Source organism: Lampetra fluviatilis, chromosome 9, assembly GCF_964198595.1.
Source record: "Lampetra fluviatilis chromosome 9, kcLamFluv1.1, whole genome shotgun sequence".
Classification (NCBI taxonomy): domain Eukaryota; kingdom Metazoa; phylum Chordata; class Hyperoartia; order Petromyzontiformes; family Petromyzontidae; genus Lampetra; species Lampetra fluviatilis.
In genome coordinates, this window is record NC_136283.1 from 2,415,154 (window position 1) to 2,487,242 (window position 72,089).

The 72,089-nt window shown below is 46.2% G+C and overlaps 1 protein-coding gene across 1 annotated transcript; it reads right to left on the reverse strand.

Moving 5' to 3' along the window:
• Positions 1–23,753: 23,753 nt before the first annotated feature.
• On the reverse strand, positions 23,754–57,912 carry LOC144934045 (tetraspanin-15-like). The gene is made up of 8 exons (XM_078859410.1): positions 57,663–57,912; positions 43,946–44,131; positions 41,308–41,382; positions 34,168–34,263; positions 31,245–31,361; positions 28,257–28,310; positions 25,649–25,765; positions 23,754–24,033 (listed from the first exon to the last, which is right to left on the reverse strand). Exons 1-8 carry the CDS (start codon positions 57,768–57,770, stop codon positions 23,914–23,916), a joined length of 873 nt encoding a protein of 290 aa, XP_078715536.1. The 5' UTR covers positions 57,771–57,912; the 3' UTR covers positions 23,754–23,913.
• Positions 57,913–72,089: the final 14,177 nt, after the last annotated feature.

Sequence of the window (72,089 nt, forward strand, 5' to 3'; positions counted from 1 at the left end):
GGACCGGTTCAGATAATCGTCACCGGTGTTGGCCGTGGGCGGGAATCGAACTTGGTCCACCAGGTTCGTAGCGCAGTGCGCTTAACGCAACACTACCACTCCCCACAATGTTTTATTGAAATGTTTTATTGATTTGAAAGTTTGCACAAAGCCAATTATATTATAGTTATATTCACATTACGATCAGCTACCCCTATGAATACAATATCATGTAACGACATTTGGAAATTCCAAAAATACTCATCATTATTAGGATTGTGTCTTCTTGTGTGGAAATTTCAAATCCTTCGATGTGTCTGAGATGTTAACTACCTCGCCTGGTCTGGAAGAGGTCGTGGGTTCAATCCCGACCCTGACGCCTGCTGTATATATTTTTGCATGCGTTTAGAGTATTTAGCGACTATAAATGTCCACGTGATGATGAGCCACTTCATTGGGCTATCATTTGTGGCCAGATCGCTTCTGAAAAAGAGCTACATAGCTCAATGGGCTTTACCAGCTTAGATAAAACGTTTGCGTTATTTTTGTTTATAAAAAAAAAATGTATTCACTGATGCATTCCTTATGGCGAGACACATTTATTTTTGTAACAAAAAAGTTTTGAGAATTGAATATTAAGGTATTCACAGCCATTAATCTGTTGCTTCACATTTCATTAACTGTTAATATGAATTCACTTATTCCATTACACGTTATATCCCAAGCATATAAAGACGGAGGCTTTAACAAGAGCTCAAGGTACGGTCATTGTGACATCTTTTAATTCTTCTATTCTCAAAACTGTTCTGCCACCCTTGCAAAGGCTGATTGAACGAAGTGAAAAGTGGGATTAAAAAAAAAATAACGGACAGTATGGTCCCAATTAGTGATCCGGAATGAGTTACTCTCCTGAAGTGAAACCATTAACAAGTTGCCCGCATGCCCCATTGCATGCCGTTGTCCATCGCATTAATTTACCTGCGTCGCATGGCAAAAAAAAAAAGTTGGCACTGAAAAAAGAGTGGTAAATATTTTAGACGGTGCCAAAGAGCGATTACGATTCACCCCCTTACACCATTACTGCACCCCAAGTGCATCCTGGGAGTAGCCCAACATTAAACTTTTGAACTCCCTACACCCACCTCTCGATATTCCATAACAGATAAAGGTGCGTCCTTGCCATTATTTTCACCATGCTACTGCTGGTGGAAGGATCTCCAACTAGAAGAAGCATTTGACATCCCTTTGCGTGGGTAATCAGACCTAGCCTTCCACATTAGCCGGACGTCTTGGAAGACGTGGGAGTAATCCACTCTTTACCTCGCCACACATTGCATGCCAATCGACAGAATGCGGTTGAACCCATTTATTTAAACAACGAACTATTTCGATTTTACCAGGCAAGGCCCGCTCAGCTATATAGCTTATTTTCCGAGTCGATCTGGGCAAACATGATAGCTCAACGAAGTGGCTTATAATATGGAAATGTATAACAGCCAAATACTCTAAACGTATGCTTCTCAATGTGAAGGGAAAAACCCGGAGAAAAATCCACGCGACCACGGGGAGAGAGACACGCAAACTCCAAATATACAGTAGAAGTCAGGGTCGGGATCGGATCCACGACCTCCTGTACACCAGGCGAGGTAGTTAACATCCCTTCTGGGTGGACAGAGTTGGGAGCGAGGAGCCCCATTTCTTCAGCCGTCACGCCACGGGAACGCACTGGCGACCACCAGATTGCAAACACAGTTCACGAAACCATAAACACCATGGCAGCATCCTCAAAATCTCACAACGTGGAGAAATTAATCATGGAAGGATATTTAAATAAATGTATTTTTTTCTAAATCACCGTTGTAATTAAAACACTGGATCAGTTTGCCACATATGATACGCCTGCATTAGCTGGCCAGCACATATTGTATTCTCATTAAATATTGACAAAAAATTAATGACATTAATGAATGATACATTCATGCCACGTGTTTTTTTGTGTTTTTTTTTTGCTTTGAGTGGGAAACAGTGGCGCGGTGATGCAAATCGGTCGGCGCACTGCGATATGAACCCAGTAAACCTGAATTCTAATCCTGGCCACAGCTACCCTCAGTGGAGAATGATATCCAAACCCACCACATTCACATGTGCGCACTGAACAATTTGGGGGAAGTATGACTCCAACAATGACCACAACTGACACGGGATGTTTCATCTTTAATCCAGCAGTGCATTCAAATTAGGCGGATCGTTATTATGATTATTATTATAAAAATGGTCTCAGTTATCAGTGGTGTAAAGTCTTTGGGATTTCACTACCTCAATTGGCATTCACTCCGGTGCTCCAAAAGCATCGTCGCGTTTGTTTCGTGTCCAGAATGGCACTGTCCATGAGTAATGATTCATGCTCACAATCAAATTAGCTTTGACTAATTGCCCCACAACAGACATGAAGCGAGCACCTATGAAATAATAACTTTAATTACTGCAGACTAAATGTCCGTCTAGTCAGCATAAGCTATATTTTAAGAGATAAATGATGTATTGGCCTACATTTAACAAAACATATACAAGAATCGCAATTCATATTTTTTTCTTCATATTGACACATGCAAATATCCCTCTGTTAATCAAAAACAAAATGTAATCGATGTTCATAACATGCGATGTGTATGTCCTCTGCCTGACTCACGATTCGTCTGTAATATTGCACAGATACATACACAGATCAACATTGCATGAATGCCCTTTTGAATACCGCGTGCACTATAGATGTAACATTTTCACGTTACATACTCTTACTTGCACGGCTAGCATAGACACATGCCTCTCTTTTGTTGTGGACTGCAGTGGTAATTGGTAATAATTTTGCTGGAGCACTCCTCAATCAGCACATGCACATGTGCAAATAGACTTGATTAAAATGTAATTTATTAACATTACTGCAAGGAAACAGATTATATTTGATACCCACACAATAAAAGCACACTAATGAGTAGCTTGAAAATATTGAACATTGCGAATAATGAACATCGGCATTACAAGCATTCACTAACTGCTGTGAAAACTACCTCCTCACGAATTATAGCAACGTTTTTTTTTAAGAGTACATTTTATGATCTGCCGGCTAAACACTTAACTTGGTACATTGTAATCTGTATTGACGAAATTAGATGCAGAAGTCACTCTGACAAGCACTGATTGAGCAAAAAATGAAGATAAAATGTGCCGATATGTCCTACGCATTCATAATCAACGTTTTTCGGTTTAGATCGCGTTATTTATAAATGTGTCGTAACCCTCCACCACCCGACACGGCCAATTAGTAAAAAAGTGTCACGTTGACAAAGGACAATTAGTTCACTGCTTTAGCGCACCGGTGTGTTGAAGCGTGAAACCAAAACATTTACAATTTGAGTACGACGTTTCGCTGGTAATTGCATTCAGCATCATCGGGCAATTCGCCAGAATGGCGAATTGCCCGATGATGCTGAATGCCAGAATGGCGAATTGCCCGATGATGCTGAATGCAATTACCAGCGAAACGTCGTACTCAAATTGTAAATGTTTTGGTTTCACGCTTCAACACACCGGTGCGCTAAAGCAGTGAACTAATTGTCCTTTGTCAACGTGACACTTTTTTACTGATTGGCCGTGTCGGGTGGTGGAGGGTTACGACACATTTATAAATAACGCGATCTAAACCCAAAAACGTTGATTATGAATAATATTGGTCGCGAAAGCCTACGTGTTAAAATGTCCTACGCAGACTGTCGGGGCGAGCGCTGTCAGCAAGCACCTATGAAGGCCGGCACGGCACACGAAGGGCCGGTTTTAACATGCTGCACCAGCTACTCATTCAAGGCTGAGTCAACCGACAGGACCAAGGAACGGTTCAAATATTCGCCACTGTTATCGGTCGTGAGTGGGAATCGAACTCGGGTCGCCGAGTTCGTAGCGCAGTGCGCTAATCGCTAAACTATAGCCTCTTGCTCTTTGGTTGTTTCGGTAAAATCACGTAGGTATAAAATAAAATAATTCACGACGTTTAAAACAGTCTGCCTCAGCAGCAGACCACGCTTTCCCACCTGATGATGGACGTTTGTGTTGCGCCCGAAACGTCGTGAATTATTTTATTTTATTTTATACCCACGTCACTTTACCGAAAGAATCAAAGAGTATGGATTCCTGCAGTCACGAAAGCTTCAAATCAAGATTATAGCATCTTGTATACCAGGCGAGGTAGTTAACATTTCGCCAGCGTGGAAACCCCCACACCTACACACCTGCTGAGCCGACACATTGACATTACAGATACATTTCGATTTAAAGCTTTCGTGACTGCAGGGATACATCTTGTTGGTTCTTTCGGTAAAGTCATCACGTAGAATGGAAATAATAAAATAATAAAAATAAAACATAATAAAATAATTCTCACGACGTTTCGGCCGCAACGCAAGCAGCCGTCCTCAGGCTCTTCCCCTCCATCCCAGCTTAAATAGACGCTCCAAGCCTGGGGCGTGTCATTCAGACTCTGTCTCCTCGACAGACTTGTTCTCCACCTGAGGACGGCTACTTGCGTTGTGGCCGAAACGTCGTGAGAATTATTTTATTATGTTTTATTTTTATTATTTTATTATTTCCATTCTACGTGACTTTACCGAAAGAACCAAGAAGATTACAGATATACACTGCATTTGGCGAACACGCTCATTGAATTACAACTATGTTGCTTTATTACAACAACAACAAAAATCGCCCATTGGCACAAGGATGGGGTGGAACAGGGTCTTTTAGTACCGCAACTTGTCCGCGTTGTGCACGACGGGTCAATGATTCTACTGCGCAGGGCGATATCTTTTGAGTGGCACTCTGCAGCTGACTTTGACAGTTTACGATGACGCTCACAGCAGCCGATAAACGCAAGCAAAGGCGATAGCAATGACTCACCACGCAATTCAACATGTGCACCGAAACTCATGTAGGCTGCTAAGCAGAGTGGTGAAGACGGCACGGGGTGGATGGGGTTGAGGGATAGGGGAGTGTGTCATGTTTATTAGACGTCTGTGAGAACGAGCTTCATAGCTCATCGGATTTCTCCAGGATAAATACAATATCTGATTTTGAAGGTGGAAGTGTATGTCTCGATTTCCACTCACGGCGAACACCAGTGACGATTATTTGAATCGTTCCTGGTCCTGCCCTATGTGGAGGTAGCCTCCAATGAGTACCTGCTGCAGTGTGTAAACATCGCCACAGGGGAGACAAAGGCGGCCGGGCGTTGTGCTGGCCAGCCACCCACCCCCTCGTGTGTCATGTCGGCCTTCAAAGGTGCTTGCTAACAGTACTTGCCCCAACATATTGTTTAAGGCTATATGGGGGATATTTGTTTGTTTTGTGTATGTCTCCATAGCTGCACATTAAAGAATATGTGTTCATTTTTTTGTCTAATTTTGTCCCATTTTTTTGTTACTCGTTGGGATTGTTTCTCTATTTTTTTCACATGTGCAATTTTCCTATATTTACGTTTCTCCTAAATCTAACGTAAAAAAATGGCATCATCATCACCCATGATCAATCAACTGGTCCGTCAATGTCACAATCCATCCAGCACTTGCACATCCGCTGATTTCATATCATTTGCATATACTTTGTAAGTCCAGTGATAATAATTTAATCCAATGTAACCTCCTTTGCCTTTTGGCTTCATCTGGTCCAACACCATGTGAGACTAGGCTCTAAGAAAAGCTGTCTCGGGTGTGGACCAATCAATTTCAAGGACAGTGCATACAATTTCAGAGTTGTGTTTTTTGTTTGCATCCCGACCGCAGGTATTGTGGTCAATGCAAACATGACTCCTTGTAAAAAAAGGTTTCAGTTTTGTTGCCAGATAAAAGGGCAAAAAACAAATTATCTTAATCCATTGTCTCACACATACTTCATTCGATCGATGCATCCCGAGAATTTATAAATATCTCAATTGATCGATTCTTACATAACGCTCACGTCTCTGCCAACAATTGAAGAGGTTTCAGCAAGCAACATTGAGTAAGGTTTTCCACATCTCAAGAGTGCCTCTTTTGTTCCACCCAAGCAACGCTAATCTCCTAAAAACGAATTTGCAATTGTCAATTCTCCGCTTTAAGCACACATTTTCCCCCCAATGCGCACACCTTGAAATGCTTCGCCAGAATTTGCAGGCGCGCTGACATCGGTTTGCCTTGCTGCTCCACGTCAATGCACACACACACACAGACAGGGGAGTTCACGGAGAGTGCCAAGTGAAGACGAAGTCATGCCCTCGCCACGGACAAATATAGCCCGACGTGCAGGTCCTCGTTGAAGATCAGTGAGCGGGTTTCCCATTCACCTATTTTTTTTATAATAAAAAAAAAATCACCATTTATATGCCAAGTGATTGGTTAGTTACGACAGTCACTGAGAGGAAAGTAAGATCGTCACATGTTGGTTTGATTGGCCTTTATTCAGCAAATGTTGAAGTCTAAAAACATATACCTAAACTTCCCTTCGATAAATAAAAAAAACGGTTCCTTCCTTAATGGTAAGGAATATGGCTTTGGGATGCGGTGAATGAAATGTAAGCCGAAACAAACCACCGTGCGGCGATTTCCATCCAATCACAGACAGTGATAATCAACACATGGAGAGGTGGTGCATCGGTTAGCACACTGTGCTGAGAACCACGACCACGTGAGTTGGATTCCGGGTCATGGCTAGCATCAATAGTGTTCAGTGATATTTAAACCGGTCGTAGGCACCCTGCTTTCACTAACCCACACTGACCAGCGTGGTGAAGTATGGTCAAGCAACCTCCACAGTTGACGCGGCGTGGCGAAGGCTTCATGCAAATGTGTATTGACAAAGGGCTGAAGCATATTATAAGTATCGATTTAAAGCTTTCGTGACTGCAGGGACTCATCTTCTTGATTCTTTCGGTAAAGTCACGTAGAAGGGAAATAAAAAAAATAAAACATTATAAAATAATATAATAATTATTATTATTTTATTATATTACTAGCAGAATTACCCGGCGTTGCCCGGGTGAAAAATATATTTCTTAATAACCTTACATATATACACAGATGGGCTGCTACCCCTGCCTCCCCCCCCCCCCCCCAGCCACGATCTCCTCGGCCGCTGTGCAGTAATATGTACGGCCTATAGTGTGGTGGGGTGTCGAGGCCTAGTACCGTGCAGAGCCTCCGGCCTCGCCTAAATTGCCCACTCGGCTGAGGCTGGGTACTGGGGCCGTTACCCCCCCCCCCCCCCCACCGCGCTACAATAATACTGTCTAATCGCTATAATTGTATTATCTACCGACCCTATAATAGTAATTGCACACATTGGGGTGGGGGGGAGTGAAGAGGACGTGAAACTTTGATGAATTTACCTCAGAGTCGCGTGTTAATGCGTGCGCATATTTTTAACGGGAATTAAAAATGGCGTCCACCCCGCAGCGAATGCGTCGCTACCCGTTGCCAGGGGCAACCACCGTGGAAAACCAAATGGACCAATCGTGTCTCGCAAATCCCTCACATTTCGTCAAATGAAACTGCGTATGGTCCGGCGACACACAGACAGACAGACAGACACACACACAGACAGACAGATTTGCGATTTTATATATATAGATACTTTTTATTATTTTAGTATTTCCCTTCTACGTGACTTTACCGAAAGAACCAAGAAGATATTAAAAGTACATTATAATCAGCACGCTATTGCAAAATAAAAAAACGTCACGTTAATTACACTTCACAATGCCTTGCAGTTGCCGTGAGAGATCAACTATTAAATCGTTGTGTGTGGAATACACTTCGATTAAATAAGCGGCGTCATTTCTCCGACTTATCAATGGGAACCGCGAACGCGCCGCAGAAGCACCGGTGCGTCGTTGCCATTGCGAGCAAATGCCGCAGCGTCCATCAATCATAATTGTTGCTTTTTAAGCCGCCATTATGCAAAGCCTTTTTCGAGGCGTAACTGGTATTGCGACAGTGGCATTATCAGAATTCCTAAGCCGATTGAATGAAATGTGTTAATTAAAGGGAAGCAAATTGTACGTTGTGTATCGAATCAAATATTTGCACTCACGCAGTGCAATGAGTGAAGTATAATTAGCTGCGCAGTGAAAGTCCCAAAAACTCAACATGATTGATTTGTATTACTCTGCATCCTTAATTAACGTAGGACGTGCGATATTGCCAATAAACTGCACACGGCAAAGCTTACGTGAGTGTTTGTGATCCAATAGTATATCTCCAACTGAGAGGATCCTCCCTGCAGACAGAGTCGGGCAGGGCATCACATCACCAGCGCTTCATGTGTTCGTCAGGCAGGAAAATCACTCGCAGTTGCCAAATTACCAGATAATCACTGCCCGAGAGATTGTGAGAACCTAGATTGTCTCTCTATTGGCTTATGAGGGCCCTTGCATTTTTACACAACAATAATAATTACGATGCTTATGAAATAGGAAAGTGGCAGCGAAGTGGTTAGCACACAGTGCCATGAACCTGGTGAACCGTCTTCGATGACGAGCTAAAATAAGTGGCGAGTAATTAAGGCATTCACTCCACAGCTTCATGGAGTGTGAAAAAGATATTGTTGATTTCCATTACTGAGCTGAACATCATCTATGTGTTTTTCCCCTTAATATAACGAATAAGAGAGAAAAGTGTTTTTATTTAGCTACGTTTAACATTTGCGTATGTACGTGCGAATCGGAGGTGTGGTATATTTCAATTTAACACGTAGGCTTTCCCGACCAATATTATCCATAATAGAGGTTTTTTTGGTTAGATTGCGTAAATATAAATGCATCTTTAAACCGACCACCACCCAACACAGCCAAATAGTTTTCACGAAAACAAAACATGCCAATTCTTTACTAGTTCAGCACAGTACGACATTACAACCAGCATCATCAGGCGACAGCCAGAGTTAGTACTCGATGATATCGATAATTCAATGCAATGAAATAATTTACACCGAATAATGTGAAATGATCATGACTTTGGAGGTGTCTGGGTGGCGGAGGGGACTCATCTTTCACCTTCATCACGTCAATGAGGAAACACATCTGAGATCTTGTATTTAAATCGTAGGTCCTGATATATCTATAAACAGGCGTGCATTTTATGAGCACTGTATGGTCTTGGCTAGAACAGAAAAACCAATAATGTAGATATACTTGCTTCTGTTAAGTACATTTACATAACTGTTTGTACATTTGTACTTAACTGTTCAAGCTCAGGGCTAAGCTTGGATGGCTGAATACCGTACATGACAGATGTCATAGGCTGCTGCAGGACGGTGTTGTGGCCGATAGAGGACGTTGCAGCAGAATCCAATGTTGCACCGTACTTCTATGGTGATTCCAAATCTATGCAACCCGCATTGACCAACCAACAATCGCCAACCGCGGTGATCTATGGACAAATCGCACCCACGACCCACACGGCGTGTTGATGCCGTCATTCGGCAGTTGGACGGGCAGATGGGATGTTCACGTACAGGTGGATGTCCCTTTCAAGGGTAATTGTTTACGATGTGCCTTAGTTCTGAGTGCAGCGCAGTCTGCTTTGGTGTCATCACAATCACACAAATGCCTCGATGTCATTGATGTCGAGAGGGGATGTGGGGGGGGACATTACGTTCACATTGGAAATGTCCCCGTGTTTGTTAAAGCCATTCAACGTCGGTGCAAGCACATTACGATTGGCTGCTCCATTGATTCCTTTAGTTTCGGAATGATGTCGCACTTTCTTAAGTGACACAGTCAGTGGGTTACAGAGCGCTTTTATATCGGCAAACGTTAAACCGCGTGCGCATTGTGATGTTGAGTTTAAAATGAGTTCAATTTCACCCGAGATTGCGACACGGGGCAGCGTGTCCACTCATTATTAAAAAGGTAATTTATACAACAACAAAAATGTAATAATTGATCACAAGTAGGAGCTTCTGACTCACACTATAGCAAAACGCGTTGTAAAATGGAATTCGAGAAGAGAATTATGGCTCCGCTTCGTGATTCATAAACATGACGATGAGTCAGACAAGGTGATGTGTTTGAAGCCGCAGTCAATGGTGACTGAAACAAATTCGTGCTGCGTAGGAAAGCTATTTTTTTCTTTCATGAAAACTTGCAACTGAAAGGAGCACAAATGAATCATGGGCTGGTGGGTGGGTGACACCGTCGCAGTGGGTTTAAAAAAAAAATCAATCATCACAACACGAGAGCCGACGCGTTGGGCATCGATGACATTAGCCAGCTGCACACAATCGCGTCGAGAATATAGAGACAAGCGTGAGACAGGATCTCCGTTGCGAGGCAGTTTGACTCGCTGACCTCCACAACTGCAATTCTCTGAGGTCCTCCGGGTTAATCGTCATCATCATCAGCCATGATCAATCTACCGCTGGGTGAAGGCTCTCACCTAGCCGGCGGCAACCGTCATGGTTCTGCGATGCCACGTTACAACCCAGCACCTGCACACGACCTCGGATTCATCGCTCCATCTCCGCGGTGGTCGCCCTAAAGGGCCCTTTCTATTCCACGGCTGCCACTCCAGCATAGGCTCTGGAGGTGTGAGTAGATGTAAATATATGCTTCATATCTGTCTCTCCGCATAAACAGAGAGAGGCATCGCCTATAACATTTGGCAGTTCGCTAGCATTCATCCAAGCATGCCCCGCTCTGCTGGTAAAACACATTGACTTTTTAAGCCCGTCCAGAGTTTTCTTCGATTTAGTCAATGCTGCGAAAATGGCGTGTTCCCAAAAGACAATGGTGGCCGTTGAGTATGTCAAGATGTTTATTTGATAAATGTGGAGACACGGGTGTTTGAATGAGACACCGTCTGCTTACAGGTGTAGGTAAACGTGCGTGTATGCGTGTTGAACTTCTTTCGCACCATAGGCGGCCAACCGGATGCGCGGGGGGAGGACAGCATCTGTGGGTAACCACGTTGTGGTCAAGAGCACGCACTGAGAAAAGCGAGCAGCACCAGTGCGGCCACCTCGCCAACCCTGATCCAGCAGCAGCAGCTCAACACCACCACGTGCTTTGTTCATCGAGGGTTGTATCGACTTGACAAGGCCCCCGATCGGGATTCCATTTTGTTTAAACACATTCCTGCGGAGGGAGCTGGTAGGAACGTTGGGTTGCTCGGTCAATGGCCAGGGTCAACGGCGGCGTGGTGTATTCCGCAAATATGCCCGACTGTGAGGGCGGGCACAAGCCGGCGTGAGTAGGTTAAACGTTGAGTTTTATAAGGGAACCACGGGGTGACCAGCCCCTCCCCACCCAGCCCCACTCCTCCCACCCCCCACCCTGCCCCTCCCTTCCCACCCAGCCCCTCCCTGCACGACGGACACAATAATCCCCTGTGGGCTGGTGTAACCAGGAGGTTCCTACCAGTAAGACTTCTACTTCTTCACATTTCCGCCTCGGTGCATTCCAACAATCAACAAATGCTCCGGTGTTACCGGTTGTTGCGAGTCTTTGTTTACAGAGATCATTGTTGGGTTGTTGTTGTTGTTGTTTAGGTTCGGTTCGCTCAGGGGGTCCGCAATCTGCGGCCCTTTAAGGACTGCTGCTTCGTGACGTTATTTATTTAGAACTGTAAGTCTCGTATTCGACGTTGCATTGGCGGCTCTTGGATGATTGAGTTTGTATTGTTGTTTACCGAATTCGAAAAAAATGGCTCTACTTGTTCCTTTGGTTGCCGGTCCATGGGTTAGCGCAACAGGGGAGTGGGTGGGTGGTGTCTGGGGGTGGGGGAATGGTGAACATTTGGGGGGGCTACGAGCTGCGCATGTTGTCTGACCGAGAACAGTGTTCGTGTGTCCTGGTGGCACTGGGCCCAAGGGTCTCCGACATGAGAGGTTTTTCAGGAATGGCTCGCATGTTCCATTAAAGTACACCTCCTTTTCCTTTAAGCCTGTATCCCAGGTGCCCCAGAGAGGCTCTAGCTGATGTAGGGAATTTGTTCCACGCCACTAAGGATCGAAAATCGTGTTTTCCCACGTGCCCCGTATGGTTTTTCGTACCGCTCCGTACGACGTTTGGGGGAACGCGTTTTTACTTTTGGAGATGCCCTGGGCTTTCATACCCAGAAGTGACATTTGCATTTATGGAGCAATGTTTGTGGAGTTAATTTTGTTGAAGTATGCAGCGATGTCCAGACAGGATCAGAGTGCACGCTCGTATGTCCGATTTGTGCCACGTGGACTTTTGGGAGAATTTTGCGGGATGTAGCAACGTTTTCATTTGTAAGGAGAGTTCCGTACAAAAATACATTGGATGGTCCCTAGGGAAGATCATCTGGGGCTGTTATGTAGTTACTTCCAAATCTAACTCCATTGAGAGTCTGTGATGGCATTGGGGGAAATTCCATCCCATAGTGCCTTATTTATGGGTCTCATTGGCGTGTTATGGATTATTAGGATTTAGTCGGATTCCTTAATGGCATACATGGTTCTGTGGCTTCAAAGTTAGGTGATCAATGGGGGGGGGGGGGGGAGTTAAATCTCCATCTCGTGCTTCGTTGATTGCACTTCGAATCTGTATCTGAAAAAGTGTGAGTTTTAGATATCGTATTTGGCTCCGATGCTTTGACAAGTATCTATCTCCACCCTCTTCGCATTAGTAGGTCTCCAATCTTGTGGACATTTTTTACAAATGGATCGATTCCACCAGATAGCCGAATGGGGGCGGGGTGCTTGTGGAGGACATCATTCGCCTCTGAGTGACTCTACGCATCCACATTGTACGGCACGCCGATCAGACTGGTTTGAGGTTCAAGGGTTTATCTTTGGGGTGGGAAAAGGTTATTCCTGCCAAGGGCTTTTTGAGGTTTGTTCCCCATTGGGATTCAATTTAAGACCAAGTTGGAATTGAGGCATCTATTAAAAACAAAAATACCCCGATTTTTTTCTAATAGCGCTATCGGTTTTGTGTCAAGGAATAATAATAAAAAGGCTATTCTTGCATGCAGCAGTGCATCATAACCCTGCGCGAGAGGACAGCCTGTAAATGGTGATGTCCCAGCACTATTTCTGAGATGCCTTCAAGTGATCTCTCATTCACACGAGGAGTGTTGCACTTTACCAAAAGGCTCTGCTGCAGGAGAAATGTTTATCACACCATAGCCAAACCAACATTGGTAATCATCTGAGCTGGAATTTAGACAAATTGAACGAAAATCTGAAACTAATATGGTGGTGTTGGGGTGGGGGGATTATGAAGTTTTGGTAATTGGGCTGAGACCCTCACCTGGGTGCCACAATGGCAAGAAGTTAACTCCTTCGCCTGGTATACAGGATCGTTGGGGGTTCGATCCCGATCCCGATCCTGAATCTGATGCCTATATATTTGGAGTTTGCATGTTCTCCCCATGGTCGTGTGGATTTTTTCTCCGGGTCCTCCGGTTTTTCGCTCCGCATTTAGAAATATGCATTGAGATTATTTTGATAATTTTGGTGCTATAAATGTCCAAACGATGGGCCACTTTGTTTAGCTATCATTTGTAGCCAGGTCGCTTCTGAAAAATAAGTTAATACCTCAGTGGGCTTTGCCTGGTAGGATGGGTGATGGTTTAGTTTTATTTTTATGTGTTTGTTTGATTTTAGTTTACCTTGTACTGTGCACCACTATCATGTTTTTGTACTGTTTGTTCTTGTAACGTTCTTACCCAGCCCTAGTGGACATCAGTGAAAAATGTCTTTATAGCTCATCGGATTCCTCCAGTATAAATACATATTCTGATTCTGATTTCCACATTATAAGCCACTTCGTTGAGTTATAATGTGCAGCCAGCTCTCTTCTGAAAAAGCACTATATTGCTCAGTGGGCCTTACCTAGTAAATATTAAATAAAAATACATAGTTTATAGAACTGGATGTAATCACAGCTCGCTAAAACCCAGATTCATAGCCAAGATCTCGGTGATGTTGGCTCAGCAGCCTGGCTCGTGAGCCACCAGGCCACGTCAGGCACACTCATTCCAGGCTGAATTAAAGGCCAATCCAGGTGGGTGTTGCACCTTGCGCCACTGGGGTGGTGGCGCAGTTCACGCCCTGACCCTGTGAAGCTTTAAATATTTAGCTGTTTCTCAGCGAAGTTTGACCATCAACAGGAAGTGCCAATATATGTGGTAATTCTACGAAGTCAAACACCGTGTTTGTACTCAGTGCGGGGAAATATGTTACAAATATGTGGGAAAAGTCACCCTTTTGTGAGCTCTGGCCGTAAATAATGTATTACAGCCGCCATATAAGGTTCCGATGAAGGTATACAACGATGACAGCAAATTTGAACAGCCTCTCTGAAGCCTCGTCGTATTTGCCTTATGTAAAACCACCACAAGACAAAGCTCACGGAGCCCACATTGAAAAATCATAACCTAGCATTTGAATGAACCAAAGCAAATTATAGACGGTGCCTAGGCTTTTGTCGGATATCTAAGGGAGGCTCCGACTTGGGTCTTCTGCTCTCCCAGTGACACTGGAAGAGTTAAGCCAGCCTTCATAAATAAACAATTAAAAGTGAATTGGGATTCGCTTCCTTTGACGGTGCTGACCTTTACACATGGCATTTTATTATCATCCCCTGGCCTCCCGCTGTTTGTGTCACTCTGCCTCCTCATACCTCCAGCAGTGTCTGCCCAGACAGACCCAACCCCCTGTATACCTTCTCACGTGCAAATGCGCGCATTCGCAATTGGGCATGTCGCATGCCACATTTCACGAAGATGTGAAATATGAGAGGAATTCCCGGGTTCAGCAGTTAGTTAGTGGTCTTGGCAGCCAGGCACTGCTGGGAAAGTGGCATCTTCCGCGGAAAGAACACATTTCTCTTCTTGTTATGTCAAATTACCTCGCAACATTGTGGCATATATTAGGTTTGCCAAAGGCAGACAAGCTTAGATAATATGGCAAAGATGCAATTTTTGCTATTATTTTAAAATAGCATAAAGGGAATTATATGACCATATTTCAACACGCTGGTCACTGTGGGTTGGTTGAGGAGAGAGAAGGCCCAGGACTGGTTGAGCTATTATTTACCAATATTGTTAGCCGTGGCTGGGAATCATCGTGCAGTGTGCTAACTACTGCACCACTGCTCACCTCGACTTATAGTAACTGTGAGGATACAATGCACTCTTTCTTTGTGTCTGCATAAAGTGTTGTCACTACCATTATGTTTAGAGATGGTGCATTGAAAAAGCGGCCATAGAATATCCAGGTGATGGCAACATCGCTTAAAATCCAAATTGCATAAAACTTAAAAACCGGAACCTTTGTGGCACACACATTAACCATATCTCTCATTTCAACATAAAGCGACACATGCATACGTGAGAAGATATTGATAAGCGTGCATCTCATAGAACAAGCAGATCGTGGAAAATACCAACTTAAATTCAAACGGCCCCAAACTTGCAAACTGAAACCTTCAGTAGCAAACACAACACAACGGCTGTTCTCCTTTTCGATATAAAGCAACACAGATATGCGTCAGCAAGATCTCTGCGTGCACACACACACGATACATTTCAAACACACTCACGCACAAATTGACGGGTACGGGTACCCGTTTGCGACCCTGGTGCGGCCGGGTATGGGTAGCCGGGGTAGGCCGTGAGTTACTGGTGAGTCTCCGTTTCTCTCTCATTTCCCAACGTCTTGTCTCTTCTCACAATTCAAGTTCCTAGAATCAACCCACCCGCGCCTGCAACATGGCTTCATCCCAGAGGTCGCAATCAGGTACCCGATACCCGTACCCTACCCGTACCCGGCCGGGTACGGGTAGGGTACGGGTACGGCCGGGTACGGGTACCCGTTTGCGACCCTGGTGCGGCCGGGTACGGGTACGGGTAAGGAATCAAAACCCGTTTGCGACCTCTGACGCGAACCCCACCTGGCCGTCTTTAATTTGCCAAACGCTTCCCGTGGAACGCATTCACAGTCGGTGGCCGTCAGCGCCGTGTCACTTGTAGGCTCGGCGGCAGCGCTGCTGCTCCATTTGCTGCTATCGGTTTAGAAAAAAAGAAAATTCCACTTTCAGCCGTCCAATTTATTTATTTTTACACAAATATACCCCCCCCCACCGCCGAAAACCGTGAGCTCATAAATCTGGTGCTAATAGACTGTCGTCAACGGTCATGGAAATAAAAGATAAATTCTCAGGAGAACGAGTGCAGTTTGGTTCAACTTTCAGAAAGCAACGCCAACCCCTGTGTTGTTTTCATTAAGGCTGACGTGAAGAATATGTAAAGTTTTACCACTGCGTAGGTGATTGCGGTTGTGTTGTGCAGCTCTACGATGTGTTTTTGTTTTCTGCTGTGCGTTCTTCACCACGATGCGCGATGATTTACACCACAAGCTGGGAGATTCTTCAGGAAATTGAATAATTCATTTTGTCCCTCTTCATTACGTAAAAAAAAAACATCCTCGATTCCATCGCTCTATGCCGCACTTGTAACTTTCTCACTTGTGTTTAAGTTAGGGAGTGCGTTTGTTTTTTGGTCGCAGAGGTCATGCGATCACCTGCTCATGCTCAATTTCTCAGATCTGTGTCGCACGTGGTATAATGTGGTTCGACTTTGATGAATGGCCGGGCAAGCATGAGGGGACGCGACATCCAGCCCATTCCCCTTCATCTCACTGCACCCACAACTCAGCCACGGAGTTACTGTCATGTCCAAATGTGAAATCGCTGTGAGTTCACCTGCGCAAAGTCCTGCCGACCCGAGGTAACCTCTGTTACCGAAGGCAATAGGCATAGGCAATCTAAGCAAAAGCTTAGCGTCCTAAGAATCACGTGGAGCCCGCAATTCATGATTTAAAAAAACATATATTTGGATACACCAAATCGAACTCAGAGCCTCATACAATCAAACAAATCTGGTCATTCAAATAACACTATTAAAACAAATGTAATTCGTCTAGTGATTTAATAATGTCACACAACTGTGGCGTCATTAATTTACGTGCCTTTTCCCAGCACATGTTTGCAGTCGTGTGGCGCACCCAAATGAATTTCTGCTTCGGGCCCCCTAATCACGCCGTGGCACCGCCACTGTCTGCAGCGACACGGAGCTCCCAGCCGCTTGGCGTTCCCAGACGACCCACGAGGACGGCGGCGAGCAGAGGTGAGGCGCGCCACATGGACAGACTTCTTGTGTTTCACCTCCTGCGGCGCCACGGTGGCTAGGAGATGGTAGCTACCTCGCCTGGTATACGGGAGGTCGTGGGTTCCATTACGACCCTGACGCCTGCTGCTGTGTATTTCGAGTCTGCGTCTCTCTCTCTCCCCGTGTTCGTCGGGATTTTTCTCCGAGTCCTCCGGTTTTCCCCTCCGCATTTATAAACACGCGTTTAGAGGATTTGGCTGCCTTACATTTCCACGCGATGAACCACCTCGTTGAGCTATCATTTGTGGCCAAGTCGCTTCTGAAAAAAAGAGCCAACGTAGCTCAGTGGGCCTTACATGGTACAATAAAAAAAAAACTAAATTGTGTTTCAATCGCATAGGCGAGGAGCAACTCGGAGAGGGTTTCTTTTGCATCCCCTCCAAGAGGCCGCAACAACAAAACATTGTCACGCCGTGACGCTTCGTCGCGATGCACACACGAATGCTTCTGTTGTCAGGACAGGTGAGGGAAAGACCTCGCGAGTGGAAAATTAACGCCGGGTTAATGCTCGTGGGTGAACACAAGCGTCGCTATATATGGCAGACACACTGATATGGTCCATATAAACAATAAAAATAGAACACACTTATACTGGACAGTAATATACATACCTACACAATTTATTCAAGACCCACGTATATGTGCGCATGTGTTTTATACAATCTCCGGCCTTAGGGGCCGTCCATAAATGACGTCACGCACCTAGGGGGGGGGGGGGGGGGGTTCAGACATTTGTGACGATGTGTGACGAGGGGGGGGGGGTTTGAGAAATGTGACGTCACATGAAAATGCGCAACTTTAAATAAATATAGACAACACGTTCTACTTAATTAAATTTACTTTTTAATAAATGTTTTCTCCTACAACATCAGAGTGCAACGCCACATTAAAAACACACTACAATGACAATAGTTTAAAGCGATTTGAAGCATGTTTTTTTTGGGGGGGGGGGGGGCAGAGCTTTGTGACGTCATATTTGAGGGGGGTCTGACTTTTTGTGACGCCGTGTGACGAAGTGGGGGGGGGGGGGTAAAAAATCGTCCAAAATCGCGTGACGTCATTTATGGACGGCGCCTTAACAGACTGTTAGGACAAGTGGCATTAGCGAGCGCGCCTATGAAGGTCTGCAGGGCACACGAGGGATTAGTGTGAACATCACCACTCCGGCCGCCTTTATCTCCCCAGTGGTGATGCTTAGAAAAAATTGACAGCTACTTATCCGAGGCAATGTCGACCAAAGGTAGGTGCAGGGCTGGTTCAGATATTAGCCACTCAAGTTGGTAGTGAGTGATAATCAGGTCATCGGGTTCACCGCCCAGTTCGATAACCAAAGCGCTATACGCACACTCACACACCGTTTATTAAAAACCCATGTGGTGTAGACGCATTCAATCTCTCTACACAAGTACAATTTATATATTTATATATATAAACATGTACCTCATATATGCGCATACACGATACCGGACCCATGTGCATACCACAAAGACAAAGATTCCCCGTATAGCATGTAACAGACTGTTGGGGCAAGTGCCATTAGGCATCACCTATGAAGGTGGCACGGCACATGAGAGGCGTGTGGCGAGCACCACGCCCGGCCGCCTTTGTCTCCCGAATGGCAATGTTTACACACCACTCCAGGTGCTCATTTGAGGCTGAGTCGACGTAGCGGAGGCCCAGGATCGGTTCAGATAAAATCGTCACTGGTTTTGGCATTGAGAGGGAATCGAACTCGGGTCGACAAGTGCGTGGCGCGCTAACTGTTACACTGACGCTTCCCATCCCAAAGACACACACCATTCACTCGCCACCCGTGTATAGCAAGCACATCGCATTGCCGTGTTGGAAACACCGCAATACCCCTGTGGAATGCACACGCAAACGCGAATTCATTCAGTCCCCATGTAGAGCACGTAATATGGGTGCGTGTGTGTACGTGGTTTGTTCAACACCTGTGCAGGATGAAAATACACCATTCAAGACCTATGTACAGCGCAGCGTGCAACGCCATTTATTTCTTCTCTTTTAAACAACACGGAACCTCAAGACTCTGTTTTAAGAGCGTTCAGCAGGGCTTCATTGAGTGACGCGTGGGGGAAAGCCAGCGTGCCCGGAGAAAACCCACGCACAATCGATCTTGGGTAGCGCTCCAACATCCGCATGGATCGAGTCAAGCTTCTAGTGCCGTATTGCCATCTCCTAACTTCCACGCATCTCATGAACTCTGCTAACCAATTACTCACAGGGCTCAACTATAAAAAAAACAACTCAACACATTCGTCAATAACACTGTGGCCTTGAAAAGGAAATGTCTATAATAGGTGACATTTAGGCATTGGCCCTGGGGGGGACTGGGCGCATTTCGGGCGACGTGGTCACGCACAGGGCTTTATTTCATATTTTCTGGGGCAGATTTGCGGTAAATATTTCCCCACGAGACCTGTGTATAATGAACACACACACACAAATCATTCCAGACCCACGCAAGCTGGCTGGCTGGCACTGATAAAGATGCATCACACAAGTCTTTGACAGCAGCTGCTTATGCCATCTGCGAATGTGACCTCAGCTCCCCGAGGCTACAGCCAGACTGTCTGCCACGGCTGGGTACCACGCCACCGGTTTCGTCGCAACGAAGTAAGAGGACCAGCGCAATTACAGCGGGATCCACGGAGCAGAGGGGACCCAGGCGCAAGTGGACTGTTGACGAGGGCATTTGGAAAGGGGGCAGCCAATTTGCATTCCTTGCCAGCGGTGTTATGTCATTGCCCCTGGTGTTGTGTTCATCACACTCGACTTACAAATCAGAGGTCGCCGGTTTGATCTCCTGGCGTGGCAGTTATCCTTAGCCACCCGCCTTTGTCCACCCGGTAGAATTAATGGGTACACCAGTCGACTGAAAGGTTGCGTGTGGTGGGATAAAGTGTCGCTACTCCCATCCCCTTTCAAAGACATCTCGCTGGCGTGGAAGAGTCGGGCAAAACACGCGGTCGCGGCTCCCTCTAGAGATCCCTCAAGTTCAGATGTTTTTTTTTGTTTTCACCAGCAATGGCTTTCGCAATTCATTGCAGGGCTGCACCTTTAATTGTTTTTCTGTACCTCAATCCCCGGCTCGGTCACGTGCCCACCCGCTCCACGTTTGGCTACCCCCATGTGGTGGTGCACAATGCGACGGAGGCGGCCGCTGTGTTCCCCCATCGCACGGTTCGACGCGACCCCGCGTTGGCCACCACACGAGGGTGAATGCCCTGGACCGCTCCCAGCGCTGATGGATTCCCAAACCGATCAATGCAGCGCTTGATGGGATGGAGGCCACAGACGTGTGCCATGTGTGTGACGTCGCAATGCAGAGCGCTTCGAAGGCGAGCGCGCGGATCATTTATCATTGACTGCCGGCGTCATGGTCCACATTTGAAGAGTAGCACCGCAGATTACTCAATTGTGATTATTCGTGGCAATCATTGCACCCCCCCCCCCCCCCGACTGCAAAAACTTGGCAGGGCCCTGCTGAAAAAAAAGTCATGAGACTCGAGCGCAGCTTTCCTGGGTAAAGCACCATCATGGACATCAATGCAATCTAAATGCCTGTCTTGCAGTAAATGATTCATGCGGCGCAGAAAAGAAGAGTTGCCGGTGCACAGGTATGATATGTGTGCATGTGTTGGAGCAGACAGGCGATGCATACATACTGCACTGCTAAGTGGGCTGTGTTTTACTCGGCCAGGGCCCATTGAGATTTCAGCGAGATGCCTGGGTAACAAGGGAAAGCAGGTTATTTTTTTCACAATACATTATTTGGTGACCCTGTGTGTGCAATGGTGCACAATCACGAAATAACACAACTCACATTCGCCAATGACAACACGGAGGCCTTAAAAGGAAAAGTATATCATGGGAAATGTCTTAGGGCAATAATGCCCTTTCTTCGTATTACATCAACATTTTTCAAGGTACCTTTCGAGGGCTACAAAGAGCCATTGTCCCAAAATGCCACCGGGATTATTTCGGTACGGAACATGTTACCATTTCCTGTGTACATACGAACATATGGACGTTATGTTGAACAGCTTTCGCACCGTACGTAGCCAACCGTATTAATCGGAGGTGCGGGGTGCTAATTGGATGAGCAACAAACAGAAATAAAATAATCATTAGTGTTGTCGGTGAATATCCAAACCAAAACAATTTCCCGATACAGTACACACCTAACCCGGTCACCAGCATTGGTTCAAGCAAGCCCGACTGCTTACGAGACATTAAATGTCAACAAGAGTCCAGTTTCCTTGTGTTGAAAAGATCTTGCTCAAAAACTGCACTCCCAGAAGGCTGTGGGCGCTGATAGGAGGTGTCTAAATTACTCTTAATATTTCCTGCAGAGGGACAGATGCGAAGGAGGCAATGCGTACGCTTATGTTTCTTGCTTAAATGCACGTGTGGCACACCGTGTACGGGGTGCACGCGACCGGACACAAGTGGAGCGATGAAACGGTGGCTCGCGAATCGCTTTCTGAGTCCGGTGCTGCGAGTTCGATTCCTAGCCACGGCTATCATCAGTGGCGATATGCGAACCTGCCCCTAAACCCACTCTCTCCTTCATCAACCTGGCCCTGAATTTCGATGTAAAGCTTTCGTGACTGCAGGGATTCATCTTCTTGGTTCTTTCGGTAAAGTCACGTACAGTGGAAATAATAAAATAATAAAAATAAAACATAATAAAATAATTCTCACGACGTTTCGGCCACAACGCAAGCAGCCGTCCTCAGGTGAAGAACAGGTCTGTCAGAAAGACAGCGTCTGAATGAACACCACCAGGCTTGGCAGCGTATATTATTTTATTATTTCCATTCTACGTGACTTTACCGAAAGAACCAAGAAGATTAACCTGGCCCTGGTCATTGGGACGAGATGGCGAGGCAAGGCCTTCATCACTCTGGGCATAGATTTTAAAAGTGAAACATTTCTGAAGGAGCATTGCGCTGCCTTGCACTCGGCAATTGTAGCAGGTAGAGTGCCGCATATTGCGCACAGCTTGGTACTGATCGGTGATGAAACATTCCTGCCGCATTGTCAGAAAAATTGAGCCCCTAAATGATCGTGCGCTATATTGAAAAGCAGCATGCGAAATAATCACGCACCAATTTCACTGCATTATAGATCTACGCACAAATGTGCGTGGATTCGTCAAGTGAAATTATGCGTGACATTAGTTGGTTAAATAAGGCCGCTTATAACTTTGTTGAACTAGTTAAATAGAAGTCTAACCGCGATGAGTTAGTAGGCAAAACAGCGCAACCAGTTCCAATACATGTTGACAGACCTTTCGACTAAAACACAGTGATCCATTACTTTTTATTTCAAAGTCAAGTCATTAATCGGGTATTAAACATTTAAATCTCAAAGCCCTGCTGTTAATTAAAAGGCCACGTGCCACATCGTGTGGAGTAAAAGTCTCCATTAAATGCTCCTGGAAAGGACCCCCAAGCAATTGTGCCACAATTAACAAAACATTACTTGCCCCGATTGAATAATTAAATAGGCATTAATAGTTTGCCGACGGGTGCATTATAATTTAATTTAAAACACGTATAAAAGTGTGTCTCTTAGCCATCATCGAGTTGGGGAAGGGGGGGGGGCAGCTTCACACAGATGTGTGAGCTCATGAACGCCATTCAACCAACAACTTTAAAACAAAACAAAAAAATGTGAACACAAAAAAAGCCCACCATGATCATTTGCATGCAAGTCAAGACGTGTGGCGTGAATGCAGGGAGCTTCCAGTGGTATTTGGTGAAGTCAGAGAGAGAGAGACGCGGTTTGAAGCGGTGTCTCATTTTTCACGGAGAGGCAAACAAGCAGTGAGTAAAAGCAGCTTGGGAGACTCATCTTGCACAATGTGACAACAAAGATTCGCAATTATGTAAAATGACGATGATTGACGATGACTTTTTGTGATACTGCGTTGGAAGTGGCGCATACGCGCAACAAATCAAGACTCACATTCGTACTAAAAATGAAATGTATATAAAATGTGACATTTTGGAAATGGACTTGTTCAAAGCACATTTTCTATTTTGACGTGATCATGAAAGAGCAAAACATTGGGAGGTAGGTTTTTAGACTATTCTATAGTTTGTTTGTAAAATCCGGTGTGTTTTTAATGGCAACTACAAAGTCCTTGCGCGTGTTTTTTGCCGTAATATCATCTTAATATCCTCCATCCCAAATAAATTCTTGATTAAATAACTCACATTGTGCACGTGGGATAACTCGGCGATGGAAATAGAATAAAAGCATCGGAAAAGCATCGGAGCTTTTCAGCACGTTTTTTTTTTATGTAAAACTTGCCTCTGCTATTCAAACAGTACAAGTTGTAATGTATGCTGAACTTCTTTCGCACCGTACATAGTCAACCTCGCGAATTGGAGGTGCGGGAAATATTACGACTTTCTATTAAATAAAATGAAACAAAATTCTCCCAATTATTCATATAGGCATGTTGCACACACTTGCACACGTTTTATTAATATATACCAGAGCGATATGAGCATTATTTTTTTATTTTACAACTGTTGCGATGTAGATCTTTGTCATGGCGCTTGTGCGTATGAATGCTGGAGTGTATACGTGCGTGCGTACATACGTGCGTGCGTGCGTTCGTGTACGCACACGTGCGTGGTCGTGCGTGCAGTGCAACACAGTATGTGACGTCTTCTGTTCACGCCTCTGCTTCCTCTATGAACGCATCACGAGCTTCTTCTTGCTTTTGCTGCTCGTTCTGCAGAATGATGTCCTCTAGCCGTCCGATGTAGCACCACGACAGAATTATGCCGGCAAGCTGCAATGCAAACAAAGCCACATTACTTGCCACCACCCGGCACAACCAATTAGTGAGGTTCGTCACGTTAACAGAACATCGTTACTAGTACAGCAAATCGGCGTGTGCTTGATGAGGCTAGTTGTAATTACTGGTGAAACGTCGTACTCAGATTGTAAATGTTGTGGCTTGGCTCTCCAACACACACCGGTGTGCTGTACTGGTAACGAATTGGCCACGTTCTGTTTACGTGACGAACCTTACTAATTGGCTTTGTCGGGTGGTGGCGGTTTAACGACACATTTATATATTTACACGATCTACCACCCAAAAACCTCTATTATTGGTGATCTTCTTCTGCTATTGTAGTTTTTTTTCTCTCCCACAATTTTGTCCCGATTGTGATAACGGTGTCACGGCAAGAGATGGAAGTATCCACCTGGTGTTTATTACCCGCTGACGAAATATGGGTTACGGCAACAGGGGCACTGACAGAGAATACGGAACAAATGCTGCAAGGATGTGCAAAGAAGCGGAGACAAATACACGCTTAGAATAACACTCGAGAGAGAAAGGGGAACACATGGATAAGGGAACAAACACAAATTACAGACCGCTAAGGAAAATAGATGTATAGATTTAGATAAGATTTCATTAATTTCAGCAGGAAGCGCCGCCAAAAGCTGTTAGGCTCCGTTTAATGGGTGTCCTGTGATGGTACAGATATATACTGGTACAGACCTTGGTGACAATCGTGGCTATATAGGTCACGATACAAATGGCACGTACTGGTACATTTTTTACTTAGAAATTGGCCATGGGCAGGACACATCTCCAAAAGGGTTGATGACTCATGGACAAAACTGGTGATGGAATGGCAGCCGAAGGAGAAAACACGCCCATGACGATTGTGATGAACGCTGCAGAGTTGGAGCAATGAGATCGGCTCCTCTCGATTTAAAGCTTTCGTGACTGCAGGGATTCATGTTCTTGGTTCTTTCGGTAAAGTCACGAAGAATGGAAATAATAAAATAATAAAAATAAAACATAATAAAATTATTCTCACGACGTTTCGGCCACAACGCAAGCAGCCGTCCTCAGAGTCTGACTTCTCGACATACCTGTTCTTCACCTGAGGACGGCTGCTTGCGTTGTGGCCGAAACGTCGTGAGAATTATTTTATTATGTTTTATTTTTATTATTTTATTTTTTCCATTCTACGTGACTTACCGAAAAAACCAAGAAGATGAATCGGCTCCTCTGTTAGGTGAGATGGATGTTGGACTCATAGCACTTTGTGAAATGGCAACAGCATGGGGATGCCTTCATCCAAAAACGGTGTAATCATTGATGATGATGATGATGAGGAAATGTAATGTGACATGCCTAATTATGTTGTCGATTAAAAAAAATTCCGGTTAATGATGGTGCTGATTATGTCAGTGACAGAAATAGGAACTGCTAATGGCGGTGGTGATTGTGCTGGCATTCCTTTGCTTTACAACAGTGATAGAAACTGAAAATGTCAATAACAGCAGCAAAAACGGCAACCGCACAGTGCCGGAGAGGATTGTCGGGGTGGTCATGTCCAATTGGAATGTCGGGACATGTTCAATGCCAGAGGGAGCCCTCTAACCTGAGGCACGAGGAAGCCCATCAGGATGGCGGCCATGACGGTGTAGTGGTCGATGAGCCAGATGAGCAGCGCGTCCACGCAGCCCCGCGTGTAGATCTGACCCCGTAGCTGCAGCCGCTGCACATTCGCACGCACGCACGCACACACACGCACGCACACACACGCACACACACGCACACACACGGGAGCAGACACCAGGTCACAACAGCAGCAGCAGCAGCAGCAGCGTCAAGAGCGGCAACCACACAGGCGCCATTCGCCATTAAGTGGTGGTGCTGTCACCACAAGTGCTTGTACCAGGCCAAGTGCATTCTTTGAGGCCGACACGTGAAGTGTTGGAAGGCTTGCTTGCAGGAGGTCACGGGAAAGACCCAGGTGTTACGAGTTAGCCGATTGAGATGACCTGGCCAATTGTACCACCTGTGCTCCCCGCTGTTGCCAGATTGTTGAATCAGCCCCGGAGCGCTGTTCGTTGTTGTGAGCATCGCTCCTCTGCCCCCCAGCAACAATCGAGTGCAAAGGAGCGATGCGCACACACACACACACACGTGCCCATGGCAAGTCTAAGGTATTACATTTAGAAATATTGCCAAAGATACCATTGTTTCACCTTGCTCAGATAGACTCCTGGTTTACCGTGACATTCGTGAGTGACTATTGAGGTTAAAATAGCAAACGAAGGGGTGGTGGGGCCAGCATAATCCACTCCCTGTTGTCTTTGCCTCTCTTGTACAGATATTGACAGTGCAGTGGGTTGTTATCTTTTAGGCAGAGTTAACCTCGTAGAAGTCCAGGCCAGGTTGATGGTGCTATTGTAATGCATGGCCATGAATCAGTCTCAGGCCACTGAGGTAATATAGCGCAGTGTATGAACCGATACATTATTTCTCCTCGACACGAACACACAAACCTCCGTTAACAAAAACACGTTACATTTCATATATGATATTGGACTAATTCCATGCGTGTATGTACAGCCATGTCGATCCACTGCTGGATGAAGGACGTTTAATCATGCTTCACCATGCTTGCCATGTGCAGGTTGGTGAAAGTGGGGGAGAGCCAGGCATCACTCACCAATGATGTTAGACCCCGGCCGGGAATCAAACTCAGTTTGCTGGATTTAAAAACACAGTGCGTGCAAACCACTATGCCACCGGCCCACCTCAAATGCATACATACTGCACAAAAATGGTAACCAGAAAAAGATGAATGTATTTTTATTATTCACCATATTAAAAAAATAATGCGTGACATTTAGCCCGGTAATGGAAAATAACAACATATTATTTATACCACTGAGAGCTGTGGAGAGAATCAGATCAAACCTAATTATTCTGTTGCTCTGCCCATTCATTGCAAGCAGCCCACATACAAACAAATCACCCATACCAAATTAATTTTTTGTGTCCCAGACGCTGCAACAGATGCCTCTTGACATGAGGAACCAAGCATCTTGAAATGCCCCCTCCTCTCTCGAATGTAATAACATTCATTGCTGTGTACGGACTCGCGCTGCCCAACGAATTTGTGCAAGGGACTGCACCGTTGGCAGCAGTGTACATGCGAAGACCAAAACAACTCGCCACCGTCACCGTTCACACCGGATTAGAAATATTACAGAACGACTCGTCAAATAATAGGGAGGAATTAAAGCGACTTTGCAGTTCAAAATCTCACCAACGGTGACGATGTTTAATAACCTGTAAAGATGGCCCGAGACAGCGTGGTTTGTAGAAATGGATCTGCCTGTATGCTCATCGCTGTGTTATGCAACAGAGTGATGAGAAAGTGGTGAAAGTAGCTTTCAGCCCGAGTGAATACATTGCTGGATGATGGGGTCCCCCCACGCTGTGTTGGTCAGCGAATGATGGCGAAGTTGACCAGGGCAGGATCTGATGTCAATCGCCACATGTTAGCCGTGCCTGGGAACCGAACTAAGGTCACCGGGTTCAGACTAAAGGAAATGAACCACTGCACTACCGCTCTTCCCCGCTACACTCCATGGTGCTATAGGGCCCATCAACATTTCCTAACACCTTCCCTCTCTGTTATTAAAAAAGCATGACCCAATATGTCAGCCATCAGCATATTTTACCACTATAACAGCAGTCTTAATGGCAATGAGTGTTTTCAAAGGTCTGCGCCCACTGCCTATACACGTGTGTAATGGTAAAAGGTGAAGGTGCAGCGCTGCAATTGCTTGCTCACACCACTGCTGACGGAAGGCCCGCCCGCTAGAGGGAGCTCTAGAGAGCCCCCATCTCGAGAGTCTTGTGGCCTCTCCTATGACGATTGCTTGTGTTGCGATCGAAACGTCGTGATTTTTTTCATTATTTTTCTATTTACGCGACTTTACCGAAAGACCCAACGAGTGTGGTGGAATCACTTTAAACCGTGCTGCGCGTGACGGACGCCGGGGCTGGGGCGATTCAAGGAACGCGTGGGTCCACCGCTTCAACTGCCGCTCCGGCAGACCGAATCGAAACGACGAACTCTGAATTGCAAGTCCAGCGCGTTGACCATCAGCAACCCTGGGCAGCATTCCCGAAAACATCTGTGTGTGCGCGCGTGTTGCGTAACTAACTCAGGCGATGAAAACACTTGCCTCCAGTTTCAGGGCTCCAAAACCGCACTGCGTGTTTTTGACAGGCTGCGAACCCTGTGGAGGAACACAGCGAGAGAGTGAGATGCGAGCGAGAGGGACTGGCGGGGCATGGCTCTTGTTCCAGAAGCAGATTCGGCCAACAGACAGCAATAAAGGGTGACCGATGAATCAATTAAAGGACAGGACCTTTAATCACATGCATGCCCAAGGAGCAACGCCGGCGTATTAGACTGCGAAAGGTTAAAAGGTGCAGCCATGCAATTGCCTGCTCATTCTACTGCTGGTAGAAATGCCTCCGGTGAAGCGAACGCGAGAGGTTACTTGGTCTACTCTAACCCCGCTGGCCAAGTGTGTTGGGGGACGTGGGCGTACCCACACTTTGCCCCACCGTACGCGACCTGCCGATCAACTCTGATGCACTTTTATACATATATATGTACTGCTGGGTGGACAGAGGCGGGCGTGATTTGAGAAACATCGCCCTTTGTTTCAACTGCCGTGCCAGGAGATGTAATGGAACTGGCAAACCTCTGCATTGCAATTCCATTATCTGACCATTACGCCACAGGGAGCTAAACCTGCGATGCACGCAAACTGCACCGTCTCAACCAGGGGGGCCGAGCACCAGGTGAGGCTGAATAAATGTGCCACTGGTTAATAATGTAGCTTTCATTAAAATTAGATTCTGAATATTTTGTATTATTTTTAAAGGTTGGATATGCATGACCCGCATGTAAAATGCTTGCAAAATGAAAGGTCAATTGTCAACGCGGTGCTTTGAAATGCACCGAATTGCACGGGGAAATACGTCTGATAATTATTCATGACCCATTCAAAACATCAATGGTTAGTTTTTCTTAGAATATATTCAGTGTAACAAAAGTCGAAAGTGGCAGCAACAGGATGAGAAGCATTTTAGCATTACTTACGCTCAAGTGCTTTATGGATAATCAGATAAAATCCCTTTGAGGGTTAAAGTCTATTTTTTTTTTATTAGTCAAGGGAAACCTGAGTTTAGAAAGCATACCCAGCGCAGAAGCAAAAGTTATGTGCAACAGAGCCAGCATGGAAAACGCAGAGGGATAAATCTAATGCATACATTTCGCAAATGCAACTTTTGTCATAAATAATTACATGAGGAGACATGTAAAAGTTTACGTAATATAGTAATTGAATAAAAGGCACGTGCATTTAGAACATTTTGAGTGAGAAAAAATATCCACTTGTCTAAATACTGTTTAACTGCAGAAGCTAACGGCTTGCAGAAAACCGGGCGCGATTCAATTGTTCCCGAATGTAAAGCAGACGCAATGTTTATCCACTTGTCTTGATGGACCGTATCGTTTGCAAAAGAACCAATCTCAAACTTAGTACTGTCTTGACTTTTGGAATGTTAAACATAATGTGGGCCACGTGTACTCCATTGTTGAATGTCGGCCCCATGCCATAGTCAAGTAAAAAAAAATGTTGGCACGTTAATTAGCACTGGCATCAGTTCCCAGTTTGGTGAAGACCCCATGACCACTGTCTGCGGCCAGTTGGAGGGGTGCTGGACAACATGGAGGAAATTAGTTCAATGAAGCCCTGGCCTCGCCTCGTATACACAGAGGGTGAGAGCCAGAGTAGAACACGTGACAGACAAAAAGCAGACCGAATCGTCCCTCGCTCTGTGTGGGCGTTGAACGTTAATTAAAAACGGTGGGTTTCTACAGACCACTGGGTCTCCTACATTGCCCCCCCCCCTCCTCCATGACCACCCTCCATCCCAAACACACAACCAAGGTGACTTTGGCCACAATACTTAGAGGACACATGTCCATGCGACTTAGTCACTGCGGTGCTAGAAAGGTATGCGTTTCACGTTGTGTATTCGTGTGCTTTCTGGTAAGCATTTCTTTTTCGTGCCGTGTATCAGAATGTGTTGTGTTGGTACGGAAAGTGTGTCATGTTGTTGTATGATAATATTTTGTGTGAGTAAGGCGTGTTTCTCATGTTGCGGTACAAGTATACTTTGGGCACGTAAGGCATGTGTTTCGAAACTCGGCGCCGATGCTCCCCGTGAATTGTATGCTGCACAGTAACCATGCCGAAAAGCCCGCACGACCCACGGACGAGAGAACCGCTGGTTTAAAGTTCGTTCAACGTTGACCGAATGTTTTTGTTTCGTACTCCCCCCCACCCCTGTGACGTTCTTGCCCAGCCCCAACTGGACATCTGTAAAAAAAAAAGAGCTTGACAAGCTCCTCCGGTCTAAAAAAATATTCGGATTCTGATTTCCACATTATAAGCCATCAATCTCATTTCTGATTGCGTTTTAAAAGAGAGTCTGCATGCAAAGCGAAAAGCGTGTGGGCGTTGTCATCGTCGGCGTCGTTGTTGTTAGCATCGTCAGCATCGTCATCGTCAGTGTCGTCAGCGTCATCAGCGTCGTCAGCGTCGTCAGCGTCGTCAGCGTCGTCAGCATCGTCATCGTCAGCATCGTCAGCGTCGTCAGCGTCGTCAGCGTCATCAGCGTCGTCAGCGTCGTCGTCGTCAGCGTCGTCAGCGTCGTCAGCGTCGTCAGCGTCGTCAGCGTCGTCAGCGTCGTCAGCGTCGTCATCGTCAGCGTCGTCAGCGTCGTCAGCGTCGTCATCGTCGTCATCGTCGTCAGCGTCGTCAGCGTCGTCAGCGTCGTCAGCGTCGTCAGCGTCGTCAGCGTCGTCAGCGTCGTCAGCGTCGTCAGCGTCGTCAGCGTCGTCAGCGTCGTCAGCGTCGTCAGCATCGTCAGCATCGTCAGCGTCGTCGTAGGCATCGTCAGCATCGTCAGCGTCGTCGTAGGCATCGTCAGCATCGTCAAAGTCGTCAGCGTCGTCAGCGTCGTCAGCGTCGTCAGCGTCGTCAGCGTCGTCAGCGTCGTCAGCGTCGTCAGCGTCGTCATAGGCGTCGTTATCGTCGTCAGCGGCGGCGCTCTCTCTCCGTGTGCAACCGCGACCACGCCGGTCGCCGCACCTCCAGCACATCGCAGCAGGTGTACGGCACCCCGCAGGAGGCCGGGCCCGGCGAGGAGCACGAGTGATAGACATTCACCCTCCAGTCGGTGTAGTCCTGCCCGCCGCAGCACTGGAACTGCGGCGATTGAGGGAATTAGCAGCGATGAGCACTTTTCACAATCGCGGTTCGAGAATGCTCCACTTGATATCTCAAAGCTTACAGCACAGTCTAGTTATATATATATATATTGTTTTACTAAACTTCAACATGCCACTATATATGTTTTTTTTTTTTAACTGCTCATATTTCAGTTACATGCAGTGAAATGTATTTTCTGCTCCATATAAAACGTGGGGATGGAGCGACTGTCCAGTGATTCATGCAAGGTGCTGGAGATCGATTCCAGACCACGTCCGGCATTAGTGGCGAGTGATATCTGAACTGGTCCTTTGCCCCCGCCCCGTTCACCAACCTGTATTGACCAGCGCGGTGAAGTATGGGTAAACATTTTTCCCAGAATGGCACAGCATAGCTAACCATGGTTACACCACTCCACTTCTCCCTCCCAAGATTGGACATACTGTACATTTACACACACACACAAACATCACTTTCCATTTTCAATGCATACACTTCATCTCTGCACTCTGGACGTGTGGCACAGCAGGAGAGTGAGCGGCTTGCAATCGGAAGGTTACAAGTTCAAATCCTGGTTGTGGATTGATTCTGCCCATCATCCCCCTCTGGGTGTCGATACAATTAATACGACTCCTGCAGGGAAGTCAACAGTGCTTGACGGATGGTTAGACTTACTCTTGACATATCAATGTGGAAATGCTAACACCCAGTATTACGAAGAGGAGAAGAGCACCGCTTCAAAGGCCACTCGAGCAGGAGATCACTGCGGACGGTGTCATTCCTCGTCTCAGGGGGCGCCGAGAAAGCGCGCATCGCATTGGGCAACTCGCACAGCACTCTCTCCGCAGCTGAACAGGTGACTCAACCCGTTCTCGCTGGCACCCGGCCACATTGCACTGGACTCGCAGTGGCAGCTGTTAACAGCCATTGCACCTTCCCCACAGCACCGGAGCAGAGGGCACTAACGAGAACCTGCTGCGCCACTACTCTTGAATAACGAGACAAACAAAGGCAGCGGACAAGTGGTCACGAAGGGCCGCGTGCGGCAGCCCTCGCTCGTGGAGAGGTAGCTGCAATCTGCACGGGCGCAGTGTGTGACGGCCCGGTGTGATGCGTGACGGCCCGGTGCCACGTGTGACGGCCCGGTGTGATGCGTGACGGCCCGGTGCCACGTGTGACGGCCCGGTGTGATGCATGACGGCCCAGTGCCACGTGTGACGGCCCGGTGTGATGCGTGATGGCCCGGTGCCACGTGTGACGGCCCGGTGTGATGCGCGACGGCCCGGTGCCACGTGTGACGGCCCGGTGTGATGCATGACGGCCCGGTGCCACGTGTGACGGCCCGGTGTGATGCGTGACGGCCCGGTGCCACGTGTGACGGCCCGGTGTGATGCATGACGGCCCGGTGCCACGTGTGACGGCCCGGTGTGATGCATGACGGCCCGGTGCCACGTGTGACGGCCCGGTGTGATGCATGACGGCCCAGTGCCACGTGTGACGGCCCGGTGTGATGCGTGATGGCCCGGTGCCACGTGTGACGGCCCGGTGTGATGCGTGACGGCCCAGTGCCACGTGTGACGGCCCGGTGTGATGCATGACGGCCCGGTGCCACGTGTGACGGCCCGGTGTGATGCGTGATGGCCCGGTGTGATGCGTGACGGCCCGGTGCCACGTGTGACAGCCCGGTGTGACGCGCGAGGGCCACCGTGCGACGCGCGAGGCCCCGGTGTGACGGACGCTCGTGCAACGCGGGCTTTGAATGTTTCAATTGAACTTTTAAGAGCGAAGCGACGTTACGCGTGTATTGCATCGTCGCAAGATCAAAGCTTTGAAGGTTTCTTTCTTTGGTCCTCTCATCAACTTCAATGGCCATCATTACCATGACCCATTAACATGCGATGGCTTTGTAGCAGATGCATAATTTGGTCTGAACAGCTGTGGCGAAGTCTGGTCAAAGGACTCTAGTGACTGACACGGCGTGGTGAGGCCTTCATCCAACAGTGGATCGATCAAGGGTTGTACATTTTCATATTTTATGAAATACATTGCCTGGGAGCTTTGGGGGGAATGATACATTTACAGCGCTTTGTCAATCCACTGTTGCATGAATGTTTTACCAGACCTTGTTGGTTGTGGGAGTTATGCAAGCACACATCACCACACTGGTCAGCACAGGACCGGTTCAGATATCACTTGCCGCTGACGTTAGCCAAGGCTGGGAATCGAACTTAGGTCACCACGTTCATGGTGCAGTGTGCTAATCACTATGCCACAGCTCTCGCTGAGCACCACATAACAGCAAAGAGTCAAGGGCAGGCTGTCTGTTCACAGACAGCAAACAGTTTTCCAAATGTTACCAATCATTGACTCATGTTGATCAATGGCAATGGAATCTCTCACAGGGAAAAAAAAAACATTATCAAGCAGCCAATTTAAAAAACCACGACATTGATATATTAGTACCTCCCATTAGTACGGTACAGGAAAGAAGTTCAACAACATGCAACTATTCTTCACATTGTTATTACGTACCAAAATCTCGGCTTAAAAGTTCAGCGGACGAACCCGAGCACTCTTGCACATGGCCATCCTGTGCCGTCTAAACCATTAAATTGCTCGCCGTACAGCCAGCCGCATAAAATAATGGCCCCAAAGAGATTCACGTTCTGCACAGCACTTAGTGGCAGACCATTTCAAATATTTTAAAGTCTTTGAGATAATCATTGACCATTATGCTCCGTCTTAAACTTTTAGACGGAACGATCCGTTTGCGAGAGAAGGACTTCTGTTGTCGAAACGGCACCTTGTGCTGAACGGAATCCATGATGTTCTTGAAATCCAGGTCGTCGTAGTAATTCTCTATCCCCTTTCGGATGTTGTCGTTAATAAAGCCTTGGGTCTGCGCACAACAATAAAAAGGAGAAATATTGCGCGATTACAGGCCAACGTTATATGCTCACACCGGCAAGCTCCCGGACTCTCCATTTTTTTAAATAAGATGGTGTGCGGGTAACCGTGAAGCCAGCGCGGGTGAAATTCTCGGCGCTTTCAATTATTATTGCGGGGAAACGCACGGAGGCACGAGGATGCCGAGATCGGGGCAGAGAAACGTCCACGCAATACCGAAGCGAGCAGGCAGTGGAAGCGTATGATGTGCAAATAGCGCTCAAACGCCGCTTGCATAAAGAGTCACGGACTTTCTGCTCCATTCATTAACATTCGTGGAGGAATGTCAACCATGCTTAAACGATTTGTCCTGTCCTGGAGATGTCACTCACATTTAGAGAACCCCACACCCCCTGAATGATTACTTGGCGACAAGTATATCACTGATGTACCCAATTGTTATGTTGACATATTTTATTACTATAAATCTTAATTACAGAGGAAGCTGCACAATTTGTATTTGCGTTCATAATGAAAAATGCATTTCCTTCCAAATTCTCAGCATCCCAAGTGTCCCCTGCAGAAGATATTTCCAGTCTCACCGGGCTCTCGCCTGCTACAGCACATGGTACAAGCAGCGACGCAGACTTCTGTTACGCGGAAAATATAGCAAAGTCCAGGAGTCTCGCGTGCTCACCAATGTGACACAGGAAGAAGTGAATACGTCCTTGAGACAATGTTAAAGAAGGACGACTGCAGGGGTTCAAGCTCATGCCCGGGAATGAGCCCGGACGTGACCTCATATTAGGCAAAATTGTGCACACAAATGGAGGGAAAGGGGAAGCAGGCAAAGGCAGAAAGCCTCGTGGATAGACACTGGGGTAAGGCATTACATAGAAGAGGCTGTATTGAAATGTAAAAGAGCAACAGTCCTGATTAAAGAAAAAGATCTGTGGCAGACATTTTGTTTGGCCTCATCATCATCAATGCGCCAAAGGAAGAGGGCAGATGATTACGATGGAATTCGATAAAAGAAAAGTAGTTCTCGTCTCGTAGATATGTCCCCAAAGCCGCATATTCCGGGTTGTCGGAGATGAGTTGGAAGGTTTGGTAATGAGATTTTTTTTAGTTACAGTCAAACTGAATTTCAAACTTGTGGGCACACAGCCGAGGGCACACAGCTCTGCGTAGTTATCTGCATGACACGAAGCCATTTCGTTTTTAGACCGTGTCTCCAACGAAGGGCTGGGCCCCTCTGGCGAAGGTGAACATGTGGAATGAGCAGGTGGTGGTTAATAGGCGAGCAGATGTAAGGTCACGTCAGCAATCCCCTTTGCACACAACAATACCAACTGCCGTGTACGGAGATTGGTGGCCTTACACTGCTCAGCCTAATTCAATAGCATTATCCCATTAAGTTTTAATTAATTTTCATACAGGGCTGTGAGATATGTAAAATTAATGATTTTATTTTTTTACCTAAATAATAAAATTGCATTAATAATGCAGTCTGCTAAATTATTTAAACAATGGGAACCAAAGTTGAATCGGAGAGCCTTGTAAATGGGTTGCCCTGCTCAATGAATTCTACGGCAACAAGCTTAACAGTCATTATTATGCAGCAAACAATTACTTATTGTGCAGCATTCAATTAACAGCGGTATTAATGAAGCCAACAAATACAGCGAACTATAGATATGTGGCATAGTAAGTTGGCTCTCTCCTCAGCCTTGAGTTTGTCTGAAACGATTTCAAGATCGCTTTGACCACTGTAATTGTGCAGCTAATGGCAATGCCCAGGCAGTGAAGGTCACAGAGGTGAACTCTGCAGCAAAAAACATTGGCAGGGATTTTATTAAACATAGTTTGTACGTATGTTGAACTTCTTTCGCATCGTACGTAACCACCCGTGCTAATCGGAGGTGTGGTTTTAAAGTCAACGAGTGATTGAATTAGGCAAACGAGTTGCGCGGCTTCGGTGGGACATTTGTGCAGTAGGGCCTTGGGTTGCCGAGACAGACATCGGAATAGTCCCCACGAGTCTGGCGACCTGGGGAAAAGACCGACGATCAGATGTGGGGAAGAACTTGGGGTATGTGGAGCGTTGACGGAGTGCGGAGGCATCTACGGACATTGGTCACGATGGCATCTTGATCTTGACAGTCAAAGGAAGTCTTTGCACAGTCACAGGTCGATCGCAGCCAGAAAAGATGTTCATGCCACAGTGGATGGCAGCCATTTACCAATACAGCATCCCCACTCCGTGCCATTGTTGACAGTCCAAGCACTGATTCAAGAATAAATAATATTGTAATTACCGGCAAAACGTCGTACTAGAAAAGTAAATGCTGTGGGTTTCCTATCCAACACACCGGTGTGCTGAACTAGTAACGGATTAGCATGTTTTGTTCACGTGACAAACCTCACTAATTGGCTGTGTCAGGTGGTGGCGGGTTCAACAGCACATTTATATTTACGCGATCTAACAGAAAAAACCTATCATTGATATTGGTCACCAAAGCAGACTACGTTCTAAATAATGTATTTTTCTCATTCGTATTATAACTCTTTAGGTCTTAATCTTGATTTGAAGCTTTCGTGACTGCAGGAATCCATACTCTTTGGTTCTTTCGCTAAAGTCACGTGGGTATAAAATAAAATTAATCACGACGTTTCTGGCACAACACAAACGTCCGTCATCAGGTGGGAAAGCATGATCTGCTGCTGAGGCAGACTGTTTTAAAAGGTTTGAAATGGGTGTAGCCCAAGGGTCATAAATAAGTGGCCGGGGTGAGTGATGTTAACGTGAGAAATGAGCATGTAACTGTAAGATAGGAGAGCGGCCTCCTCGACGAGGGCACGGAAGTGGCTATGTTGATGTGAGAGATTAGCATGTTAATGTAAGATCGGAGAGTGGTGCAATCCAACGGCATGAAAGTGCAATGCAAAGGACATGTGAGCATGAGAGATCTTTAGGTCTTGTTCGAATGCTGTTTTTTTTCTCCCACTTCATGAGCTTAGATGTAACATGTGAACATCCATTTACATGTAAATCGGCATTAATCGTAAATAAAGTTGCTTTGCACGACTTGGTGAGCGTAAGGATGAATATGAATCGACGATTATTTTATTGCCAAGAGGATGGGACCTGGGGGTAGTGGGGGGGGGGAGAGACGGGCCAAGGGACCCGGCGCCATTTTAAAAACGACGACAACAACAACCATGAGTTGAGTAAACAAAGTGGACTGTAGAAGAATGAGAAACAACGAAGCGTAACGTCTCGCAAAGTCTAATGAAAATCAAAAAGAGCAATAATAATAACCACGTATTTGCATATCTCTCTGTGCGGCGCGCAATCATTTGTAACGCCCGCGTGCGCAAACAGGCGACCGGGGAAGCAAGCAGATGCACGTGAAATATGCTAAATCCGAACCACGAGCCCGTCTCATTATGCAAATGATTAGGCCCGCGCGTGGCAGCATTTGCTCGCGTTCGGTTATTTATGCACCTCCCCCCACTCAAGGCCAAGATATCCCAGCAGGCGGATTACCACGACAGAAGCAGCCCAACTTCCATGGAAAATTTGGAAAAGCTATTTTAACGTGGACACAGTCGATTTAGAAGTTTTTTTTTTTCATTTGAATTAACATGCATCGAAGGGCTCCCAATTTTAAATCCTCGAGTTGACACTCCCACTGGCTCTGTCCACGGTTTAACTATAATGGAAAAACGCACAAAAAACAGCCGAAAAGGTAAATGGAAGTGGGCAAAGTCATCAATTTAGCCCTCCTTCGATACCTCGTTAAACATCCCTTGACACTGGCACACCTGAGCAGTGACATTTCCCGCCCCTCCTATTCATGCGGTTGGCCACGTACTGTGTGAAAGAAGTTCACCATACATATACATACATTGCATGGCACTCATGGCATGGGTGATTTTTTTCACTCTACCATTTGCTGAGTCGAGCGAGATGTAAAAAAACAGTGATACGCAATGCCTCTTGTGAGACGTCTCAATCTGGCTCAGGGCCATGCCAGGGGCCAGGGGCCAGGGGCCAGGGGCAGGGTTAATCATTTTCGTCACGCGTTGCGGCAGTCGGAGCACTTGGACATTTGATGCCGATGTCAAACGTTCATTTGCATGTTTAACACGTAGAGGCTTTCGCGACAAATATGAATCTTAATAAAGGTACGTTTTTTGGGGGTTAGTGGTAACTAATTGGTACGTTGTGTTTACGTGACAAACCTTACTAATTGGCTGCATCGGATGGTGGGTTAACGACACATTTATATTGACGCGATTTAACCCCAGAAAAAACCTTTATTTTCATTTGCACGTGATGCCAATGGCACGGCCCAGCTCTTGCATCCGAGACATTGACTACCTCGCCTGGTATACAGGAAGTCGTGGGTTGAATCACGACCCTGACACCTCTATATTTGGAGTTTGCATAGCTCTTTCCCCGTGGTGGCGTGTATATTTTTCTCCTGGTCCTCCGGTCTTTCCCTCCAGAGTTAGAATCAACGTGCATTTAGAGTATTTGACTGCTAGAAATTTCCACGCGAGCAGCCACTTCGTTAAGCCATAATCTGTTATGCCCAGGTCGCGTCTGAAAATGGAGATATGTAGCTCAGTGGGCCTTACCTAGTAAAATAAAAAAAATACATTTAAACTGGTGCCTCCTGAACTGCGCCGGACTGACTCGGCACGGCCGCGGTGCTCCTCAGTTCGACAGCAGAGAAGAGGTTTTTTTTTTGTTTAACAGAGTCGACTATTTTTCACAGGGGGGTCCGCCCGCCCTCGATGGGTTTTTGTTTGATTGCGGCGGAAGCTCCATTGAACGCACGTGCAGGCGCGCAGCTGCGTGGTCACGCGCACGCCACAGAGGCACTTTAACTCGAGCAACTAGACCCCCACCGCCTACCACGCTCATGGTAGAGCGAGCCCCGGTGTTTCACAAGCTGCAGCAGATGGCAACGATCGCGTTACGCAGTGCTTACCACGTAAAAGGTATGATTCACATTGTCCGTAAAAATGTGGAAGATTCATTTAAAATTAATAATGATGGCTTCTGTTTATTCAGGAAAACCTCTCAAGAGTTGTTTTCAGGATGGCCCTGCTTACACCAAATGTTTGGCAATTTCCGCTAATGATTATCTGGCATCTCAGATGGAATAAACAATGAACAACCCACTTTCTATACTGCCACCTCGCCATTCACCAAGAATAAACCCCTCGCCATGCTTTTTTGCCCACATTTCAGCATCTGCTCCATTTTCTTTATCAATATCCACGTTTCTGATCCTGATGCAGTCGGAGATAATAAGATAATATACACCGATTAATAAAACATTTCTTCTTAGGCACATTGGTATGTTTGCTTTTTATTTTTAGGTGTAGTTTCCCAAAAGCACTCCACACTACACGTTATGTAAATGACGTTGCTTTGTCAATTACAGCTGGTTCTAGCTGAACTACACTGTCAGTAAATAAAATGTAATGATCAGGGCAAGTGGTGGCCCAGAGGCAAATCAATTGGACAATTCTAAGTAAGGTTTCACCGAGACACTTTCTACTCAGTGTTGCGAGCGAACCTATGAATTTTAACGTATGCTTTGGCAGGACACATCGCTCGAAGGTTTGAGGGCCGGTGGTCGAGACTAACAATAGAGTGGAAGCCAAAGGAGAGGCCACACCTGAAAGGACGTCCCCTGGAGAGACGGAGCAATGAAATCAATTTATACACGGGTGCAAGATGGATTGCTGCATCTCAAGACCAAGAGCGATGGTGCCGGCAGGTAGGAAGACCTTCATCCAGCAGTGAATTGATCATGGCTGATAATGTTGAGGATTTCTACACTTTGAGACGTTATCCACCACGGGAAACAATGTGTGGAGGTGTCCATTCCCAAATCCTCACTACAGCATGGCTACTTGAGCCCCATATAATCTATTTACATCGCTAATTTGTGCGGGGCAAAAAAGGGTGGGCAAATCTTCCCTCGTCCTACAAATGATGTACAGATTTTTTTTAAAACATGTTACAGGCGAGGATTCATCAGTCGGTGGTGTCTCGTGTAGTAGCGAAATGGATTTTCGTAAGACGTGTGGGCTGCACTGCTAATTTAGAACACCACTTGTATTTTTAACTCGCCGATTCATCTGCCTTTTATGGCTTAGCGCGTGAAACAGCCAGACGGCAATGGTCCGCTCAGAAACACTGTCGCTAATAAAACGCATGGGAAAAGCACAGTTGACAAACGTGGTCAAGGCTGCACGGTGGTCAGGAGATGGCAGTTGAGCAATTGACTCTTAAATCCATCACTGTCGAGATTTGAACGCAAATCCCCTTTCGTATGCATCATGGGTTTCCTCCCCACGAACTGCAGGAACCTCATGAAAAAGAGTCTTGAGAGTCATTGAGACTAACTCGGTAAATATAGGGATTTGTTTGCTTTCTATTAGCATTCAGCGCTCACTTGAATGTGAAATACGTCGCTACAGACGGCAGATTAAAAGCACGGGCTTTGCTTTGCGAGAGAGCAAGATTACTCTGCTAATTGCGCACATTCTTTAATATTCAGCCATAACTTGTCGTCTAATTCCTTTAAGGCTGCATTACCCCAACCTCCCCACCCCCACCCCCCCCCCCCCAAGGCCAGCTAGCCACTAATGGCGGTTCCAGGATTATCTTTTGGGCCTTGACCCACCTCTGTCAGTGAAATAAAGATTTTCCATTTCAAATCCAGGCCACTGGGCGTTTGGTTGGGAGCGCATAAGCGGCGCCGCAGCATTGCTTCGAAAGAGACACTTGACCCGTGGCCGCATCTGCAGTTCGCGCCATTAAAGTTTTCCGTGACCTCAAAGGATCTCACGGCACCGCTTCGGCCAGAGCTCATCTGCGGCCGACGTAACCGCCCCCACGTCTCAGGTTTTCTCACGCCTGCGACCACGAAAACAGGGCTTCCGCGCTTAATAAGCACAATACATTGCGGGGAACAAACGACTCGACCCCACGGGGGCATCTGATTATAGCCGCGGCTCGCGCACGTACCGAGTTGCGGAAGACCAAAGCCACAATCCCACCAATGAGCTCAATGATGAGGCCCAGTATCATGGTAACCAGGAACTGTCAATAACAGAAGAGGAGTGGGTGTGGGGGCGGGGAGCAGGGAGAATGGGAAATGAAAATGGACAAAAAAAATAAGTTAGCGGTCAGAGTTCAAATCAAGCATTCAACATTTGACACCGTTAATGCCATGTAAAGCAGGAGATCAAGGCTATAGAACGTGTTCATTGAGTTCAATGATGGGCCCCCCGTGCGTGTGTGGGTGGGTGCAGTTGCTACCAGGGTTACCGGGGAAAATGAGACGGAATAGAAAACTCGGGAGGCCAGAGTTCAAATCGAGCATCGGCACTTGAAATTGTTAATGCCATGTAAAGCGGTGAGACAGGATTTCGCTGGGATGCCTCGCTGGAGCTCAGCAATAAGCCCCGGGGAGTGTCGCGAGCTTCAACAGACATGGAGGGATGATGGGGAAAATTACCAACAGCAGAACAAAAATCCAAGCACATTATTGCAATGAAACATAATAGAGTTTTCAAATGTTTTTTGGTGCAAAGGTAGCCTTGAAAACGCATTGCGGAGGCGTGTGTGAGATGAACAATGGCACATGGAGGCACTTACACATGCATTCACATATATGCTTATAAAACCTAGGCAAAGATACCCCGTGTAGCCGTACAGACATATTGGGCAAGTTCAGTTAGTGAGCACCTGACGATATGTAAGAAGGAGCGGAGTAGCCAGCACCACAACGGGCTCTGATATTTGCAATATGCAGCAGGTAACTCATGAGGCTGATTCCACGTAGGGGAGGCTCCGGAGAGGTTAAGCTACAACTTTTCACTCACGTCACCCATGGCCATGAATTACAACCAGGTGTTCAGGTTCAGAGAGCAGTGCCATGCCATTGCGCCACACCACCTCCACCCCGCCCCCCACACAAAGACAAAAGATCTTCCGTATAGCCTTAACAGATCATTGGGTCAAGTGCTGTTCGCGAGCACCTATGAAGGCTGGCACGGCACACGAGGGGGTGGGTGGCCAGTACCGTGCCCGGCGACCTTTGTCTCCCCAGTGGCGATGTTTACACATCGCACCAGGTACTCACTTGGGGCCGAGTCGACCTAGAGGGAGGCCCAGGACCGATTCACATGATCGTCACCTATGTTAGCCGTGAGCGGAAATCGAACTCGGGTCGCCGGAGTTGTTGGCGCATTGCACCACCCGCCTCCACCCCGCCCACACACAGACATCCACCCACACACACACACAGACATCCACCCACACACACACACAGACATCCACCCACACACACACACACAGACATCCACCCACACACACACACACAGACATCCACCCACACACACACACACAGACATCCACCCACACACACACACACAGACATCCACCCACACACACACAGACATCCACCCACACACACACAGACATCCACCCACACACACACAGACATCCACCCACACACACACAGACATCCACACACACACACACAGACATCCACACACACACACACAGACATTCACCCACACACACACAGACATCCACCCACACACACACAGACATCCACCCACACACACACAGACATCCACCCACACACACAGACATCCACCCACACACACACACACAGACATCCACCCACACACACACAGACATCCACACACACATATCCACCCACACACACACAAACATCCACACACACACACACCTTAAACATATTTGTGTGAGAAAACAGCAAGCAGAATGTACTCCTTTGGGACCTCAGAATGTCGACCTTTCGAACCCCACTGCTCTTGCTAAACAAACACCATTCACAATTTACCCACAATCCACATCCATCCATTCACACTGCGTGGAGCAGCAACATAGCAGAAGAATTCTGGTTCCAAACAATGAGACGCTGCTGAGGAATGTGTTGCCTTGGATATAAAATGTATATACTATTGTTACCGAGTGAACAGAATACAATTGTTATTTATTTTTTTACATGGAAAAAGTTAAACATTTAAATGTGCAGCCCTTCAATTGCCTGCTCATGCCTGTAATTCCAGAAGGGCCTCTACTAGAGAGAGCTCTGGACAGCCTCTCTAGAGGGTATCTGGCCTACTCTTTCATGCTGGCCAGACGTGTTGGAAGATATGGAAGTACCCACACTTTACCCCACCACATGCATCCTGCCGATCGCCTGTGCTGTGCCCATGTATTCTGCCGTGTGGACAGAGGGCTGGGGTATTTCAATAACTTGACCCATTGTTTAAACTGCCGAGCCAACAAGCTCCGGATTGCAAGTCCAGTGTGCTAACCATTACATCATGGCTGCACAAATAATGGAGAGATACAAATCCTACCTTCGTTATTAACAGTGCCTTTAAAAATAGACTTACACAGCTGGATGTGCACAACATCATCCAATCGTATAGACTCCCTGACCTACAAAAATCCAGGCCACGTCCCAAGGGGCAGCGAGGGGCGAGCGAAACCTGTGGCACGTGGATCTGGGGCTCGGAGGGAAGGGATGGAGGGGGACAGGGGGTGGGGGTTGGGGCCACGATTGCGGAACAGAGGAAGCAGATCGCTGGCAACGGAGAAGGAGGAGGAGGAGAGGCCTCACGATCTTGAGCAACGTCAAGTTGTCCCGGAGTGCCCCGAGCAAGCCGAGGAAGGAGACGATGAAGAGCACGGATCCCGCCAGCAGCAGAAGGATGGCTGGCGCCAGGAACATGCCGCTCATGGTTCGCGAGCGCTGCCTCTCCACCTCCGCGTAGGCGCCCAGGCACAGCAGCAGCACGCCCAGCAACTGCGGGCAACGGCGGCGGCACGGCACAGGCAGGGCCAGGGTTAGCACGGCGATGAGCACGGTTGGCTATGTACGGTGCGAAAGAAGTTCAACATACGTACAACATACATAATACATAGACAGGGGTTCATATTCTTGGGATTTTTCGGTAAAGTCACGTAGGTAAAAAAAAATTTAAATTAATAAAAGTTAAAGAAAAATAAAATAAAAATCACGACGTTTCAGAGGCAACACAAGCTTCCGTCTTCAGGTGGAACCGTCACAGCACGATTGCTGATACAGCAAGCGTGCTGAAGACGGAAGCTTGTGTTGCCTCCGAAACGTCGTGATTTTTATTTTATTTTTATTTAACTTTTATTAATTTTAATTTTTTTTTACCTACGTGACTTTACCGAAAAAACCCAAGAATATGAATCCGTGCAGTCACGAAAGCTTCAAATCTAGAATTCATAGACAGGGGCTTTGCAGGTTTGCAGCATAGGGCTTCAGATTGTGCACGTCCCCCCAAAGCCAAAACAATATAAATAGAGTGCTTTATATAATGGTTACAATGTAATAGAGCACTGTAGCATTACGATAAACCTACAGCTAAATTGGTCATTAAAGCCACGGCACCGTTATGTGCATTAGCTGCCATTAGGGGGGGTTACGTAAGCTAAACTAAACTATGTTCCATGATGTTTCATTATGTTATGGGTGCAATATAAATGCAAGTATCGTTAGCATTACTCCTAATACTACCAATTATGTGCCGGAAAATAATATTGTTGGTGTTGTTGTGAACTTTGACTTTTGCCTTGGAATTTGTATGTCACATTTCAAATCTGGAACTGAAATAGCAGCAGTGTGGTAAAACAGTCAAGGGGAAGGAGTTCAATATCCAAAGATGCCCCCCCACCGCTAATCTACAACAGCCACTGGACCCTTGCTAAAACTGGAAACGAGGCATGGGTTAAAGCAGCTGGAAGCGGCGGCAGTAGCAGCGGCAGCAGCAGCAGGTCTGCCTGTCGTGCGAACCCAAAATCGGACGATCTAAATTCAGCACAGGCCAGGGTGTGCCGCGTTGATGCTTCGCGATGAATGAGAAGAGACAGGCGAATTTGACAACATCCTCGGGAGTGAACAGACTGCTCCCCCAACTACCCCCCCACCTCCCCTCCTGGATGGACGGTGTGTACAAAAGGGGCACCACGGTGGCGAGATATTAACTACCTCGCCTGGTATACAGGAGATCGTGGGTTCTATCCTGGCCCTGACGCTTGCTGTATATGTGCAGTGTACATGCTCTCTCTCCCTGTGGCCACGTGGATCTTTCTCCAGGTCCTTCCGGGTTTTCCCCCCATATTTAGAAATATGCGTATAGAGTATTTGGCAATTTCCACATGAGCCACTTTGTGGCCAGGTCGCTTCTGAAAAAGAGCGATATAACTCAGTGGGCCTTATCTGGCCAAATTAAAAAAAAGTTTAGTTTTTAGTAAAACACCACAAGCCACTGAGCCCCGAGTAGTCGTGAGAGTTTAAGTGATCATTGCGATTCTTTACAGAACGGTAAATGTTTTTTTTTTAAAGGTACCCATTTTTATTAAACATAACACCAATATTTCATACACAGATGCTCAATCATGGTAATCGGTGACCATTTGTAAAATGGCTGCCATGGCCATCATAAGACTTATTTGCAAAGGCACCTATATCCAAAAAATCGCATTAGTTAACTGATCTGTTTACTGCAATGTATGCTTTCATCATCACAATTCTTCTGTATTTTTCACACATCTGTTAGATTAAGGACGAGAGTGAAGTGAGGTGGTGGCAATATTTTTTTCAATTTGCAATGTACAACGCGAGCGAACAGTTAAGTGTACACTCGATGGCCAATATGAGCTGGCCAAGGATGTGAAAACTATCAATCGTTCAATTACGCCGTATTGGACACACCTGACACGGCCACTCAGGGGAACTTGGGTTGGCGTGGTTCACTAATCAAAGTGGAGTTTAATTCATCCCCGTGTCTTCACACCATGGCCCAAGGGCTTGGCCTCAGAAAGGCCCAATTTGTTAACCTCGTCAGACTAGCGAAGGAAAGACAAAGAGTTCCACAGAACCCCGAAAACCTTCCAATGTCACAGCTCAACAATCTGACGCAGACACGGCCGATGCGCACCGTAACTTTTCTGTTTAGATAGAAGCAATCAAGTTTCCATTAATTGGATATTTCAACTCGCAATGGGTACCAATGTTGCACCCTGCTGATTGGCTGACAAATACGTTGATTTTGGTCAAAGTAATCCCAGTGCACTGTTAGATTCCTTAATACGGCTACATCCTAAACATTCCAACGCCGACTTTACCATCAACACCATAACCATCTTCATCAGCACCAGCAGCAGCAGCAGCCAAATCCACACTCCATCCATCGCGATTTAATGTAAGCCTCATCACGTTGGTGTCAATGCCTTTGATCTAATGCAGGGGTGGGGAACGTCCGGCCCGCGGGCCATATAAGGCAACGAAATCATTTGGTCTGGCCCTGCCAAGGCAACTGCAGGCAGGACTCGAAATTCAATAAATCTAGGAGCAAACCTGGAAAAGCAGTTGCGAGTAGCAACATCATCAATACCAGCTAACATCACACACCTCACCAAAGAGAAGCAGTTCCAGCCATCACATTAGGGGCGAGTTAATTAAATGTTTGACCAAATATAACAGGATAATTTTTAAGTTGATAATTTTGTATTACCCGCGAATGATGTTAGAAATATCCAAATGGCCCTTGGCATAAAAAAGGTTCCCCATCCCTGATCTAATGCAACACTAATCCACTTTCGAAAGGACACCAGCAATCCACAATCAATGCCTTCATTTCACAGCAAAGGGAAGGATTGAGCCCATTACCATTCCTCAAAGGGAGTCACTTGGGCCCTCGAGTGATGTTTTGCTCCACTGGGGTACATGCAGCTAGTCTGGAAATATCACACAACCCTTGGTTTATGTTATGAAGGCTCAGATGAAAAATTAGTGTCTCAAAGTCAAACTTGTTCCATTATTAAAGCGCTACGTGAAAGTTAGCCTGTTGGTTGAGTGGCAGTTGGGCCAAGGTAACCCCCCCCCCACCCCCCTGGGTATCTCGTGACCGGAGGGGTGGACCCCGGCTAGGGGCGGAGTGAGCCCCGACTCGGGGTATAAAAGCCGGTCCTCTCAAAGAGACCGGCAGTTGTCGTCCACTCGAAGAACTCAAGCCCACGGGGGAATAGGACACGCTGGCCGGATATCGGGTGGAAGGGGCCGTACCCCTTTTTATGCCAGGGACAACTGTTATTGCGTTTATTGTTAACTAGTTTTACTACCCGACTTTGCCCGGGACTTGGATTCACCACGCCCGGCAGCCTTTGTCTCCCCAGTGGCAATGTTTATACACCACACCAATTACTCGTTTGAGGCTGAGTCGACCTAGGGGAGGCCCAGGACCGGTTCAAATAATCGTCACCGGTGGTGGCCGTGAGCGGGAATCGAACCTCGGGTAGCCGGGTTCATAGCGCAGCGCCATAAGCACTACGTATGCGCGGGTCACGTGACAGATTTGACGTCACAGCTCACTTGCCATGCAAAAAATATATGCATTATTGAGCTCCCCCTCCAAAATGAGTTTTTGTATTTTTATAATTTTGCATGGTATACAGTCTGGAAAGTACCCACATGGCAAATTTCAAGTTTGTTGCATGTCGGGAAGTACGCTAAACATTTTGAACAGACACACATAATCACAACTTTGCCTTTTATATATATGGAGATAAAAGTGTTGCCTCCAAGAGGAAGTCTCCTACAAGTTTGCACCCATGACAAGCATTGTGAATTTTTCATATGTAAGCTCAGTTGCTGTTGAGCCCAAGGAATACTTTGGCCAAAGTTTTATAAACATCACAGCAAAATTCCAGACTCTAAAATAACTCGCAAATGTAAGTGTCGAACTTAGATCTTCTGCAAAAAAACACAATTGGGAAATCCTTAAATGTGCTTACCATGTCTGATCTCCCAACACTCTTAGCAATGCTGATCTCTTACAAGTATAGTGTGGGGCAAAACTACCGTAAGAGTTATTTCACAAGGCAGGAGAGGTTGAATGATGAATGCTGATCCCAGATAATCAATGAGAATAAAAATACCAAGGGCTTTGCCTCCAGACTCTGTCACTTTCAAGTTGTAAGTGTAAACTATTTAACGAAGTGAAAACTCAAGAGACCAAAATAGCGTATCATTTGCAGGCATAACCAGAGTCAACATAACGACAAACGCCAACTAATAAAACCAACTAAAGTACAGCAATGGGGAAGATATAAATCAAAACAAAAATACTCAGACTGTGAGCAACTTGTATACACACTCCGTTTCTACAACCATCGGAAAGTTGACCCATAGACTTGCTGGCCTATCCCAGGAATGACTGCACTACTCGACTTTTATCCTAATGCGACAACAACTGAAAGGTTCCGTGGTTACAGCCTCTTCCACGCTGTTACCCATCTCATTCCTCATCCCTTCCTTCTTAGGCTTGAGGGAAGCAATCAGGAGACAAGGTTATCCCTCATGCTTGGGATATGTTATGCTATTCCAAGCATACATCTATCGTTATTGTCATTGTTTTTCATTACAAAACAATTTGGTTCCGAAGTTGACCCAAGTGAGAGATGCCATGGATGGCAGACGTCTCTTTTGCGGAGACCCCGTGAAGTGACACATATTTGCAAGGGCAGCCCAGTAAAAAGCGTGCAAACTCGCTCAGGAAAGCAAGCCAAGACGGCCCACTCACAGTGTGCCAGCTTCTTCTTCTTCTCTCACAGGGGCTGATGTAGATGCAGAGCAACAACAACGATTTCACATTCAGGTGACCAAGCCAGATGGCCGCGTCAGTAGCAGCGGAGTGAATCGCTGTGATGTCTCCTTCGTGTCTGTGCCAGCTTAGCACTTGGGAAGCTAGGCCAAGGCCCACCTGCCCAATTCACGAGCCAGATCTGCTTGCTACTCAGTGACGATGGGAACATCCCAAGTAAACATGTAACTTTGGATCAACGTTGGATCAAAGGTTCCAACAACATGATGACGTTGGCACAACACTGCATCACTCTGATAATTTCAAAAGTTAATCACTTCTAAAGTCTAACGTTTCGATTTAACATTCAGATGCTGTCTTTCCGACAGACCTGTTCTTCACCTGAGGACGGCTGCTTGCGTTGTGGCCGAAACGTCGTGAGAATTGTATTTTATTATGTTTTATTTTTATTCTTTTATTAGTTCCCTTCTACGTGACTTTACCGAAAGAACCAAGAAGAACTTCTAAAGTTAATTTAGTTTTTAAAGCCATATCGTCACTGTATATTACGTCCGGTTACGTACTGACATTTAAGTAGTTTTGGTCCTTTTAAATCTGGATGTGCACTTCACAACTCGTATATAAACACGCACAAACGAGAAGTTAGTTACATAACCGGTGTCAATCGCAATGGATTGTGTGACATTGGGCACGGTTAGTGGAAAAACAGAAAAGGAAAATTATTTTATAAACATTGAGGTACCCCCAAATCTATGAAAAAAAAAACCCCCACGGGGCTCCCATCCAACTTAACCCGTAGAGTTTCTCAATGAAACCCTCCACACTTCTGTGCCACCAAAGCCAGCACGGACGGCATTGCAGCTTATAAACAGAGGCCGCAACTTCTCGGCGGCGAATCCGAGGAATGTGGTCAGACAAGTGGCAGTTGGAGACGTGACTGCTTCACAACACGATCAAGGGATGGTTTACGCGAGCGATGAGACGATTTGATTGTGAAGATTGCATAGGGAAAAAAAGGTATCGTTTTTTACATCACTCTAACGTGGCATAACGCTAACAACATATGCTGCTTGGATTGCAGTACACTGATGCTCAGACAAAATATATATTCTGGGACATAACATGTCACACTGGTTTCCAAAACAAATGTACATTTCTTATGGAAGGGAAACAAATAAAGCACTGAATTGAATTTTCTTGCAAGATATATTGTGCCTTAGGAAATCCCATTTTTTTTCTATTCATGTTTTGAAAAAGACAGAGGCAAGTCGAGAAGTTAAACTATTACATCACAAGAAAAAAGCAGTGCATAATCATCATGCATTCTGTTTATAGCGATCTGGCTGAGAAGGCAATTAAAGTTACGAGATATATAAATGCAGAGGCAATGCAAAGTAATAAAACTACGCTCATAATGACGTCTGCTTACGTTCTACAACGAATCATTGAACCTTAAAGCTGTGGTTTGCATCTTACTTTTTTTTCCTTTCAAAAGAAAATAAGGGAGCATTTTAAATGGCATACTATATCACCCAAGTGGTATTTGTATGCACGCTATTAAATCTATATTTTACTATGCATGATTTAATTAAAAATAAATCCTTGATTTTATCTTAAGGTTTATTTACATTGGCAAGACAAAAACTCACATTTAGCAGTTAACAGTGTAAGTGGTTGCTTATGGAAAAGATTTTGACAAGCAGACTTAATACGTAATCTCTATGCCTGTGCAATTATAAAACTAATTCCACATCTTTTCGGTCGTCTTGTAAATGTATATTGCCAGATTTTCCTTGCAAAATACACTTTACGTTATGGATTCCAGACTAGATTGATATTTTTATTTTTATATCAAGGGGAAATTAATGTTTAGGAATCGTACAATGATAATAATTTACACCCCTTTATCAATTCACTGTTAAGTTAAAGGCCTTCCCATGCGATGCCACTCATGGTTGTTTAACCATACTTCACCATATTGGTCAGTGCTGCTTCAAAGGAGGAGCCCCATATGAACCTTATCGCATAATGTCCGTGATGCAGTCATTTTTAGTCTGTTGATGGTCGACTTTCGGTCTGTCACCACATTGCTGTGTAGCTTACGAACGGATTAATATCACGCCGGAAGATCACTGTACATTTGCAAAACGTGTTTGTCAATTTTAAGCTGCAACAGTCACTGTACAAACGGGAATACTAACCACGAATTATTTAGACCGTACATTGTAGATGCTACAGATTGAACCACACAGTAAATTCCACATTACTGTGCTGGGGACCAGTTTTTGCATGACTCCTATTGATTAAACAGCTACTGTTATTAAGAGTAACATATAATTTAAAGCAGACTATGGTGCCAGCATAGGGGAGGGCCTCTATGCAATATGCAAATATCCAAATGTTTGATTTCTTTTGACAATTATATTCAAGCATTAGCATCACAATACTGAAATGCGTTTGGCAAATTTAAAAGTCACATTTTAAAAGGCAAAAATTATAATAGAAATGCGGAATCTAAAAGGAACCGCCTAATCCACTGCCCAGGAATGAATGGCAGTGGCATAAGGCCCTCCATTGTGTGGCAAATAAAAACAATAGAGAAATTGTGACATCAATTAACTAATTCACAAGAATAAAATAATGAAGCAGATGCCATACAAATATTTATCTTAGATTATTGTGTAACCAAAATTACGACTTTATGGGAAGTGTAGCAGCTGGCAAAGCGATTAGCAGAGGATGCTCTAAACCTGAAATTCTTGAGTTCGATTCCAAGCCACAGAAAACGTCAGTAGCATATGGCATCTGCACCGATCCTGGGTGGCCCTTCAATCAATCTGCACTGACCAGCATGGTCAAACCACCACCACGAAGGACACAGAGTGATAAGGCTAGCAGTGCATTCACAAACTAATTTGCAATTTATATTATTGGTTCTTTCGGTAAAGTCACGTAGAAGGGAAATAATACAATTATTTTAATATAAAACAATAAAAATTCTCAGCAAGAAAATTTGAAAAAAAAAATTATTGCTGTGGATTTCACACCTGATGATGATTGCTTATGTTGCAGTCGAAACGTCGTGAGAATTTTTATTGTTTAATATTTATATTATTTTATTATTTCCCTTCTACGTGACTTTACCAAAAGTACCAAGATTATGATTCCCTGCAGTCACGAAAACTTTAAATCAAAATTGAATTACAATTTCTTTACTATGTGCCGAGTCTGCCTACCCCATGACTTACCAACACTCGTTTTTGGTTATGCCACTCTACGGTTTGACGCCAAAGGGTGGATGCCGCTACATACCATCTCAACAACACTTGACTTGACGTTTGTCAATCCACTGCTGGATGAAGGCCTCCTCTCCTATTGTGTCAGTTACAGGGGCTGTTTAATCCTACTTCGCCATGCTGGTCAGTGTGGGTTGGATGGGCGGTGCAGTGCGCGAACCGCTGCACCACCACATCACCCCACCAGCGGCTGCGTGTGGCCTCAATTTCATCATTTGCAGCGATTAATGCTGCAATTTCTGGACACGTCATGCGCCTGGACAACAATTGTCTTGGACGGTACATTCTACCGATGGCGCGAGCGGCCTTGTAAGTGGATTTCAAGAGCATGCATTGTGTGCTACGGTTGATATGGGGAAAAAAACAACATCTTTGCAGAAAGAATTTGGGGATGAGTGGCTTTTTACCCTCTTTCAAATTTCACACGAACGAATAGCAGCCATTTTCCAGGATGGCACATACACATTTGCACACTTCTACACACAAAGCCTTTCTATGCCTCTTGCCAAATTGAACCAATTAATGCCGATATTGTTTCACTTCAAATAACGTCATGCAGGTACATTGCCTATCGCAATCGCTAAGGAACCACAGACAAGCTGGAAGGCAATCAGGGGGTGACCTGGCACCAGCAACTGCCCAAGCTCTGTGGCCCTCTACACATTAAGGTGTTATCAGCCAATGAATGAGTGTTTAAACAAGTGAGAGGAAACCGGTTCACCCAGAGAAAACCCAATCATGCGATGGTGCCACACTATCGGCACCTCCGATTAGCACCATTGGCTGTGTACGGTGCGAAAGAAGTTCAACATACGTACGTACGTACACATAGAGAAGGGACATTTGATTCGTCTTCACTTTGATATCCCACCTTCTCCTGGCAAGTCAAGTTATGGCACTGACACCCATGGGAAGGGAGTTTCGCAACATTTGTGTGATCCACCAAAACCCTCACCACCCCTGCAGTGCTGTATGTTGTGCAAGCGCAACCGCTGCCTGGCTAAATATTCATATAGCAGGGCCATTTCATGATGAAAGAGAACACCACCTGGCTGCATTGTTTGATGGTATGCTATCAGTGGTTGCTATACGGAGAGACTGTTCCGCCCATATAAATGTGACATCCATCAATAACTCAGCACTGCCAATGCATTATGAACAACACTCACTCACCGATTCAGAGAAATGTGTGCGAGCAGTCTTTATATCACCAGGGGCATGTCAACATGAAGTCCAACTGCTCTTTTCCTTATTGATTTTCAACACCCCCCCCCCCCCCATTGCTTACTGAGAGGCGGAGCAGTGGCGCAGTGGTTAGCACATTGCACTACAAACGTGGCGATCCAAGTCGGATTCCCGGCCACAGCTAATAGCAGTGACGAGTGATATTTGGCCCATCCCCTCCTCCCCCCTTCATCGACCCCCTTCAACTCTGTGAGTTAATTGTAAGGGGTGTTAAAATGGGTCTGAATACATTGCTGGTAACTGCATGAAAACTTGTAAAACACTGGTTACAAGATGGCCACACATACGTAAATATTTCTAGCAATAAACGTCACATTTTTACCGGAGAGATGAAGGGGGTTGCCATGGTGCTAATATATATAAGTTTAACTTATTTGCACCGTACGTAGCCTACCGTAATGGTTCGCACACTGGATGTGCAGTCCAGAGGTTTTATAATAATTTACTCATTTATCCAGGAAAGCCACGCCGAGTCATGGGACTCGTTTTCTGGAGGGTCCTGATACATTGGCCAATAAATGAACTTGAACTTGATTTTTGATATTTTAAAGATGTTTCCGGCCAACTCATGAGTGTTCATACAAGCGGGAGGAAACTAGCGCACTCGGAGAAAACCCCACGCTCGCGAGGGGGCAAAACTCGATGCCCGTACAGCAAGAACCAGATGGCGATCAGTCCACTCGCTGCACCGCCGTCTCCTCGAGAGCCAGGGTATGGCACCTCGACGACGTCCCACGGTTTGGGGGTTTCACAACATTCGTGCGGTGATCCACCAACCCTGGATCACAGGCCACGTGCGTAGCCACCACCGCTGCCCGGTCAGTTGCAGCCTACCTTCGGCGAGCCTGTGTCCACACGGCAGTGTAAAATCGGTGCATCGCAGTCGAGGACGGGGGGGCTAGTGGCAGCGTGTTGGCATCTTTGTTGGAGAGTTTCATGGTTTGAATCCACCGGCCGCCCCGATTAATACTGCGGTGTGTAATAACAGTAATAATACTACGCACAGTCTGCTTCACAGCAAAACGTTAAAGACCCCCTGATGTCATTATTCACAAGAGTAAGTCATAGTGTGTGTCGGCGTCAAGGTCCACAGGTGCCAATATCGAAAATTACGCCGCAAATTACTCGACCGGGGTGATACACATACAGTATATAGCAGCAATCAAAATCCTCTCCAAAAATGCTGTTTAAAAAGAAATGTCTTCCCTGGTGCTATAAAGTAAACGTCGTTTTGCTTAAATAATGTAGTAAAACACGAACTTTTCACGACAATTAGTTTGCGAGAGAATTAGGAAAAAATCAACTAAAATCAACTAACACTACTTAAAACTCTTAACATTGTCAATTACCTTGAGTGCATAAACAATATTAACGCGTATTACATTTAATTACACAAATAAAACATCGGGGGGGGGGGGGATATATACCCCACATCGGAGATAATTAAATCTTAAACTACCCCTAGTGGGTAAACGAATGTCCTATATGCCTACTGAAACAAATATAAGCCACTAATCATGAGTCATTGTGCACTCCTCATTTCACAGTCTCTAGACTTCTCTTTAACTACACATTGTACATAGACTGGGCAGCCTCTAGAGCTTACAAACCTGGAGATCAATACTGGTATAATAAGAAGAAAGAGCCAGCCGTGTAAGATTTATCATATCAGCACTGGCGTGCCCTTATAAACAGCAGAGGCTTATATAATCCTTAGCCCAAGCACCCTAATTGTTGAAACAGCCTCCGTGGTGCTGAAATATAAATCGAAATACGTGACACGTCCATGCAGCAGGATATCGATGCGGAGACGCACGTTTTGTTCACAAACGAGTTTCCATCATTACAAAGATTACTTTGACAGCGACCAGTGGCTTGAAAGCAGCACAAGCCATTCATGTGTAGTCATGTGTGGTGGATATGAGCGTGCTACGTCCATTAATGTTGAAGGCCACGTGTTATGGTGGTGATCCAGGAAGTAACTTGAAACCGTTTGATCGTCAAAGAAGAAGGGTGAAGCAGTGGTTAACGCACTGAACTATAAATGCAGCAACCTTGAGTCTGAGACGCGCCCGTGGCTAGTATTACGAAAACGACACTAAAACAACACTTTTTGTTTCAAGGCCCACTAAACTAAATATATATTTTCAGAAGAGACCTGGCCACAAATGATAGCTCAACAAAGTGGCTTATCACCTGGACATTTATAGCTGCCAAATACTGTAAACGCACGTTTCTAAATGTGGACGGAAAAATCTGAGGGCCTGGAGGAATATCCACGTGACCACGGGGAGAGAGACACGCAAACTCCAAATACTGTATACAGCAGGCGTCAGGGTCGGGATGGAACCCACGACCTCCTGCATACCAGGGAAGGGAGCTAACATTTCGCCACCATGGCACCCATTAATAGCAATTGATATCTGAATCAGTCGTGGGCTCCTCCCCCTAACTTCTCCAACCCAGTGACCAGCGTGGTGAAGTATGGACGACAAGCCCCAAGGCCAACAAGGCGTGAGGGAGGCCTTCATCCAGCAGTGGACTGACAAAGGGCTCTGCATTAAATATTTCGAAATTGCACGTGTGAATGTTGAACTTCTTTCGCGCCGTACGCAGCAAACCGTGCGAATCGGAGGTGCGGCAGGTTGTCTTTGCCCCCAGGTGAGTAGCTATCTCCCGATAGCAGGCATGTTTGTACCTGACGTACAGTCCAATGTGCCGATGTTGCCTCTCCACTACCCTGCTGGAGGCGTGCGGGGAACTCCGTTGACATAACTTTAACAAAGAAGGCATGGGGTGCTGTCACTACGCGTGACAAAGCACATCACTGTTCTCAATCGGTAAGACCCACCCCGACCACATTGTCACATCACGTGTTCATAGGTATTGCCTCACCCACGACGGATAGCTTTTAAACAAAAACAAAAGTAGAACGTGTCTTGCCAGGTTCACGGAATGGTGCTCTTCTTCATATTTCGTGCTGCGGATGTTCGATGCAGAGCATCCAACCACATCGTCACATTATATGGTGCACTCACTACCACCCCTGTGCTGTACACAGTATATATGTGTGCCAGTTTCAATCATTTAAGACTCCCATCAATCGTGCAAGTGAAAGCACCGCGTACAGTAACAATCGTCCACAGCACGGCTGTGCCCCACTCACACCACCACGCGCGCGCCACTCGTCTGCACGCGCGCGCGCCACTCGTCTGCACGCGCGCGCCACTCGTCTGCACGCGCGCGCGCCACTCGTACACAGGTGCGCGGCTCGGACGCACGGCTGTGCCACAACGCCAGCTGTGATGTGCCCACTGAACACCAAGAGCGGCAGGTGCGCGCCATCGCTGGGCCAAACGCGCACGCACGTGGCACAACCGGGAGCTTAGGGGGGCCCATGCATTTAGGAGGTACGCAAAAAAATCTGTCAAAACTTGACCTGCCCCCCCCCTCTCTCCTCCCTGTACGCACGCGTACATTTTACACCCCCCAACACCTGCGTGCGTACGTACGCCTGACGCACCCCCCACCCCACCCCGAATCCTATAGAACGGCCGATACGTAATCCACGCAGAAACGATCAAGATTAATAATATTCACGTGTTTAAGCAAACAGATAGTCCACCGCCGGACTAACTCATTTGAAGGCCGATGTAGACAAATTATTATCGAGGCTTCACCCCCCCCCGTTCCCCATGCGTACGCACATTGTCAGTAGACCCCCCCCCCCCCCATACGCTAGCGTACGCGTTTGGGTTAACCCCCCATCCCCCCTCCATGAGTACGCACTAAATGGATGGCCCCATAAGACGCCGCCGTGATGCTGTAAAGCATCGTAATGCGCCGGCGTCGCGGTGGGTGTGAGATGTTATCCCCGTCGCCTGGTCTACAGGAAGTCGTAGGTCTAAGTCCGGACCTTGACGCCTGCATTTTTGCAGCTTGCATGTTCTCCCCGTAGTCGCGTGGATTTTTTTTCTCAGGTTTTTCCCCTCCACATTAAGAAACGTGCCTTGAGAGTTCTTTGGCTGCTATACACATTCCCACATCGGACAATTTTTCGTTCAACGATCACTTGTGGCCAGGTCGCTTTTCAAAAAGAGCTCATACAGCTCGGTGGGCTTCACCTGGTAAATACAACAGTAGCAGCAGTAGCAGAACTCACCCAGAAGATGACGGCGTATGCGAAGAGCGCGTACTTGAGACATTTGTACGTGAAGGCATCGCAGCAACGCTGGGATGCAGATGGGTTCTCATCGTTCCCAGTCGCCATGGTCGCTCGGCAGAGGAGGTGGGGGTGGCGATGTGCTTGGGGCGGTGTGTGTGTGCGGGACTATAGGTCGTGTCACGCACGCACACACGCGCCCACACACACACCTGTGTGCGGCTACACGGAGCCGGCGGTTGTACGAAGACCCCCACCCTCTTCGCGTGCCCTGTTGTACCTTGAGCCCATCTGCCTGACCAATCAACCAACCAACACCTGGCAGGGCGGGGACATCCACCGTGGACTCCACCTCCTCTACGCCCGCGAGAGCGCAACAGCACCTGGCGTTGCCAAATCACGCGCCCAACCCACTCACAACAATGCAACGCTCTTCACGATGGACCGGTTTTTCACGGGGCTGCCAGTGGGATAGGAGGAAATCCCGTGTATTCAGCTCTTCTCTTTCAACTCCATGCCGGATGTTAAGTCCAGCCCACCGCGGGAGTTGGCCAGGGATGGGCTCTGGGAAACCTGGTAAGGGCGCAGCCCTGCAATTTACTCGCTCACGTCCCTGTTGGCGGATGTGCGCCTCCAATTGAGGGAATTATAGGGAGCCGGTCTAAGAGGGTGTTTGGCATACGCTTCGACGCTGGTCAGAAGTCTTGGAATATGTATTGGAGTACCCATTGTTTACACCACCAAAAAAGACAAAGATGCCCGTATAGCCTCAACAGACTATAGGAACAAGTGCTGTTAGTGAGCTCCTATGGAGGCCGGAACGGTACACGAGGGCTGGGTTGCCAGCACCGCGCTCGGCCACCTTTGTCTCCCCAGTGGCGATGTTTACACACCACGTCGGGTACTCATTTGAGGCTGAGTCGACTTAGGGGAGGCCCAGGACCAGTTCAGATAATCGCCACTGGTGTTGGTTGTGAGCGGGAATCGAACTCGGGGGGCCGAATTTGTAGCCCAGCGTAGCGCTGACCGCTACACTACGCATTGTTCACACCACCATACGCCACCACACGTGACCCTGTTCGATCGACTAACTTTGTTACGCTTATTTAATACGAATGCAAATTATATATATGTGTTTCGGTATATATATATTTTTTAATCTCTTATCTCATTTCACCATTGAGTGAATGAGACGCACAATAGCCCTACCCACACGGTGCGTTCGGGTGGCATCGCTTTTGATGGAAAAAGAGCTGCGCTTGTAACTCCGCTAATCCTGCTGATAAAACAAAAATAACAAATTGCAGCCCTCTTTTTGTGCGTCGTGATGCCCGTGTATTCTCCATTGTGGCTTCATAATCTCTGGCTTGGACGGGGACCCAGGCTGGCTACTGGGGGTAGGGGTGCAACCGTGGAACAAGTACTGTGTGGCAATTGTGGCTCTGTCGGTTGATCTGACCAACATTTAAAACCTGCCGATTTCAAACGTTCGATTGTTCAGGGATGTATGCATGTATGTATGTTGAACTTATTTCGCACCGTACGTTGCCGACCGTGCCAATTGGAGGAATTTGGAATGCCAGGGCGGACCTGCGAACATTTCACGAGAAGAGAGATAAATACATATTCAAATACATCATCATCACTCGTGATAAATTCATGGCTGGATGAAGGCCTCGCCAATATATTGGCCCCATCCTGAACGGCATGTGCTGTGTTCTACATCTCACCTCACTAAATAATTTAACACTTTATTGAACGTGAAGGTCAAGAGGTCATCATAACGAATGCCAGTCGATACCAACATCCTTTAACATTACCCGGATTTGTCGGCGAAGCAGTGGCAAAGTGGTTGGTGCACCGGATTATGAAGCAGGCGAGCAGAGTTCCACTCCTGGCCAAGGTTAATGTCAATGGCGAATTATATCTGCGCCGATCCTGGGCACCGTTGACCAGAATAATTGAGAATGGTCAAACAACCGCCGTGTCTGACGCGATGTGGGGGGAGTATTAATGCAGCAGTATAATTTGAAATATAAATATATGTCTGTAATGGATTACTCTGCAGGAGGGTTGAGGCAGGGGTCGGAAGCCTGTGGCTCTGGAGCCGCGTGTGGCTATTTAAGCAAACTGCGTCGTGACGCTTTCTTTATCAAGGACCCACCACCTTCTCGCATTCACCACCGCAGTGCATTGCGGCTCATGAAATATTGAGGTGTTTTTTTTTTACCGAATAAAAATAAAAATGTCTCTCGTTGTTGTTGTTGTTTTGGTTGCCGACCCCTGGATTAGGGTGTCTGCATTTTTGCATGTGGTTTGGGACTCCCCTAGGTTGACTCAACATGAAGACACAGTACTAAACTCTGTGTGGTGGCATGATATACATCAGCACTGGTGAGATGGGGGCAATTTAACCGAATAAATCCTCTTTGAGGGTTGCTTCCAGCGTTTGGAACCGTACCGAGTTATTTGTGTTTCATTTTGGCATTTCCTCAATTGTGCTCCGATTAAGCCAGCAGAGCTGCCAAAGAAAGTGCATCACCTGCCTTGTGTATCTGCTAATGTCACGTGGACAGTTCATACGGCTAAAGCGGTGGGGAGGGCTGCTGGGGGTGTATTTTAAACCCCTGACGTGTATCACTTAATCTTGTGGCCACAATGCAGCATTGAATTCAATCGCGACGCGATTTGCAACAAAGACGATGATGTCCAGCCGCTAGCTAACCTGTTTAAGGACTAAATAACTCGCGCCTTTAAATAAAAAAAACGGTGATGCATTGTGCAATTTTCACTCGTCTCGCTTGAGAGTAAACAATCCTGCGTTGTTTATACTTCTCCGCTTGCAGCTGTGGAGGTGGGCGAAATTGCTTTAATCATCCCGCATGCGGGGGCACTTAGGTGAAAAGTGTCAGCTAACATCATGGCAAAAGTATAAACACTCGCGCAGGCTTTGCTGAAAACAATGACGTCGCCAATTTGGCAGCGCTCCTCACAAAAGGATTGCACATTCATTGTTTTGAAAGTCACCTTATTCTCATCGCATGAAGTCAGAATTGAAAAAAGTGGTAAATCTATTTCAGGTCCTGCTTGCAAGTGGCCTTGTACGCATACCTTCTTCACAGCGGATGGATTGGAATGCTTTTGAGTGGATATCAAACGTAACTTTTTCTACTGTGTCGTGTTATCACGCTTCTCCACCTAACGAGCAAAAGTAGTAATTCAACAACTCGGGTTTATGCATCTTGGTCAACAAATCCCACAAGTGAGCCTTCCTTCAACTTTCTGAAAATGCTTATACACATTCACATCTGCAAAACCTTACACGTAGGTTTTTTTTTCGGAGCCAAAATTATGAATCGTACATTAAATTTGCTATTTCTGGTTGTTGAGAATAGTTTTTTTTATTATTTGTTGAAACAATAATTGCCCATTTAAACGCTCGTACACTACGTGACAATTCAACTTGTTTGGCTGCATCGTGTGGTGGAGGGTATTACAACATATATTTGGTCAGATGATTACTTGGCCTCACCCAGGAAAAAAAAGGTATGAAGCAAACTATTGGATGTTTGAAAAAATATATGTAACAAAAAAAATAGAATGTTTATTTATAAATCAGATCAGTATTTCTACTCCATTCCCTTTATCAATGAATAACGCTTGCAAAGCTCACAATCGTAAGATTTAAGACCCAAACCGATAAGGCTAACATCAATCGGTTTCCGAAGGCACCGAGAATTTTAAAATATCCGGACTTGTTTTTTTCTCTCCAGATCTTTAATCAAAACCTTTGTAGTCAAGACACGGGGACATTTCCAACTCGATAGACCACCCCAACTGCTACAGTGTGCTTTGCTCTTCACAGGGCTACGATAACATGTTATCACTGGGAACCTGAGGATATTAATGAGACCATAAGGCTTCATATATGTCAACTCAGCTTCATTAGAGTCTATATTCCACGACTTGTAATGACGCAATATATGCGCTACATTTCTCTTAATCTTTACAATTTCCTACAAAAAAAAAGGCAAAGAAACCAGACAGTTATTTGCAAGATGTAATTATATTTTTAAATATTTATAATTACGTGTTAATATTAATATGGATATAAAACAAAATACAGGACAGAATAATGTTTAACAGGTCTGCCATGAAAACACCTTGACACTTGCATCGTTAATAATGTAGATATATTTTTCATGATTATCTTACAGCCCTTTGTCAAGTCAACGTGGTTGGGTATTCCCACCTCTTTCAAGACATCTGGCCTGTGTGAAAAGAGTCGGCCAACCTCGTTTGAGAGGCTCTCCAGGGCTCCGTCCAGTGGCAGTCCTTCTGCCAGCGGTGGCGTGAGCAAGCGATTGCAGGGCTGCACCTTTACCTCCGTTGCCGATCAGTGTGGGTTGTTGAAAGAGGGAGTTCGGGACCAGTTCAGATACCGTGTGTCTCCCCACTGATGCTCGCCATGGCTCAGAGTCAGGCTTCTGGGGTTCACAACTTATTACACTAACCCCCCCGCCCCCGCCCCACCCCCCTTTGCCCCATTGTTTCACGCTATCAGTTATATAACAAACTATTATTTTATCAGTTTATTGTATTTGTTACGCGAATTATACCATTTGACCAGTTGCCCGGCCATTTGACAAGCGAGACCCGCGGTGCGCAAGCACAGCAGGAGCAAAAACAAAAGACAACATTACTATTGCAGATAACAAATACCAGGTCGTTAAGGGATATGACACAACTTAACAAATGAGATGTTTCATGGCGGTAAACGAAACGCGCGAGAATGATAAAACTGTGCAATGTGAGAGGTACACGTGCGTTTCACTTTAGTCTAAGAGCGGCAAACACACGTGAATTTAAAAAAAAAACGTCAGTGCAAAAATGGGCCGATTAAAGAATTGATTCAAATCGATTGGTATGCTCACAATACATGTCTGGAATAATGTGCGTGAGAATTGATAGCATTCAATGTTTATATTCTGTTTAACTGGTTCATAAGACCCTGAAGCCATTATATAACAGATAACATCTCCCGGTGCAGAGATAGTGTCTGCCTCGCCTGCTATGCAGGAGGCCGTGGGTTCAATCCAAACCCTGACGCCTGCTGTATGTTTGGAGTTTGCATGTTCTCCCCGTGGTCACGTGGATTTGTATCCGGTCCCTCCGGTATCTTCCCTCCACATTGAGAAACATGCGTTTGGAGTTTTTGTCTGCGATACATTTCCACACGATAGACCACTTTGTTGAGTTAGCATCTGTGGCCAGGTCGATTCTGAAAAAGATCCATATAGCTCGGTGGGCATTGCCCGGTAAAATAAAAGTATTACAAATGTCACATGCAACACAATAGTAAAAAAAAAAATATCGGAGCTTGAGTCGAACATTTTCCACAAATAGTGATGTTCTTTTCGAATGGTTGGCAGAGTGAAGTGAATAACAAGACTAAGGTGCAGACATGCCAGAGTCAGTGGATCTCCCTGTACAACAAAGAAGCATTTTACAGACAAAAAAGATTATCCTGAAATTGCTCGTAATGAAAATGTGTAATCGCGCGCATACACATAACACACCATGGCCCTTCTAGTGTTTTAGATAGTGGGTCACCCTATCCTGTGCGGTTTCAGATAAAAGTGGCTGATTCTGCTGACAAAAGGCTGCGTGGGAAGGGATTAACTCCTGTCCCTGTGCGAGCACGGAAGATGGACTATCATGTGACATTAGTTGTGATGACAACACCATTATGTCCAATCGTACACGGCAGTGTGTGACACATCGTCCCTGCCAAGAGGCGACGGATGGACAACACGGTCAACAAGAAACCATGCACAGCATTACCTCTCGCAGAACTCCGAGATGTATTTTAATAGGTAACAATGACATGTTATGAACCATTGTCTAATCACTGCTGGTTGAAGGCCTCCCCATGTTACGTTGGTCATAAGGGATTGTTTGACCATACTTCCCTTCGCTGGTTAGTGCATATTTACTGAATATTGCTTTTTTGTGTGTGTGTGTGTGTGTTCCAGGTCTGAAAAGGAGTTTTTGGTCTCAATAGGCACTCACCTGGTTTAATTTTGTACGACATTTTCTAACATTACTTTTGCTAATAATGAGAATGATTTACAGTGGAGAGGGTTATGTAAATAAATCTCTTCCAGGATATATATAATTATATATAAACTGTCAATTGAGGTCTTACATTTGGTGTTCAATCACATACAAGCCGTTGTTTGTTTGCTGTATTATCTTAATTCGCGGCTGATTAAAACTGATTGCAAATTTTAACTTTGCCTTTTTGCTTAAAGCGAATACATTAAATTACATAATGTATCAGTCATTCCGAACCTTTTCTCGTATATTGTGCTGGTTAGTTTGCGCGTAATTAATTGCAGAGAGAGTCACTTTCGCTGGAAAATAATCGTTTAAAGTACAGTTCAAAGTTGGTTCTTTCGGTAAAGTCACGTAGAAGGGAAGTAATAAAATAATAAAAATAAAACAATAAAATTACAGTTCAAAGCTATTTCATTTCCAGCCTGCTCAGTGCCGGATGCCGAAGGGGGGGAGGGAGTTAACTTCGGGTCCGTTCAGAGATCAATGGTCGTCGATATTAGCCATGGATGGAAATCAAATTCAGGTCACAAGGTTTTTAGCATAAGTGCTTTGACCAATGTGCCGCCACTCCACGTCGTTAAACATGTAATTACCTATATTACTGGTAGGAACCTCCTGGTTGCACCAGCCCACATGGAATTATTGTGTCCGTCCATCCGTCGTGCAGGGAGGGGCTGGGTGGGGAGGGTGGGGAGGGGCTGGGTGGGGAGGGTGGGGCTGGGTGGGGGGGTGGGAGGGAGGGGTGGGGCTGGGTGGGGAGGGGTTGGTCTCCCCGTGGTGCCCTTATAAAACTCAACGTTTAACCTACTCACGCCGGCTTGTGCCCGCCCTCACAGTCGGCCATATTTGCGGAATACACCACGCCGCCGTTGACCCTCGCCATTAACCGAGCAACCCAACGTTCCTACCAGCTCCCTCCGCAGGAATGTTAGGGGAGAATAGTGAGACTGTGAATGGCTCACTGACTGCTACTTTTTTGCGCTGGACAGATGATCTGTCTTCGAAGAGATGGGCGGACCCACACGCGACCTGACCGTACGTGACCTGCCAATCGACTCACTGCGGCGTACCCATCTTATGCCGCTGCGTGGATTTAAGGAGATTGAATCGAGCTGGCGGACCTCTGGATTACAAGTCCATCATTCTAACCGTTTCACCGCGGCAAGAGCATCGTCATCATCATAATAGCAAAGCAGATAAACTGATCCCTGCTTTCTGGATGCCGCCATGCCTTGCGTGAGCGGAATGTCAATGCAGGCTGCAGCTGTGCGAGTTCGGCAACCCAGCCGTGTGCTCTTCTTTTTTTTTCGCAAGCGCTCTCTACCCTCGGCAGAACACATTCCTGCGGAGGGAGCTGCTGGTAGGAACGTTGGGTTGCTCGGTCAATGGCCAGGGTCAACGGCGGCGTGGTGTATTCCGCAAATATGCCCGACTGTGAGGGCGGGCACAAGCCGGCGTGAGTAGGTGTTGAGTTTTATAAGGGCACCACAGGGTGACCATCTCCTCTCCACCCAGCCCGACCCCTCCCACCCCCCACCCAGCCCCACCCTCCCCACCCAGCCCCTCCCCACCCTCCCCACCCAGCCCCTCTCCACCCTCCCCTCCCCACCCAGCCCCACTCTCCCCACCCAGCCCCTCCCCACCCTCCCCTCCCCACCCAGCCCCTCCCTCCCCACCCATCCCCTCCCTTCACGACGGACGGACGGACACAATAATCCCCTGTGGGCTGGTGTAAGCAGGAGGTTCCTACCAGTATAACAGCAGTCCCTGCCGTGTCACAGCCCAGTGACCGCTTCAAAACGCCCGCATCCCATGGGACGGGTGTCTCTAGTGCAGGCCAGCGTTATGTGGTTTTTTTGGGGGGAGGGGTAATTCTTTTTGCGGAGTGGAGGTTGAACTTCATGTGCTTTGGGTCTTTCGGTAAAGTCACGTAGATAGGTTCAAAGAAAATTACAAAAACGACGACGTTACGATCGCAACACAAGCGGTCGAAGTTGTTGTTGTTGTTTTCTTTTAACCTATCTACGTGACTTTACCAAAAGACCCAAAGAATATGAATTCCTGCAGTCAGGAAAGCTTTGTCAAGATTTGTGTTGAACTTCTTCAGTGCCGTGTGTAGCCAACCGTGCTAAACGGAGATGCGGGGGAAGGAAAACAAACTGAACACAAACGGCAGTTCTAAATAAATGGTTTTTCAATCTAGATGAGTTTTTAATCTAGATAATGCATGTATGTACGACATTGTCAAGCATTGTTCTGGCTAATAATGAGAATGATTTACAGTGGAGAGGGTTAGGTAAATATATCCCTTCCAGGCTTTATATAGTTATAAATATAAACTGTAAATAAATTGAGGTCTTACATTTATCTTCTTGGTTCTTTCGGTAAAGTCACGTAGAAGGGAAATAATACAATAATAAAAATAAAACATAATAACATAATTTTCACGACGTTTCGGCCACAACGCAAGCAGCCGAAACGTCGTGAGAATTATTTTATTATGTTTTATTTTTATTATTTTATTATTTCCCTTCTACGTGACTTTACCGAAAGAACCAAGAAGATGAATCCCTGCAGTCACGAAAGCTTTAAATCGAAAGTCTTACATTCAGTGTTGAATCATCTCAACATTTGCGTAGATTTGCGCGTAATTGATTGTAGAGGGAGAGTCACTTTCGCTGGGAATAATCGTTGAAAGGAGAGTTCTAAGCTGTTTCATTTCATTCGCATAATTCATGCATTTTCACATTAAATGTGCGCGAGGTATCTGGACACTGCAGATAAGATAGTTCGCCCCAGTTCCGTGTTACTAAAAGCATCTTGGTGGCATTGGCCCAAACCGCCCAATGATAAAACTCTATTTTTTTAATTCCCCCCCCCCCCCCATGCTGTTCAGGGAGATGAACTATGGCGTGCTTAGTGACACGAACTCCAAAGGTAGCTTTATTTTTCTCGCCTCCAATCGCAACGCATTCATTAACTTCTGTCTCGTCCCCTCCCCTCCCCCGCCCTCGGTGTTCTCGCACGAAGAAAGATATCGCCCCACCGACATTCTCAAGAGGCATTTAATGAGACGCGCGCGCCTCTGCGTGGGCCGATCAAAGGCAGATTCTCGTGGTCTGCTCGAGCCTCGACTCCCCTTTCACGAAACTGCCTTTCAATCGCCACGTTAATTGTCATCGCCGCTGTAAGAAGCCCCTGGCCACGTGTAATTGCGCATTAGGAGTTGGCTTTTTGTTCACCGAACTTAGTTTGGGTTCATTGAAAATTGTGTTCATTATTTGATGGACGGTTTGATTACAGCCGGCAGCACCGCATCTTGGTTAGCTTTTTGCCGATATATATATATTTTACATACATTTTGAGATAATTGTGAGATTTCTATGCCGCGCGTTAATTTTGCTTCATGTAGCGCTCGTCAGCAGCGCCGAGCGATGTGAAGGGCTACAACTTGAATCGTCGGTGATTGCAGCACGACACCTCAATATACACGAATGAGGAGGATTGCCACCTCCCCTGGTTTCCCCAGGATGGTCCTTTTTTTTTATTGTAGCTGTTCTTAGGAAATCTATATGTCTTCCCGGTGCACTAAAAGTCAAATATTGTTGTCAGTTGCATAAAAAATACACCACTCGAAGACAATGAATTTATACGCGGTTCCTTTCTCTTCCCACGTCGTCAGATCATCATCTTCTTCTTCTTCCCACGATATGTCCCAGTTTGTGTATACCTCGGAAGTGGCGACACTACTCGTGATGCCAGCAGCATGGACGCATTCGCTCGTGACTAACGCGCTCAGCTAAAACACTCTGCGAAGACACTGCTGTTGCAAGGGTCACACTTTGGCCCCGTTCACTTACATCATCGATTGCAGGGTTTAAACAAAGCGACAGGTATTTTCAGTGGCTGCACAAGCAACATTCGGTAAGAGCGTTGCTTGTTTTGTCACGGCCGTCCGAGGGACGAAAACGCGTGTCGTTCTTCTTTGAAACACTCCATATTTCAGAAACAAGCGAAGAAAGGTGGGATGTACAATAATGAAGTACTGCTAACCATGTTCAAGTATTCAGGGAGGTACACTTTGTATGTTTAACAGTTCCCAGGCAGATGAGTTGTTGATACATTTAAAATAATTCTAGATTTGAAGCTTTCGTGACTGCAAGGATTCATACTCTTTGTTTTTTTCGGTAAAGTCACGTAGGTACAAAATCAAATCTAATAAATGAAAACAACTCAATTAAATCACGACGTTTCGGGCGCAACACAAGCGTCCTTCTTCAGGTGGGGACAACGTAGCAAAAGCACAACCGCTTAAGTGTGTCCAAGAGATGGCTGTGACGAGGAATTATATAGTCGCGGGCGATGGAGGGAGGGGAGGGGCCATGGTGAGTGTGTGGGCGATGTGAGGAACGGGGTGGGCGCAACGTACGGAGTTCAAACTGAAGCTTTGTGATGCCGAGGCCGGAAGTAGATAAGGAAGGATTAGCAGCCTTTTGTTATGCTGCCGGGGGGGGGGGGGGGGGTAAATTGCGCAAGATGGTATTGTGTGAAGCTGGGGGTAACAGACTGGGAATATGGATATGATTATGAAAATAAATCCATCATCTCGAGATGATGGATTAAAATTGAGTAATCATTGGAAGGATGTAATTAACCAAGTAAAAAAAAACCTTTAGCTGCCGTGCAGTTTACTGCAAGACAGCCAGTTTAGATTTATTTTCATTTATTTGATTTGATTTTGTACCTACGTGACTTTACCGAAAAAAACAAAGAGTACGATTAAAATAAGCTCGAGAATTGCAAGTCACTCTTTCAAACTATCTCCGTCCCTTCATATATATAGTGTAACTATGTAACGCCTGTTGTTAGGAATAAAACAAAGAACACCATATGCCTGCAATGAAAACCAGAAGTGATTTGACATGGCACAGCTGTGCGGTGGTGAATTTAATTAGTTGCTTGCATTCTGGTTCAGCAACATGTTTTCATTCGATTGCATTTAACGTGAGAACAATATCCAACTGCTAGCCCCAGCAGCCTCTATTGTTTTTCAAGGCAAGTCTATCTTCTCAAATGGCAGTGCAGGCAATGCGGTCTACACTGTGGTCCCATGCGGGAGCTCAGGGTACATTACAATGCCAACGCCCGCTTTCAAGTTCATAGCACTGGCTGCATTAAAACAAAAACAGTGCGTGGGCAAGATAAAATTCAGCCCGAAGGTAAGAGGATTACTCCACTCTGGTATACAGGAGGCAGTGGGTTCGATCCCGACCCTGATGCCTGTATATTTGGAGTTTGCGTGTCACTCTCTCTCCGTGGTCTCGTGGATTTTTCTCCGGGTCCGCCGGTTTTTCCCTCCACATTTAGAATCGGCATGCGTTTAGAGTATTTGGCTGTGATACATTTCCACGTGATAAGCCACTTGGTTGAGCTATCATTTGTGGCCAGGTGACTTCTTAAAAATAATTATATAGCTCAGTGGGCCTTACCCTGGTAAAATGAAAATTAAAATTGTTTGTTATCCAGTGGGTAGATGTTCGTAAGAAGTCTGTGCTGGACACTCAATTGGTCAGCGTGTTCCCAACGCACCAGGACCGACGTGGTTCCAATGTTTGGTCCGGGAGGAATTATCAAGCCGTGCTTTCTGCTTCGAGGTTAACAGTAACGGTTCGCGCGAGATCCTCAGCAAATGCTGCGACATCGTGTGCCAGTGTCACGGCCCAAATGTCCAGTTTGAAACGTTGAATTTAATGTGACGCTAATTTGATTTTTCTTCGTTACAGTTCGTCAGGTGTCCGTTGCAAAAGAAGCGGTGGCTCTAAACAAACCCCGACTTTGCTCTCCGCTATGTTTCCCCGTTTGCGCCGCGCGCCGTTCGGCACGATGTCCGACATTTCGCTCCACGCGCCGGGAGCTTCTTCAGGAATCGAATTGAAAACTGGACCGAAATGTCCGACAATTCCCGAACTAAGCACGCGGGGCGAGCCGGTGGCGCTGTACGGAGAGCCGTGCAGCAGCACGGCCGCGGGAACCGACGTGGTCGAGCGGTCACCATGTCAGACTTAGAACTATGGTGTTTAAATGATCTCTGTGCGTCAAAGAATTTGTAGTTTTCATAATAGAGGTTTATGTGGGTTAGATCGCGATCTGACACAAAACACCTCTTATTGATCGTATTGGTCGCGAAAGCCTGCGTGTTCAACGAAGTTATAATTTATTGAACGGCAGCCTTTTCTTCTCCCAGAGTAGATGGTGTCCAAAAATGAACAACGTTAATTTGAATTGTGAACGATAATGCTGATTTGCAATCTCAGTGGCAGGGGAAATGTTGGTGAGTGAAATTTCTCTGCGCATAGAAGAAGAACGATAATAGGAAAACATCGACCCTGATATCAGCGCTGTGAAGCGTCTAAATGCAACCAAAGGCTTAGAAAAAAAAGTACAGCACACATGTCGGTGAATATATTTCGTTTCGTGTTTTCGTACAAACGTCCAACGTTCGTGCGTGTGTGTGTCGCCCTGCCCTTCCGTGAGCCCTGAGCAATGCCAGCATGCTCGACTGCACTTGTGAATGGCTGCCATGGCAGTTCCGTCCCTATCCACGATTATTTTTTGGGTAAGCCCTTACCCTGCGCACCCTTGAGGTCCCATTAATCAAATACATATTTATGATACATGAACATGGGTGCAATCCACGGAACAGAATCTATTGCCTCATATTAAACATTCAGCATTGGCATTTTTCCGTGCGATGCTGTTTTTATTATAATAATACATATTTATATATATATATTTGGTATACATATTGTATGTATATATGCAGAACTTGACACACATAAATGTATGTAAACTTTACCAAAACTTTTTTCCGTCGTGATTGAAGGAAGCATCATTCGACCCCTTTTAATATTCAGACGTTTATTCTCAATTCCCACGTGTTAGTTCGTCACAATTTTTTCCCATTACAGGGAGAATTTAGATCGGAAACTTTGTTTTTGTTCCATCAACACACATTGTTGCACCGCTGTGATGGATGTGCAGTTTTATCAACTACTGTTGCTTCTAATCCTTTCTCTCGAATGCGATCCACATGGCCCGTAACTCCCTCGACTCCCTCTCTCTTCCACCCACCCAACCCCAGTCTCCTATCTCTTTATTGCGCCTCCGCTTATCACGTTTGGCGACGTACGATGCGAAAGAAGTTCAATATACAAAGCCTGCTAGCTCGCCAACACCAAACCAGTTTCTTTTTAATATAATTAATGTCCTCTTTCGGGCTTTCACTTTTCTATACAATGTTTGCACCTGATGACATTCTTGATGGACAGTTGCAAAGTCATATTTTTTGGAGAAATAAAATGTTCTCATGCACGCGAGGTGCCCAAAGATACACGAATATGGTCAAGTGTGCACGTTGGATAGATGAATAATGTGCAGTGAACACGTACATACTGTAGGTGGAGTGATGCTGCAGTGGTGAACGCACTGCGCTGTGAACCCAACGACCTGAGCTCGATTCCCGGCCAGGGCTATCGTCAGTGACGAGTGATAACAACACCAAATCGCGGTGTCTCTTCCGCCAGCAGGCGTGTGAGAAAGCAATTGCGGAGCTGCGCCTTCATCGTTTTTTTAACCTGAACCTATGCATGGTGGTAACGAATCAATCCTGGAGAAGCATTTCTACGTTCGCAGTCTGCTTTGTTCTCACCTGTCGTAGCGGCTATGCCACAGACACTTCAGCCTGTTACACAGAACCCCAAAGTTGCTACATTTTGCATTGTATTTCAATTACACCGCGAGAGAATGAAACACTCACCACGTGTTGCACCAGCTCGAAATGTGGCCGGATAAACATTTGAACTTGAATATCGCAGCTCGTCCAGTGTTGGCATGCAATCTTGGCATCAACAGTTTGGCCGGCGTTTTCATTATAAATTGCTCCCAGGAGTAGAGCCGTCGCCCGCCTCTCTCCTGACCCTCTCCACGGGTCCTAATGCCTCCGGTTTTCATGTATGGATTTGAGAGAGTTGAGCTCCACACTCACCACTCATATTTACTTTTGGAATCGAAGAGCGGCAGGAAAATTCCGGTGACACCCATGCGGAAGGGAGCCAATTACCTCGCCTCGAATGTCATAGAAAGTTCCCTTGCCTGGCCGGAGAAACATTCTGGGCGGTCGAAAGCGAATTTGGTAAATAAATAAGCACGCGCGCAGGGTAAATAAATAAACAAATGCCACGATAAACCGCCACAACCACCATCGTCACCACCACCACCACCACCCATAAATAAATAAGAGAGACGTAT

Bases quoted from the DNA above. Each gene is read 5' to 3' on its own strand.
- LOC144934045 (XM_078859410.1), bottom strand. From the start codon at position 57,770: ATGGCGACTGGGAACGATGAGAACCCATCTGCATCCCAGCGTTGCTGC. The intron at 34,264-41,307 runs GTACGTGCGCGA...TGTTGTGCGCAG, and splicing joins CTTTGGTCTTCCGCAACTCG to ACCCAAGGCTTTATTAACGA. The intron at 25,766-28,256 runs GCAAGTGTTTTC...GCGAATGTGCAG, and splicing joins TTGGAGCCCTGAAACTGGAG to CGGCTGCAGCTACGGGGTCA.